Below are 72089 nucleotides of genomic sequence, written 5' to 3' on the forward strand. Positions count from 1 at the left end.
TGCTCTTTTCACATACACGCTCAACATCACGTTTCATATGTGGCCAATATAAATGTTCTTGCAAAGCACTCAAGGTTTTAGCCATACCAAAATGCCCCATCAAACCACCTCCATGTGCCTCCCTAACAAGTAATTCACGAATTGATGATTTAGGGATACACAACCTATCTTCTATAAATAAGAAACCATGATGCAAATAAAATTGTCATGTGGACCATGCATACATGTTTCAAACATACTTCTAAAATTCTCATCTAGCATGTATAACTCATTGACATGCTCAAACTCCAAAATTTTAGATTCCAAAGTAGAGAATAGTATGTACCTTCGTGATAACGCGTCGGCCACTACGTTTTCCTTACCTTGCTTATATTTGATCATGTAGGGTAATGTCTCCACAAATGCAACCCACTTGGCATGTCTCTTGTTCAACTTCTGTTGCCCCTTAAGATGCTTTAAGGATTCATGATCAGTATGAATCACACTCCCTAGGCCTCAAGTAGTGCTGCCACGTCTCTAGCGTCCTCACAAGTGCGTACAACTCCATATCATACGTCAGATAGTTCAGCGCTGCTCCATTGAGCTTCTCGCTAAAGTACGCCACCGGCCGCCCTCCTTGCATCAAAACTCCACCAATACCTATACCTGAAGCATCACATTCAATTTCAAAGGTATTATCAAAGTTAGGGAAAATAAGTAAAGGAGCATTAATTAATTTCTGCTTAATAATATTAAAGGACTTCTCTTGCTCCTCGCCCCAATGGAATGGAACGTTCTTTTTTATAACAGCCATCATCGGTGCCGCCAATGTGCTAAAATCCTTTAGAAACCTCCTATAGAAGCTTGCAAGGCCATGAAAGCTTCAGACTTGACCAACAGTAGTAGGCGTTGGCCAATCTCGAATAGCACTTATCTTGTATTCATCCACTTGTATGCCCTGTGAACTTACAACAAAACCAAGAAAGATAAATTTGTTTGTACAAAAATCACATTTCTTTAAGTTAGCATATAAATTTTCAGCTCTTAGTATGATTAGCACAAGTCTCAAGTGATTAACATGCCCATTCAAGTTTTTGCTATATACTAGGATATCATCAAAGTAGACAACCACAAATTTCCCAATATATGCACGCAAGACATGATTCATTAACCTCATAAAGGTGTTAGGAGTGTTAGTTAAGCCAAAAGGCATGACCATCCACTCATATAACCCGTATTTGGTTTTAAAAGCAGTTTTTCATTCATCACCTTCCCTCATTCTAATTTGGTGATATCTACTCTTTAAATCAATTTTGTTGAAAATACATGCACCATGCAACTCATCTAATATATCATCTAGTCTAGGTATGAGATGCCTATACTTTATTGTTATGTTATTGATTGCTCTACAATCCACACACATATCTTTCTTCGGAACTAATAAAACATGTACAACACAAGGAGACATGGTCTCACGCACAAAACCCCTATCTAACAACTCACTTACCTGCCGTTGAAGCTCCTTAGTCTCCTCCGGATTGCTTCTCTAAGCTGGGCGGTTTGGCAATGCATTCTCGAGCACAAAATCAATTTGGTGCTCAATTCCCCTCAATGGTGGTAGTCCTTGAGGTAGCTCCTCTGGAAATATATCATCAAACTCCTGCGAAATTGAAACAACATTGCTCGGAAGGGACCCGACTATTTCACTTGTGTTAAAGAGGATCTCTTTATAAAGAATCAATACAAGTGGATCATGTGTGTGCAATATTTGTTTCAACTCACTCTTTTGGGTCATATATGTTTTCTTTATGGCCTTTTTCCTCTCATTTTCTTTCTTCTTACTTTCTTTTTTCTTTTGTATAGCCATCTCACTCTTTTGATCAATCATTTTTTCAACTATTTCATTTTTGCTCTCAAAGGCCATCTCACTTTTTTGTTCACTCTTTTTTTCGGCCTCATCTCTTTTCTTTTTTTTCAATTGGTTCTCCAACACTTGCTTTGGGGACAATGGAAGCAATACAATGGGTTCCTTCTTCAATACAAATGAATACCTATTATTGAACCCGTCATGAGTCACTTGCCTGTCATATTGACATGGCCTACCTAGAAAAATATGACAAGCATGCATTGACATCACATCACACAATACCTCATCAACATGCTTCCCAATTGAAAATGCAATTAAGACATGCCTATTAACCTTCACTTCCGCACAAGCATTTAACCAATGAAGCCTATATGGTCGAGAATGCTTCAAGGTAGCTAAACCTAACTTCTCTACCATCTTAACACTAGCCACATTAGTAAAACTCCCCTCATCTATGATAAGATTTCAAACCTTGCTATTCACAAAACATCTAGTATGAAACAAGTTTTTCCTTTGATTAGTCTCCTCTTTCTTGACTTGGGCACTCATGATCCACCTAATCACTAGCGCTTCACCTACAACCGCTTCATATCCCTCATCAGGATCCTCTAAAGCATGCATCTCATCATCACCACCCACGTCATCACCCTCACTTTGAGACTTATATTCACCATAGCCATTCAATATCATCACCCTTTTATTTGGACATTGGCTAGCAATATGACCAACCCCTTGGCACCTAAAACATTTAATATCTCTGAATGATTAAGAGGAGTTTCAGATTTACTTTGTACTCCTTGTTTAAATGTTTCTTGCTTGGTCTCAATCTTGGGCTTGCACCTTTATGGCCATTTGCATCATCTCGTCTAGATCCAAGTAATGCCTAAGCTCAACTTGGTCTTGAATCTCCCTGTTCAAGCCACAAAGAAAACATTTTATCGTCGCCTCACTATCTTCCTCTACATATGCCCTGATCATGACTACTTCCAACTCTTTATAATAGTCCTCGACACTCTTTACTCCTTGTCTTAAAGTTTGTAGCCTCTTAAACATTTCCCTGTGATAGTGATTGGGCTCAAACATCTTCCTCATGACCCTTTTCATCTCATCCCAAGTATCAAAGGGTCTCTCATTATACCTCCTCCTAGTGGTCACTAGTTATCCACCACATGAGAGCATAGTCTAGAAATTCAACAACTGCCAACCTAATCTTCTTTTGTTCGGAGTAGTGGTGACATTCAAACACAAATTCTACCCTCTTTTTCACTCTAAATATGCCTCCGGGTCAGATTTCCCATGAAACGATGGAATTTTCATCTTAATAATACCCATGTTACCATATTTCCTATTCCCATCATCGTATCTACCTCGTACAACTTATCTTCTTTCTCTACCAAACCCTCTACCTCTTTCATTCCTACCTCAATTCTCATTTTGGCTTTCCTCATCTCCTCCCAAATCATATTCCTCATCTTCTTCTCCTCTACCCATATCTTTAGGACTTAGATTTATTCCCACTAGTTCTAACTTCAAGCCTACTCAACCTGTCATGTAATGGCTCCAATTCGGTCCTCGTCATCCTAGAGAAATGTCCAAACAATGCCTCCATTTGAACCTTAGACAAGCCTTGGTTAGAACTATCTCCTACCTTCTTCTCAATTTTTCTTTCGGACATTGTACCTGCAAGAAATGTTAGTAGAAATAAAATAGAATATTCCTCACCCAAATTCTCACGGTCACTCCAAGGAAAATTTGCTCGTCTCTCCTTTTTTTTTGTCCACTCCTCACTTCAAATACTCACTGGTCACTCCAAAGAAAATTCTCTCGTACTCAAGTAATTTCACTCGAATTCGGGAGTTCTCTCCAAGGTGCTCAAGCTTTGTATTTGTATATATCAAATAATCAAGTTCAACTCGTTAACAATTGTGATCGGCTCACTCGGACTGCGTAGACAAGAAATTTGAAAATAAATTTTTTTGACTGTGAGAGGCAATTGAATATAACTCACAAAAAAGAATAGAACCAAATATCAAAACCAAATCATGGCAAATTTTCGAAATTTTTATACTTTTTTTTCTCTTGCACAAAGCTAATTTGTGCACACGAAAATTGCCAGAAAAAAATTACAAAATTTCGAGAATCACAGATTCACGAAAAAGACGAAGAACGATAGAACGACGCAAATCTGACAAACAAACGAAAGGATAATTGCAGATTTGAAAATTTTAGAACGAGATACTTACTTGAACTCAATGAGCCAAAGCTCTGATACCAAATGATATGAATCCTCGTACGAAAAGAAATGCAAACACGATTAAATTAGATTCGCGCCCTCAATTCAATAACGAAAAGGATCTTTGTTGTGTCCCGACCTTTTGATTCAAGCAACGCTTGATTTCACCCCTAAACTACGTGGTTTAGTAACAAAGAATCACAATGAAACAACCGAAAACTCGAACGAACCTTCAAAGAACAAGCCTATGACAATCCGCACAAGAACGATCGACAAACGCCACAAAGTATAAACTTTGATAAGTTTGATTTTTGGATACAAAGCAAAAGCTTTTTGTTGTTTTGAGAGAAAACTCAAGAACAATCAAATTCTATTCAATCAATAATTGTAAATTGTGATCAAAATTCGTCCAAATATATATATAAAATCAAAAGATATGAAAAGATAAGTTCCAAATTATCTAATGTGTAAAATAAGGTAAAAATCGAGTTTTCTGCGTTCAAAGCGCCGCATCCAGAAGCGCCTAGGCACTGAACCCACGGCACAGGCAGCGCCTAGGCGCTACAATTTTGCACCATGTAGCGCCTAGGCGCTAAGCAGCTTTGCCTAGCGCTGCAGCGCTTCTTCCTGGGCACCGTGGCGCTGCTCCACCCACATTACTCCGCACTTAATAGCATCCATTTGGCCTCCAAGATCACCCCCATGCATCATGAATCCTCCTATGCTTGGAACCTTGTTTGCAAGCTCTCCCCAATTTCTTACGAGTCCATTCAATGCGTCATTGAATTTCTTCATTTGCCCTCTCGTGATTGGTCCCTCCGGCAACTCTAAAGGATCCCATGCCTTCCTCGGAGCTTGGCCTTCCTTGATCTCATCAGTTATAATAAACAATCTTTATTTTAATATAATTTATTATTTCATGGTTTGTTATTTCTTTATCTGTATACCCATGTGATCAACATAGATAAAAAGACCTTGGTAATACTTTAATACAAATGAATCGTAATTTTATGTTGAAACTCATTTGTAAACACTGTATAATCTAAATTCGTTCCTAGTTGATTAAGCCGCCTACAACATGCATAAAGGTCTCTTGAGCTCGAGACTATCATCTGTGATATTGTGTACCGCGCTTCTTGGTAAGGACATAGAGATGTCCAAACATGCAGATGGGTAGTCATATGATAATTATACCGAACTGCCCTTCTTAGGACTTTCCAAGTGGTTATCAATCATCGAGAGGATAAGTTCGTGGTTATGATTGTTCACCGTTAGTCCTTACGACCCGGGACAATACTGAGGCTCTATATGCTAGGGTTGTGCTTTGACTCGTTTAACGACTCCAGGAGGGTCATCAGGTGGCGAGATTGGGTACAGCTGCGACACATGTAGGAGACAGTGTATTGTAGTCGGGAATTCACCGCTCACCTATGGGTATGGATATCCTGTGTGATATAATGAAATAATAGTGCATGGAATCTCTAGCCAGAGTATGAGATGTACATTAGGGAAGGAATTCTCCAATTGTACATGCGATGCCACTATTTATTCTCAAATATGTGTCACACCGTTATCGAATTCTTATGCAACCCCCGATGAACCAATGGTTGTAGATTCAATCGGGATATATGAGATGAAGGGACCGTACTGTACGTTAATCATAACCGACTGGTTCTTGCAGACACTATCAATGCTACCTAGTGAATCAAGGGGCGATGCTACTAGACACTCTTACCATGATTCGATGAGTTTAATCAGAAATATGATTTCTCACATTCTCATGATCAATTGTAGATACATAGAATGGGGAAAAATTAGGGTAAGCTCGATTAAAGGATTATGTTCTGAATCACAAAGAGTTGTGAACTCATGACTAGCTGTATTTCTGAATCATTGAGGGTCACACAAGCACTGGATCATTTGTTCCCATTGAGAGAATAAATTCAAGAAGTTGAATTTATGTAAAATTATGATATAATAAATTCAAGAAGTTGAAATTATTATAATTAAATTTTGAGAAAAATAATTCAAGGAGTTGAATTTATAGATAGTAAGTTCAAAAAGTTGAACTTATAAATTTATAAAATTTGGAGAGAATAAATTCAAGGAGTTGAATTTATAAAATTTGGGAATTTAAATTATTAAACTCAAAAGTTGAGTTTATTAAATATAAATTAAATATAGTGAGAAGTATGTATAATAGGCTTATAGAAGTACAAGTCCAATATACTAAATAATTAAAGTTCTTAATGGACTTTGATTAATTAATTAAACTAGCTGGACTAGTTCAATTAATTAATCAAGTCCATTAATGTTAATTATGGAAATTAGGTCATGGCTTGACTATAAAAGATAGTAGTGAGGCCACAAACCCAAGCCTCCACACTTGCAAATTTCGAAAATTCCTTCCCCTCTCCTCTCAAGAATTCGGCCACCCCTAAAGCAAGTTTTAGGGTTTGAGCCGCCTCTCGAGTTTTTGTTCTCCAATGTTAAAATCTCTTCTTTTCTAGTGCAAGTTATAAGAGGAACAAGTAATACGGTCGTGCACCTTATTCGAGGATTGAAGAAAGGAGATTTGAAGAACGTATGTGAGATTTACAACAAGAGCTACGTTCACTTATACCGACGTAGTTGGAGCCAAGTGAAAATTCATTAAAGGTAAACATTCAAACATCCTACGTATATTTATTCAATCCAAACCATATGAGTGTCCAAATATTTTTATTGTCAAAATAAAATAAAGAATTTATTTAAAACTTCTGCTGCGTTTGGGCACGAGAGAACATGAATCACAACAAAATCGTTTTATCATATCATCATATACTTGTTCATTTTCTTTAATCAAATTCAGTTCGTTAGTTGTCACTTTCATATCAGCTCTATCGTATAAGCTTTATTCGATGGATCCATCTACATATAATCATGGTACCCAGCAGTGGGGACATCAGTGACAGTATTACCCAACCACTGAGCCTTGGCCTTACAGCTCATCTTATACATATACCGTCAATCACAATAACTTTCATCCTTCAAAAACATCATCATTGTCATCAATTATCAAAATCATGCACCTACGTAGTTTTTCCTTAAAATCAAGCATGCAACGTATTTTAATAATTACATAAAGATCATATACATGATAACACAAACATTTAAATAATGCCAAATCATGTTTAGGGACGCTGCCAGGACTGCTAACTCTACCAGAAAATGCACACGCTTATATCATAATTCAAGGGTTCCTAATTAAGCTTCGTAAGACCTAATCTAACCCTCACTAAGCTCGGTCATAACGACGTACCAATACGCAAATGAACCAATAATGCTTAAACTAAAAGTTCCTCAAACCCTGGACTAGTGCATAGGCGCTTGGTTAGCGCTTAGGAGCCCAGCCTCAAAGCTACAAAGCTACCAGTTCGAAGACCAGGTGCTGCGGCACCTAAAGGACAGCGCTGCGACGCTAACCCTGCGGTAAGAGAGCTTCCCAAACACCTCTGATAGGATCGATTAACGTATCAAAAGTGTTTAGAAGGGGGGGTTGAATAAACACTCACAGTTAAAACTGGTCTTTTCTAATTTTGAGTTCAGTTTGGTGACGAACTGATTCTCGGAATCTTGTTGGTCAATGACAATCAGTTAAACTAAAGTAGTTGCGGAAAATAACTGACTGAAAGATAGAATACAAAACTGAAATAAAGTAGGCAAGGGTTGTTTCTGAATGTTCGGAGAATTTAATTACTCCTACGTCACCCCTTCTTCCCCTTGGGAAGGATTCACTAGAAGACTTTGATTTATACAACACTTTGTACAAACCCATTCAGCTAGGACTTACCCACTGCCTAAACTGAACTCCTAGCACTCAATATTGTAGGCAGCACCTCACAATCAGCATATTGTTTAATGTCTCATAGTGCAAAGACTACATACACAAGTTTATTGTCTTTGTGCAAGACTCACTCAACTAATCTTTGAAGTTCAACTCTCTTGTATTTGTGTGAATGATTGTGTGTGAGGAATTTATCATTTACAGTGTACATCTCAAATGTATCCTCACACAAGGGCTCGTGCTCTCAACTAGCTGATTTCTTCATGCTAACTGCCCATGCTTTGAATCCTCTTCCAAAGCTCTTGTTTGATCTTCAAGATGTATTTATAGGCTCCAACACTGATATATACGTTAGACACAAGAATATGACCGTTTGGAAATTTTCTGTACTGTTTCTGGAATTGCAACGGTCAAATTCGTCTTGCTGGACATTTTCCCGACTGGTCAACTCTGGTCAACTCAACTGGTCATTCAGTTCAACTGGTCAGCAGCTGGTTCGGTTCAGTTCAGTTGGTCAGCTGCTGGTTCGGTTCAGTTCATTTGGTCAGCTGGTTCAGTTCAGCTGGTTCGGTTCAGTTTCAGCTGGTCTGGTTCAGTTCAACTGGTCTGGTTCAACTGGTCTTCAGTTGGTCAGTAGCTGGTTCAGTTCAGTTGGTTGGTCAGCTGGTCAGCAGTTGGTTCAGTTGGTTCAGTTTCAGCTGGTGTGCTGAAATCAGCCTAGCTGATTTCAGTTTGTGCAGAACCAGTAACTTTATCGTCATTTATCAGCATCTTAAGCTTCGATTCAGACTTTAACTTTTGAAAATGATTTGTAGATCATCGTCTTATCTTTCCAATGCATACTGAATCACTTCATTTCGATAACCGAGCTGAGAGATATGACCAAAATACCGCAGCTGCTCAAACCCAACTGATTGATGTTTTCGTATGATCGGTTCGGTAATTGAGCGATCAGTTAGACCTTGATAACATCCGATTTTGCCCAACTGACGTGGGATACGACTTGTTCCAAATTGAGTTTTCTAATCAGTCCAGTTGGCGGATTGTTATTTGGATCTTCCAGTTGAGATATATCTTCCAAACACCGAATCTTGCCAGAAATTCAGTTTGTGCAGAATTCGGTTTCAGTTTGCTTCTTGTGTTAACAACTTCACATTTGAGTAAATATGTTAGAAACACAATAACAAGTTTTGTTAACATCAAAATCAATATTGAGAACTTGAAAAGTTCCAACAACCTCAATGCCAACTTCTACCATACTCTCAACCAACTCGAAACCAGCCTCGAACCAACACTCCCTAACCCACCTTTGGACCCTCCTGGACCAACCTAACCTCAGTTCACAGCCCCATGCACGCTGTAAGACGCAAACACTCGCTAGCCCCAACATACACCTCAAACGAGACTAACCCTTACACCTCTCGCCTGATCGGCCTTGATACTCCATCCAGCAACGTTTGAGCCCTCCTAGGCCACAGCTCGGACCCACCAGGGTCTGGTCCAAGGCTAGGAAACAACGTTTTGGGCCCATTAAGTACTAAATAAACTCATCAAACCAAAACACACTCCCGAAAAATATTTCGCTTATCTATGTTTTTGAAATATTGCCCGAACCCTCGAAAAGTCCCCCGATTCGCTAAATTTTGCGTATCGGTTAAAAATATGTCCCGGCGAGTAAAAATACCCACCAAAGCTCATTTTTCGAAAAATACATTAAAAACACCTCATACTAAATAATTAAAATTTAGTAAAAATATTTTTCCTGATTATCCCTGGTTTTCGTTGCTCGTCCGAGCGCGAAATGCAATTTAAAACCTTAATGCATGAAACTTTAAAATACCCATGTAATAACACCTAACCATGCAATATTCATGCATTAAATGCATAAAAATAATTAAATACATATTTTATTAAAGCCTAGATTGCATGCAGTCGAGTTACGTAGTACGAATTTCATAGATCTTACATCAATACTTGTTTAAAAGTAGTCCTCTAGTGAAATGAAATTTTAGACAAACATTAAAACAAAACACAATGAAATGATGACAAATCAACAAAAGGTGATGATTTCTTAAGACATAAAAAATACTAGCTTGAACTAATCAGCAATCATATGATGTAATAATCAAACAGTTAGCTTTGAAGCAACTGAATCCTCATTCAACATCTCCTTCATTTTGCCTACAAATCTCAAAAATTGAAATGCTTGAATATCTAGCTAAAAGATGCGTAAACTTTATCATAATCATATATCATACAGAGAATCGAGTAACATCAAGTCAAGATAGTGTGACAAAGAAAAAATACAAAAAATATGGTCAAAAATGAAATGATTAAACACAATTTTCCAGTTCTAAAAATCTGAAAAATGATACAACGACAATATAGTTTAATGAGAGAATTATGATGGATGAAACCCAATTGAAGACTCAATAAACAACGATACAAAGTCACCAAACCATTTCCAAGCACAATAATCTTTTCGTTGACTACTTTTGTTTACGTTCCAATACTAGAAGATTAGTAAATGTGGAACGGAAAACTAAAAAGTAAAAGAAAACATATGGGCCAATATCAAGTATAAGAACTCAAACTTATGCTATTTCATCGTCAAATCACTTCACCCTGTTAAATCATGGTTGTTGTTTTCATTTAACAGTGGTACAAGAAAAAAATCGAAATTGTTTCTTAAAATCCACATAACGTTAATTGTATGACTTTTATCTTCAAAATAAACACTAATTTCTCAAACTATCTTCCATGAGTAAGATTTTAACCATAAAACACACTACAATTGACCTTCGAATTATATAACAACATCAATTTTCAAAGAGCCGGCCATTCAGTCCCAAAAGATGGTGTTACTTTTCAAATATTTACTCACATGCCACCAATTTCATCACAAACACATCAATATTTATAAATTAAAAAAACGCAAGAGATTGAGCAAGTATTCATAAAAATGATCTCCGACTTGGAAAAAAATGATGAAAAAATGTATTTTTCATAACAATCTCAAGAGTTAAACATCCGCTACACAAGAAGATATGATATGAGAACATCTGCAAATCTTTCAAGAACTCAAACAGATCTCAACAAAGGACGGGCTCATTCTACGACGATTTTGTGATCGCTTGAACATAAGATCAAGATCGCGTCAATTTTGTTCAAATCGTCGAGAGAAACAAGCACATTGATTATTTGTTTGGGGGAATATTTTGGTTGTACAGGGAATAGAGTTTTGAAAAATCCGATTAGATCCAATTTTGACCCTTCGACCAAATATTTTGGTTATATGAGTTGATCCGACTCATGAATATAAATTTTATAGACGATATCAGAGTGCTACCAAATTTTATATGAGAAAGAAACCTATCATCCTCAAGTAAATTTTGATCAAAATTTATTGTAAGTTGACAAAAATCTACAATAATAGCCTTTTCACCCGCTCTAGACCATCGTCCAAATCGAATCGATTTAGTTTTTTAAAATATGATATTATTGGTTTGGTTCGAGCAGTTTGGTTCAACAGTCGGAACAGCGACTCATCGGTAGCGTCAAGAGAAGAACGAAAGATGACCCTTTCGATCCCCTTTTCATGAGGGCAGGGGAAAACCCGAAACCCCACACCTTTGCTCTCCAAGAGAAATGCAGTGGAGAGACGATGCAAGGGCTTCACCACCACCAACAGCAGCTGGCGGCGCTCCTCGCTGCGGCGCTACCCAAGGACGATTCCTCGTCATCCGCACTTGCACCCACCACTGCCACCGTGACGCCTGCTTCTGAAGAAGGGGAATCATCTCGTCTCTCTGCCCTCACCTCCCTCCACCGCGCCGTGCTATACCCTCCAAATTCTCTTCTTGTCACTCACTCCGCCTCTTATATATCTAAAGGCTTCTCTCAACTAATATCCGACAAGTAATTCCCCTGTCGTTGCTGCACAAAATAGAGTTAGAGTTTTGGTTTAGTTGTGTTTCACCATTCTCTGTTGTATGTGCGTGTTTTTGACAGTGCGTAATTTTTTTTGTGTTTAAGCTTTAAATTGACGCGTTCTTATGAACTGCCATCTAGGGACAAAACTAATATACTGGTAAATACCTAAAATGGGGACCATTTTTTATAATGGAGTTGTTGACAATCTGAAGTGTAATTTCAAGGCGGTCTTACACAGTACCTGTAGCTGCTTAAAACTTCCTGAATCGATACAAATGAAATTTATTCTCCGTATACATTTTTTTACTATAGTGCCTGATATTTTCCATGAGCGTCGTTGCTTTTGTAATTTGTTTGTGGATTTGGACTATTATCACAGATTGTATTCAGTGCGTCTTGCAGCAGCTAAAGCATACGGGGCTTTATGCTCTGTATTGTGTTCGATCTCCGTCGCCTCAAATGGTAGGCAAAACCATGTTGTACTTGGCAGCTTGATTGATCAGTTTATTGGGTGGTCATTACCATCTCTGAACAACACTGGCGGTGAGACTTCAGAACTAGCTTTGGAGAGCCTTCATGAGTTTCTTAACGTTGGAGATGTTGGAGCGGTGGAGAGATATGCTTTGCCTATACTTAAAGCTTGCCAGGAACTTATTGAGGATGAAAAAACCTCTGTGAGTTTACTGCAGAGGCTTCTTGGTGTGTTGACGTTGATTTCATTGAAGTTTTTCAGATGCTTCCAGCCCCATTTTGTGGACATTGTTGATATACTTCTTGGATGGGCAATGATACCGGATATCAAAGAATCAGACAAGTGTGTGATTATGGACAGTTTCTTGCAATTTCAAAAGCACTGGGTGAATAATATGCAGTTTTCTTTGGGATTGCTATCCAAGTTTTTGGGTGATATGGACGTGTTACTCCAGGATGGGGGTTCTGGTACTCCTCAACAATTTAAACGAATTCTTGCCTTGCTTACTTGTTTCTGTACAGTTTTGCAGTCAGTGGCATCTGGTTTGCTGGAAATCAATTTTCTTGAGCAAATTAATGAATCTCTTTGCCAAATGGTACCTGTTTTACTTCAATGCTTATCTTTGATCGGGAAGAAATTTGGATGGTCAAAATGGATCGAGGAGTCTTGGAGGTGCTTGACATTGTTGGCAGAAATATTGAGTGAAAGGTTTTCTAGTTTTTACCCTATGGCAGTGGATACATTGTTTCAAAGCTTGGAAGTAGAAAATGCAAACAAAGTTCTGGAAACTGAGACTATATCTACCTTACAGGTTCATGGCATTCTCAAAACTAATCTACAATTACTGTCACTTCAAAAGCTTGGACTTATGTCATCATCTGTGCTTAATATATTGCGGTTTAAGGGACCCATATCTCACCTACGGTTGCATCCAAATCACTTAGTGACTGGAAGTGCTGCAGCTACTTACATCTTCTTGCTTCAGCATGGGAAGAATGATGTTGTTGAAAAAACGATGGATTCTTTGATTGAAGAACTACAGTTACTGACGTGCAAACTTGAGCAAATTTCAATTATGGGTGATGAGCTGGATGTGATGGCAGGCTCTAAATGTTATTCTAAATCAGAATTAGTTGTGTTAATAAATTTTAATATGAAAGTACTGTTGAGTTGTGTAACTTTTGGACCAGGTAGCAGTTTGATCGGGCAAACTGATGTTGATACTTTGTGTGTTAGCAGGGCACATAAGTTGTTAACTTTTATGTCCAGCAAGATGGATCCCTTTTCTTCACCCATCCAGAATAGTGTAGAATTGCAAGTTACTATTCTGAAAACATTGGAGAGACTGACAGCAATTGAATTAGTGAGTAAGTACTCCATGAGTAAACAGAAAACATCATCTGGTAAATACGCAGAGGGGGAGATTGTAAGAAACTCATGTCCAACAATTGTTTTTGATCCTCTGAGAAGATGCTCTAAGCTCCTTATAAAATCTCTTTGTGTAATTTCTCCATTTACAGTCAAGATAGAAGCCATAAAATGGGTTCACAAATTTTGTGAAAATGTTATCGAGGTGTATAAGAATATAGAGGCTCCATTATACCCTTGCCAAGTTGCTGCTTGCTGGAAAATTATTCACGGATTACTGCTCTCAATTTTGGCTGCTGCTTCAGATAAAGAACCAAAAGTGAGATACCTTGTTGCAGCTGCTGTTGAGATGCTACTGATAGCAAAACTTATCCACCCTCTGCACTTTCCTGTAATTGCTGAAGTGTTCCTTGAAAAACTTGGTGATCCAGAAACACATATAAAAAATTACTTATCTTAAGCAGCTTTCCCATGTGCTACCTGTAACGACATATACATGTGATCTTCATGATTTTGGATTGATCAGTACAAATTGTTCTCGAGTTCATACATTGAGTGATCACTCGGTGCACTGGAAACAACTTTTTGCCCTCAAGCAAATGCCACAGAAACTTCACTCGCACCAACTTGTTTCCATTTTGAGTTATATTTCACAGAGATGGAAGGTACCCCTAGCTTCTTGGATCCACCGGCTCATTTATTCCTGCTATAGCAAAAGAGACCCCTCACTTACTCAGCAGGAGGATGTAGATGTTGATAATGGTTTGTGGTGGGACACAAAAGTGGAGGAAGGTACCCTACAAAGAATTTGTTCGGTTAATCACCTTGCCGGTGCATGGTGGGCTATACATGAAGCGGCTAGATTTTGCATTACTACTCGACTACGGACTAACCTTGGTGGGCCAACTCAAACTTTTGCTGCGTTGGAGCGTATGCTTCTTGACATTGCTCATGTACTGCGGCTTGAAACTGACCAAAATGATGGAAATTTTAATGTCATAGGTTCTTGTGCTCACTTATTGCCAATGAGATTGTTTCTGGAATTTGTCGAGGCCTTGAAGAAAAATGTGTATAATGCTTATGAAGGGTCAACCATCCTATCACATGCTTCCAGACAAAGCTTGTTATTTTTCAGGGCAAATAAAAAGGTCTGCGAGGAATGGTTCTCTCGAATAAGTGAGCCAATGATGGATGCAGGATTGAAGCTTCAGTGCCATGATGCTACCATTCATTACTGCTCGTTACGATTGGTTGATCTCAGCAATTTTGTTGCTTTAGCACTATCAGATAATTCAAAAGTTCAGGCAAGTGAAAATCTTCAAAATATTAGAGGCAGATATGCTGGAGATATTCTAAGAATTCTCGTAACATGACTTTCGCTTTGTTTAAGAAACGTGAACCTGAAGTATTAATTGGCATACAGAAATGGGCTACCATTTCATTCTCTCCATTATTCAAAGAGGACGGTTCAAGTGACGGTATGAATTTGGAATTTTCATGGATCACTGGGCTTGTTTATCAGGCTAGAGGCGAGCATGAGAAGGCTGCTGCTCACTATATCCATTTGTTACAGACTGAAGAATCACTCTCTTCTATGGGTTCTGATGCAGTACAATTCGCCATTGCACGAATTATTGAGAGTTACACAGCTATATCTGATTGGAAGTCTTTGGAATCCTGGCTGCTAGAGCTGCAGACTATCCGTGCAAAGTATGCCGGAAAGAGTTATGCTGGTGCTCTAACCACTGCTGGAAATGAAATAAACTCTATTCAAGCCTTGGCTTGCTTTGATGAGGGTAACTTCCAGGCAGCATGGTCATTCCTGGATTTGACCCCAAAAAGTAGCAACGAACTCACACTTGATCCCAAGCTGGCTTTACAAAGAAGTGAACAAATGCTTTTGCAGGCAATGCTTCTCCATGTCGAAGGAAAAGCGGACGAGGTGTGCCATGAGTTGCAGAGGGCCAAATCATTGATGGAAGAAACATTCTCTGTTTTGGCACTTGATGGACTTGTGGATGCAGCTCCACATGTGAATCAGTTGTATTGCATTTCTGCCTTTGAAGAAAGTTGCAAACCTGGAGACAATCAGGGTAAGCACGTCACATCATTATTAAATTCATATATCCAAACAGGGCAATTCCCATGTGGTGGAGTTTATCAAGATTGCAGTTTGTGGCTAAAAGTTCTTCGAGTTCATCAGACTACTCTCCCAACCGCACCTGTGACTCTTGAACTCTGCAAAAACTTAATGATCCTAGCTCGCAAGCAAAGGAACCTAAGGCTCGCAACCCGACTCAGCAATTATCTCAAAAGCCATGTATCACTTTGCTGTCATGATGGTTTGCGCGAATATTTAACCTCTATTTTGGAATACGAAGCCATTTTAGCCATGCGAGCTGAAAACAAGGAAGAAGCCTTGACATATCTTTGGTCTTTTGTGCGCCCTTTCTTAGTTTATTCTTCAATTGTACCATCTGATTCTCGTGTCAGTGTATTGAAGGCTAATGCTTGCTTGAAACTTTCGAAGTGGTTGATAAGAGACTATGCACATAAGAGCTTGGAGAATGTCGTTCTTAAAATGCATGCAGATTTCATCATGACTGAGATTACTTCTGGCAATGGGTCTGCCAACTTAGGTGATGGTTATCAAAACTCTAAATCAGCGGTAAATCTTATTGTTGAGGAACTTGCTGGTACAGCTACAAAGTTGTCTACTCTTCTTTGCCCAACGATGGGAAAGTCTTGGGTTTTGTATGCGTCATGGTGCTATGATCAAGCTAGAGCATCTGTCTCTTCCGATTGTGAGACGGCCCTTCATTCTTGTTCCTTTTCTTCAATTCTTGCTTCTGAAATTCAACATCAGAGATTTGTGTTAACTGAAGAAGAGCAATTACGAGTTAAAAACATCATCCTAGAACATACTTTGAATAGATCCGACAAGAAAATGTATGAAGAAAGAGGAGATTACGATTCCATGGAGACTGGGTATTCACAAAATGAGAGTAATTCGAAGGTTTTATTGAAGAAAATAAAAGATGCTATTGAAACTGCAGCTGGAGCACCTGGAGCTGAGGACAATGATATTGGTAGTCTCTCTGCTGCACTATCTATAGAGTTGCAGAAATGCTTTTCGTCTTCTACCACCGTATTAGAGGAAGCCGAAGTAATGTCCTTGGTACGTAATTTGGTTGAAGTTTGGTGGTCTTTGAGAAGGAGACGCGTTTCTCTCTTTGGTCACGCAGCTCAAGCTTTTATAAATTATCTTTCATATTCATCTATGAAGTGTTCCAACGGTCAGTTATCTAGCTGTGATGTTGAATCGAATTATAAATATACGAGTCATACTCTTAGAGCCATCCTTAATGTGCTACACATTATAGTCAACTATGGAGTTGAGTTAAAAGATACAATTGAACCTGCTCTTTCTAAGGTTCCTTTGCCACCATTGGAGGTGAATATTTTTTTTAAAGTCTTGCTTTAAGAGTGAATGTAATGTCTTACTGATCTCATGTTTTAATGTTGAAGGAAATAACACCTCAAATTTTTGCTCGATTAAGTTCGCATCCGAATGAAGTGGTCAGGAAGCAGTTGGAAAACTTGTTAATCACGCGGGCAAAACTTTCTCCTTGGTCTTTAGTGTACCCAACTCTCGTTGATGTAAATTCTCAAGAAAAGGAACCTTCCGAGGAGATTCAGAAAATTCTTGCTTATTTGGTTAGCATCATTCTTTAACCAGGGTTATATTTCTTTGCCATGTGATGTGAAGCATACTATCTCCGGGATTTTAGTTGAATGCAATTTAATTTAACAGAACCACCAACATAAACCTTGTTTTTTCTTAAAAGTGTGAATAAATGTACAAGATAGACTTAAAAATGGTTTTACCCTTTCACAAGATGCAATTTTGTTTAAGATAATATATTCGGGCTTCTTGTTCGTAGTCTTCATTTGATATTTTCTTTGTTCATATCGAAGATTCACTTGAAATTGAAATTCAAGGCATGCATGTAATTGTTATCATTTTAATATTGCAGAATAAGCTTTATCCAAGATTAGTACAGGATGCTCACCTCATGATAAAGGAGCTTGAAAATGTAACTGTCCTTTGGGAGGAACTGTGGCTTGGCACACTCCAGGATCTTCATTCAGGTGATTGTTTTTGCCTAGCATTTCTTTCTTAAGGAGGAAATCATTAGCTGTTCTTTTCCGAACATATTTCATGAATGAACAAAGAATTTCGCAATATAACTGTGCAATTTTGCAGGGGCATGAATGCCACTGTCCATGTCATCTAGTGAAATCAATGGATGTGCGTAATCGAGTAACTTTGCATTTTAATTTTTTGGTTTTCCACACAAAATACTTTACTTAGAATGCAGCGGACAGGGTGGCAAGTGTTGGAAAATATTTTGTAGCCATCGAACAAGTTGACAGATTATGGATCTCCTGAATAGGGGAATGGTACACAAGAACAAGTACTATATCACTGCTTGAAGCAGAAATTTACTTTCCCCAATTGCCATGAAACAGGATGAAAAATCTTATTTGCAGCAATGGACACCGATATATCATAATTATGTTTTTTGGGACCTAATATTTAGAATTATACCAGAACTAGCAACGGGTTCTTCTGATATCTCTTTGTTATATGCTTTAGCTTAATCGCATATGGATGGTCGAGTAATTTAATGTGAGTTTTGATACACAGTTTTCTTTTTTCTTTTTTTTTTTCCTTTTTGTAAAAAAGAATGCTGTGCCTTATTATACCTGCAGTTTTCTCTGTGTTTTCTCACTTGCTTACAAGTAAACAGAATGTGTTCTTTTCTTCGTATTTCTTGTTATGCTTCATATGTGGAATATTGAGAAATATATATCGTAGTTGCTGAATTTATATCTTTGGTGGGATTTCCTCATTTTAGACAAGTGGTCAAGGGTTTAAGGCTTGAATGCATTTACCCAGTACTTTCAAGATTTGGACCTGGAGTGTGCAAGTATTGTTTATACACAAACACATTATTGTTTGATTTCTGTTCTTTAGATCTATATTTGTGAATGATCTATTGTGCCATTCCACTGGCATAGCCATCTTTTCTGTGTCATGGATGAATCTCTGATTTTATCGACCAAACAATCTAACTTATCTCCATACATTCATCATTCAGATGTAATGAGACGTATAAATTTGTTGAAAGAGGATGCTGCACGAATTGCGGAGAATACTACTCTTAGCCATGGTGAGAAGAACAAGATCAATGCTGCAAAATACTCTGCTATGATGGCTCCGGTTTTTGTGGTCTTAGAGCGTCGCTTGACTTCGACTTCTAGAAAACCTGAGACACCTCATGAAGCCCGGTTTCTCGAGGAGTATCAGGAAACGATCAAATTAGCATTTGCAAAATTTAAGACTCCTCCTGCATCTGTTGTTGCTATAGGGGATGTTTGGAGACCATTTGAGAATATTGCTGCTTCCTTGGCTTCTTATCAGAGAAAATCTTATGTATCTTTGGGAGAAGTTTCTCCACTGTTGGCTTCGCTATCAACTTCATATGCTCCAATGCCAGGTCTTGAGAAGGAAGCTGCTATATCTGAACCAGAAAGTGACTTAGATAGCATACCTCTGGGAATCGTGACAATTTCATCCTTTTCTGCGCAAGTATCAATTTTACCAACCAAAACCAAACCAAAGAAAATTGTTGTTATGGGCTCAGATGGTATGGATTATACATATCTCTTGAAAGGACGAGAAGACTTGCGTCTAGATGCCAGAATTATGCAGCTATTGCAAGCTGTAAATCGTTTTCTGCAGTCATCATCTGCCACACGTGGTCAGCCACTTGGCATTCGCTATTACTCTGTGACGCCTATAAGTGGTCGTGCTGGTCTGATTCAGTGGGTAGATAATCTGATTAGCATTTATAGTGTTTTTAAATCATGGCAGAATAGAGCACAGTTGTCTCAGCTTTCTGCGATGTGCACTGATACAAAAACTACAGCTCCTCCTGTTGCTCGGCCCAGTGACATGTTTTATGGAAAAATCATACCAGCACTCAAAGAGAAAGGAATTAGACGAGTAATTTCTAGGAGAGATTGGCCTCATGAAGTTAAGCGAAAAGTTCTTTTAGAACTAATGAAGGAAACTCCCAAACACCTTCTTTACCAGGAACTTTGGTGTGCTAGTGAAGGATTCCAAGCCTTCAACTCAAAATTGAAGAGGTGATTTGCATTGATCTTAATCTTGTGTCTTTGCTTAGGAGGCAGAGATATTTGTTGTAGAAGAATTCTATATTGCATTGTGTTGCATTGATATCTTAGAAGTGCTTCAGTTTTAGCCTTTTGTGAAGAACTCACACATCATGAGGCACTCATCAGAGTGATGTGGTTCAAGTTGAACTTAAAATCTTGTGTCTTTGCTCAGGAAGCAGAGATCTTTGTTGTAGATGCAGTCTGTATTGCTTTGTGTGGCATTGATACCTTAGAAGTGCTTCAGTTTTAGCATTTGTGAAGAACTAACACATCACGAGGCATTCATCATTGCGACGATGGTTCAAGTTGAACTTAATTTCTTTGTCCTATTCTAATGAATAGTGATTTATTCAAAGGAAGAATGACGGTTTTCAGGAGTCAATCAAGAAGATGCATTTACTTAATAAGAATGTTTCATGGAAAATGAAGGGAGAGCTTACGGAAACGAGGGTTCTTTTGTTGAGGCTTATACATTGTTTAACCCGAGAACTGGAAAATTGAGTTTTCCAAATACACAACAATATCAATATGCTTCCATTGCATTTGTCAATCAATGATATATATGGACTATTTCTCATTCTGTTACCTGGTATTTACTCAGTAATGTACCTTTAGTGTGAACTTACTCTTAAAAGTTGGTTCCTTGCAGGTATTCTGGGAGTGTTGCAGTCATGAGTATTGTAGGCCATATTTTGGGACTAGGCGATAGACATCTGGATAACATCCTTGTAGATTTTTGTAGAGGGGATATCGTGCATATTGATTATAATGTGTGCTTTGATAAGGGCCAGAGATTAAAGATCCCTGAAATTGTTCCATTCCGCCTAACTCAGACGGTTGAAGCAGCATTAGGGCTAACTGGCATGGAAGGCTCTTTTAGGGCGAACTGTGAGGCTGTTTTAAGTGTTTTGAGGAAGAACAAGGATATAATTTTGATGTTGTTAGAAGTTTTTGTTTGGGATCCACTTGTAGAATGGACACGCGCAAACTTTCATGATGATGCAGCTGTTGTTGGTGAAGAAAGGAGGGGCATGGAACTTGCTGTCAGCTTAAGTCTATTTGCGTCACGGGTCCAAGAAATCCGTATACCGCTGCAGGTATCTATAAAGTACTTAAGCTTTACCTTTTTATGTTCATACTCTAACTGTCACAGTATTAATTTTAGGATTTTGATTTTCATATTATGGACTAATTTATTTGCTGTATTTCTACTCGAGGAAACATGAACTGTCCTCTTACTGTCTTTGTTTCTATGCAAGTCATATGCATTTTTGCGCAATAGTGTCTTGCTTGAATCTTGATGACATCACGTGTTCCTAGCATTTCATGTTATAAAATTTCAGAAAACCTTCAACATGACTTTCTGGAGACCTGTTTCGCAAATGTGTGTCTGATTATAATTTGTGAATGACTCAATGTTTTCTTGAATGTGTTCAGGAGCATCACGATCTTTTGCTGTCTACGTTACCAGATATTGAAGTAGCTCTTGAGGTTTGTTAATCTTCTGCCATATTGATCTATCTCAAGTTTTATGAGTTACCTGAACTCAATCAACCATTTCTAAATCATGTGTAGAGGTTCTCCGACATTCTAAACCAGTATGAGATTGTTTCTGGTCTATTCTATTGTGCTGACCAAGATAGATCAACCCTTGTTCTACATGAATCGTCCGCAAAATTGGCTGCTGCTGAAGCCACTAGTAATTCAGAGAAAACCTTAGCCTTGTTCGAAATGCATGCTCTAGAATTTGCTCAAGCACAGGCCATTGTGATGGAGAAAGGCCGAGAGGCAGCGACTTGGATTGAGCAGCATGGGATGATTCTTGATGCTTTGCGTGGCAGTTCAATTCCAGAAATCAAAGCCTGCATAAAGCTGACTGGTTCAGGAGAAGCTTTGTCGCTTACATCTGCAGTTCTTGTGTCTGGGGTTCCATTGACTGTTGTCCCTGAGCCCACACAAATTCAATGCCATGACATTGACAGGGAGATATCTCACTTGGTAACCGAGCTAGATTATGGGCTTTCTTCAGCTGTTGCAGCACTCCAAATGTATTCGTTGGCTCTTCAGCGAATCTTACCTTTGAATTACCTTATTACCAGTCAAGTACATGGTTGGGCACAAGTTATGCTTTCTTTGAACACACTTTCTCCTGACATCATATCTGTGGCGCTAAAACAAGGTGTTGAACTTGTCACTAAGGGACACAATAATGGAACTCTCTCTGTTAAGAGCAGTTATGATGATCTTTGCCTCAAGTTAATGAATCATACGGCGGATATTGAAAGATTGGAAGAAGATTGCTCAGAACTTACGATCTCCATTGGCCAAGGGACTGAATCAAAAGCCAAGGAACGTCTCCTATCCACTTTCGTAAACCACATTCAACATTCAGGCCTCAAGAGAAGACAGGAAGCCTTCATACATGAACGAACTATAATATCTGCTTTGCATGGTGATATCGAAGAGAAGAGAGAAAGCATGCTATCTATTTTGAATAAAGTTTTGTACAATTTGTTTACTGATGTTAAGCACAGAATATCTAGAAGTCAGGATAATTCTGCTGTTGCAAGAAATACAAATACTGGCTTATCATCTTACCTCGGATCCTTTCCCGGGGATTTCGAAGAACAAATAGAAAAATGTGCACTTGTAGCAGAGTTTCTTGAAGAACTAAAATGCCATGTTGGACTGGATGTCCATGACACTGAGGCAGATGCAAACATTTCCAGTTATACATCACAAGAAAGCTGGGCATCTCTTTTCAAGACCAATCTTTTATTTTGCAAAAACTTTGTTAGGAACATGATTGAAGTGGTTGTACCCAGTGTAATAAAATCTGCGATTTCATTTAATTCTGATGTAATGGATATTTTTGGATCCATCTCCCAGATTCGGGGATCTATAGAGACTAGCCTTGAGCAGTTTATCCAGGTTGAACTAGAGAAGTCTTCCTTGATTGAACTTGAGCAGAACTACTTTGTGAAGGTTGGTCTTATCACTGAACAACAGTTGGCTCTTGAGGAAGCTGCTGTTAAGGGTAGAGATCATTTATCTTGGGAAGAGGCTGAGGAGCTAGCTTCTCAAGAAGAAGCTTGCAGAGTGCAACTTGACAAACTCCATCAAATGTGGAACCAGAAAGACCTCCGAAATTCGTTTCTTATGAAGAAAGAAGCAAGCATCACTAGCGCTTTGATTTCCACTGAACATCAATTGAAATCTCTCATCAGTTCCTCATCAGAAATGGAACCACATGTTTTGAGAAAGAAAGGACTTCTTACAGTCCTGACTAAGTCTTTCTCTGAGCTAGAATCAATTGATCAAGCCTTGATTTCAACTGTTGGTCCTATTTGTCATAACTCAAATAGAATTCCTTATCTCGCAGAAATGATGAATTCTGGACATGCAATATCCGAATATATATGGAAGTTTCCTAGTTTACGGAGCAATTTTTCCTTCCTTATATGGAAGGTTTCTATGGTGGATCTTTTGCTTGATTCATGCACACATGATGTTGCCACATCTTTTGATCAAAATTTAGGATTTGAGCAACATGTTGATCTAGTGAAAAAGGCGCTTAGTGACCAACTTCAGGAGCGCATCAGTCAATACTTGAAAGAAAGAGTTGTTCCGCTTATGCTGACAAGATTAGATACAGAAATTGAGATGCTAAGGGAAAAGGTGGAGTCAAGTAAGGATCATACTATTGATCAAATAAAAATAGATCATGATGCAGTTGGAAGAGTTCAATTCATGCTTGAGGAGTACTGTAATGCCCATGAAACTGTTAGAGCAGCAATATCAGCTGCTTCAACGATGAAGAAGCAGGTGAATTGAACTTAAAGATGCTCTAATAAAGACCAGCCTGGAAATTTGTCAGATGGAATGGATTTATGACATATCATCAAGTCCCTTGAAAAGTACCCCCATGATTTCTCAAAAGTTTATTGGAGGCGATGATAACTTACTGTCAGTGATTTTGAACATCAGCAGATCCAAATTGCTGGAAAAATTACAATCTTCAGTTACAAAAATAGCTAGGTCATTGGAGCGCCTGCAATCTTGTGAAGGAACTTCTATTGCAACAGAAGGCCAGCTTGAAAGGGCAATGAGCTGGGCCTGCGGGGGTCCAAATTCTAGCCCTGCTGGGAATTCGGGAATACCCCAGGAATTCCATGATCATCTGATTAATCGGAGACAATTGTTGCAGGGAGCTCGAGAAAATGCATCAGAAGTACTGAAAGTCTGCACCTCCATATTGGAGTTTGAAGCTTCAAGACATGGCATTTTTAGGACTAAAGATGGTGGAATCTGGGAGCAATCTTACCTAAATGCATTAAAAAAGTTGGACGTCGCCTATCATTCTTTTACGCGTCAGTTTCAAGTTTCTTTCTGTATTTTTTATCACAACGACACTCTTTTTCATGTGTTCGAGTTTACACACTTTCAGGTTCACTTTGTGTTTTGTTTTGTAAAATCAGGGTCTGAACAAGAATGGAAGCAAGCACAAAGCAACATGGAAGCTGCTTCTAGTGGTTTAATTTCTGCATCTAACGAACTTCATGTTGCTGCTCTGAAAGCAAAATCAGCATCAGGTTAAACTTTTTGCTGCTGAATATGACCATATGCTCAATCTACACTATAATAATTGTTTGTATTTAAATTTGTGAATGTTAAACAGTTTTCTATGCAGCGACTTCCAGCTCTTCTGAATTTCTTTCTTTCCTCTGTTAATTAAGTGCTATAAAGTTTAAGAGACACCGATATTCCACCAATCTTCATGTTTTCAACAATTTGTAATTAAAGAACTTTCTCATTAGTTCATACTCGATGTTTTTATCTTGATGAGAGTGCCTGTTGCAGCCTCAAATTAAGAACTCAAATTATATTGCAAATAGAATAGAAATATTTTTAATCTTTGTGCAAAAACCTTGGAAAATGATAGTATTTCCCTAGCTAAGCTAGTTACAACCCTCAATACAAACCACAGAATGAATAGCCCCCTCCCCTCTCCTCTCATTTATTCTTCTCCTTTTTCTCCCCTTCCACATGATCTGTAACTGCCTATGAGCCTTCCCGACTTGGGTTTTCTTGTTAAATATCTAGGCCCAATAATAATTTGGTTCGCAACAATACTGCCCTCCTTCAGATTAGTCTTGTCCTCAAGGCTTAGAATTGGGAGTTGGATTTCAGAAGGGCTGCCTTTCTCCATGGCACCTAATGCGCCTTCAATAGACTTGGCAACTTATCTCCCTCTATCCAATTTTTTGTTGGCATCAGTTAACCCAAAAATAATGATAATAGGGAAAGAACCCTTAGAAATGGTGACTTCTCTCCCTCTATCCCATTTTTCCTTCATATCAAGTAGCCCGCCAATTATGATAACAAGAAAACTTTTCCATTCTTCCCATCCAAATGCAATTGTTGAGCCCCATTTGTGATGGTAGCAATCAGTACTTTAATAGCATGACTCAAGATAGTTTGATCCTGTACGTCATCAACGAATACCAAAACAGAAGCAAGGGCCGTAATTCGCTTGTACACAAGACCAAACCCACCTCCATTCTTGTTCCAAGGATCGAAATTATTTGTATCAGCTTCCACAAAATATAAATGTAGCCCTACAACCCTTTTGAGCATTTCGTCGAATAACTTTCTTGCATCATCCACTCTTTTCTCCCTACATGAGGCACCAATCAAAAAATATTAAACACAACTGTCGGGCCTCACCCATTAGTTTTTTCAACTCCAAACCCTTGTTTAAACCTCCTAACTTCCCCGACAATCGTATAAATTCATCTACCCAAGTAACAACATCGAGATCTTCCTTATACCGACTTAAATCCATATTCCAGAAACACCTGAAAAGCAGAGAGGTTAGAGAAACTAACTACTTTTCTCATCAAGCTGTACAAAATGCCAGCCTCATTGGATACTTTGGATTCAGCGTCGAGTGTTGTAAAAATATTGGTAACAATAGGTATCAGGCTCTTTTTCAAAAGATATTTGGACAAAAGTTTTGCTTGAGTTGGGTTTTCAGTGGGTATTTCCGAGGAGGGCTGTAGATATGATCGTCATGGAGCCGGGAGGAGTTCCAAGCAGAAAATATATGACCTTCTGGCACGTTATGATACACTGTACGCTTTGGTCTATATCGTTGGAGAGAAATAAAAGAATATTTCAAGAGGTTTCGGAGACAGCGGACGAAGTCTGGCAGAAGATCAAGTTCAGGATTGCGAGTTGGACAATAACTATTAAAGACTTTAATCATTTGTCTATTTCTGATTTGATTAGGGATTGAAAATATATATTGGCATGAAGTTAGTAGGATAGTACTTTCTAAGTTGTGATACCTCTCCTCGTGCGGATTACTCATCCGCTAGTATTGTAAAACTTTATCTATTAATAAAATCTAATTTCTTATAAAAAAAAACAATAGGTATCAGGCATGCAGAAAGTGAGGACTGTACACTTCCCAGCTTCGGTGCGGTATAGAAGCCCTCTTATTATAACCTTAGCCATCATCTCGAGAATAGAAGGCCTCTTATTTTAAGATCTAGATACAATCAACTTGCTTCATTTTGTCATCTTCATATGGAGGAACTGGATTCTGGTGATTTCACTGATACAAGAAGTCACTCCTGCTTTTACATCATCAGAATGCTTGAGAAAACCTTCTGCCATCAGTGTGTCCATTAATGGTAAACGAGCTATTAGCATGGAATTGGCTGGTGATTGCTCCACTTTTGATAGAAGTTTATCAGCACGATCAAGGAGACGGAGGAGTTTATCCACAGTAGAGGTAGGCCGAGAAAGAGCTTTCCAAACTGCTGAGTCCTTTTTCCAGCTCCACATCTGAAATTGGCAACGTCATCTTTTTACGCTACACAAACTGGGTGGTTGCCCTTTCCGTTCCGACTAGAGATCCGGCAGGTCGGACCAAGGACCAATTGTTGCAACCACAAATTAAGAACTCGAATTATATTGCAAATAGAATAGAAATATTTTCCCAGAAATAATCTTTGTGTACAAACCCTAGTCAAATACTAGTATTTCCATAGCTAAGCTAGTTACAACCATCAAAACAAACACAGAATGAATATCCCCCTCCCCTTTCCTCTCATTTATTCTTCTCCTTTTGTCCCCTTCCATGTGAACTGTAACTGCCTATTGTCCTTTCTGACTTGGGCATTTTTTTGTTAAATATCTAGGCCGGATAATAATTGGCTTCGTAACAGTGCCTTGGAGCACTGAGTTGATTAGTCTGATATTATGTTACAACGGTTTGATGTTGCCAAATACATCACAATTGTTGGTTTCTCTAGGTACTTGATGGATTATAACAGGGCTAGATTGCTGTATTTTGTAGGTGATATGCAAAGCACCCTTCTGGCAATGAGGGACTCTGCCTGTGAAGTCAGTGTGGCACTATCTGCGTATAGTGGCATTATTCGAGGGCATAGCACTCTGACTTCTGAATGTGGTCCCATGCTTGAAGAGGTATCTAATTGTGTCACAAGGTGTTCAAGACACTAAATTTTTTATTAATGTTCTTAAGGACCTCGATTTTGCATTGATGACTAAAATTTAGTTAGATATTTCTCTTGTACTGTATATAGTAGCTACGTTCTAGTTGGTTATTAAAGTTTTGCGTTTTATGAATATTGATAAAGTTAACATTGTTATTAGTTATATATTTTTGGGTCCCAGGTTAAAAAGAAAAATTTATTTTTGCATGGTGGCAGGTTATTTTTAGCTTTTATTCAAATTTGTGATTTAAAATTATGTTTACTTTTTTGACATAATAAATTTGTTTTTAGAGTTTTCACCATATCCTTTGAGTGTGTACTAACGTTTGGTTGATTTGCGGATTCAATTGTTGATTTGGCGTAAGATCTTGAATATCCCTGTTGTCAAGATATCGGAACTTGCAATGAACTTTGGTGAAGTGGCATAACTGTTTATGTCGTGGGTTGACATGTAGTGCTCACAAATGACTTTCTTCATGCCTTTGGGTTCGCTTGTAATGTTTGCAGAATGCTTTCTTTATTTTCAAATATCAGATACTCTCGTTGAGAGTGCAACCGGAATCTAATACCAGATAATAGCCATTTCATTTGTTTAAATTACTTGGCTATTGAGGAAATGGTATATCGTAAGATACAAATATGTGATCGTAATTAGACACACGGTGAATAAAATACACATACACCCACACACACAGAGAAAGGGAAAGAGACTTTAATAACTCCTTGGCCTCGCAATGTAGGTCTTGGCTATAACAGAAGCTCTTCATGATGTTCACAGTTTGGGAAAAGAGGCTGCTGTCTTGCACTCTTCTATCATGCAAAATCTTTCAAAGGTACAATTTTGATTGTTATAATTTTTATTTTAGTTTCTTTTACTCCTTTTAATCTTGGACGGACACATGAAGAAAAAAATGGCCCAATTAAATGTTAATGTCTTGTACTCTGTATAGGCTAATGCAATCCTACTTCCACTTGAGTCATTATTGTCAAAGGACGTTGCTGCTATGACTGATGCTATGGCACGGGAAAAAGAGACAAACATGGAGATTGCTCCCATTCATGGACAAGCTATATTTCAGTCTTACCATAATAGGATCAAGGAAGCTTTACTAGGCTTCAAGCCTTTGGTACCAGCACTCATATTATCCGTGGAGGAGCTCTACTCTAAGTTGATTAGACTAGCAAGAGCTGCTGGTTTGCATGCCGGCAACCTCCATAAAGTAAAAATAAACTGTGTGTATAATATCTGTTCTCTAGATTGTGTAACTACTCTGCTGTGAAAATATGCTAAAATTATTCAATTTTCAGGCTTTAGAAGGGTTAGGAGAAAGCCTGCAAGTAAGGTCACAGGATATTGGTCCGTCAAGGGATGATCTTTCCAATGACGCCATAGTGTATGATACCCAGGAGAGTGGAAAGTTCTCCAAATCTAACAGCGAATTTGATAGTGGTTCTGTCAGTTTGAATGAATTGTGTTTACCAGATAGAGGATGGATATCTCCTCCTGAGAGCATTGATAATGGCAGCACCGAGTCAGGTTTCACCTCAGCTGAGGCAAGTCTTGCAGATAGCTTCAGTGGTCTTGACATCACTGAATTGCTATCAGGTGACTCTGATAGCAAGGAGAATGGAGGTTATCCTCATTGCATGCCATCACTTCTGACTGAAGTACAAGATTTACCTCTTGAAAAGGCTGAAGCCAAAATTTTACTGGTTTGTGTCTGCTTTACCATTTTATCAGTAAAACCATGAGATATATATGGCAATACCAAAGTTTTATATGTGCGAAACTTAAAATGTATTTTCTGTATGCAGCAGGAGAGTTCCGATTTGGTGCGTGAAGATAAAGAAATTTTGTTAAACCAGGACAAGGCCGAGGAAGAAGTCTCGTGGGACTTCCTTTACTGACATGAGAACTGTAGATCAAGCGCGTGGGAGTAAGTAATATTTATCTGAATAGTAGAGTTGAACCTAGGCTTTTAAAGCTGTTCGATGTTGTTGAAAAATCTTGAACTTGTCTCATATAGCACACACTCACATGCATAAAACAAGATTAATCAATGGGTGCTGGTCAATCAAACTCAAATTTGAGACAAAATGCATTTCAATTTTACATGGATGCAGGAGTAGTCAAAATGTGTACCTTGGTATATCATCAGGCTACATTGTATTTCGTACCCTGAATCTTCCTTTCAATTTTATCCTACCATTTCTTATGACCTCCTGCGCAACAGGCTTCTCAATTTTGGTTTTTACCGGGTGTCCTTACTTATCTCAGTAGGAGGTGACCTCTTGCAGATTATTCCCTTGCTAAATATGATCCTTGTTCAGTCACTAGGGATGCTGATAATTAAAAAAATTAAAACTTCGGAAAGTTCAACCATCTTTAAAAGATTTCAGAGATAGATAAGGATGCTAAAGAGTGGAAAAACAGTTGAAGGGATAGGATTCATGGTGTTGAATTGAGATGAATATATGGAGCTATCGTGATATGAGTGGCCAAAATATTTCAATTTAATTCCATAGGCTGCTGAATCATATTTTGAGGTTGTGCGCTCTGATTTTGCAAATACGTACGTTGTGAAAAATCGATCCTCAATCGCAAGGTTTATGCTTTTTAGGTAAAAATGCTTATGCAATGTCGGTCTTAAGGCGAGTAGAGATGAAGCTGGATGGTCGAGATATTACTGAAACCAGGTAAGTGTTTTCTCTTTCTACTACTTTATTAGTGCTCTCCAAGTAATTGAAGCTTTGCTAATGTCATGTTATTTTGCCATGAATATCTCAGGGATATTACCATTGCGGAGCAGGTTGATTTTCTGCTTAGACAAGCAACTAACATAGACAACCTGTGCAATATGTATGAAGGTTGGACGCCTTGGATTTGATATATGAATGAGAATATTCACATTTCGAGTTTGAGATTTCAAGAAATGCGTCCTTGGAGCTTTTAGCAGGAGTTATTTCGAAATCATTTTGGTGGATGCAAATCCTGTTTAAGGTAATTACATGTCATGTTTCTTGGCTTGGAGTGGGAGAATCGAGTAATTTGAGGGTGGAAATACTCCGTGGCTGGATACAAAGCTTCTTGAGAAGGCGGTTACTTTTTGGATAAAGTCGAGCATTTTGCTTGCTGTGAAATTCTCTCAAGATTGCGAAAAAAAGTGCTGCGAGTTTATGGTGGATTTTTCCTTTCCATCCATCTGATGAATGGTACAGGTAAATGAAGAGTTAAATGCTGTCCTGACATGTTATGTTGATGGAAGCTACCTTCAAAGTGCGATCAAAGAGAAGAGAGTTTTTTGTACAGCATCAGCGCATTGCTTCTGAAGAAGTGTGTAGCTTGTTGTATCAAGCCCAACATCCTTGTGGTGATTCTGGATCTCTTTCCCTTGAAAGACAACTGAGTTCCTAGTATTTTCCCACATGGAATGGAAATGGAGACTTGTGCACAACTGTTGAGAAGTAAGATCCTTGGTCGACACCCAACTAATGCCGAATCATGGTTGATAATCACGCGACTTCAATTTACATTAAAGAGCACTCGTAAATTTCTTGAATGAATGAATATGAACATAGATATCATCAAGATTTCGATTTGTTAGTTAGTATAATTCAATGGAATGATGTTTGTCAAGTTCTTAAGCATCTTCCTTATTTGCCAACAACTCTCTATGTTGTATAAATATAAAATTTAAATCTTCACCTTATCACGTGGATATAGATATACATGATCAAGTCGTCATATCCAAATCCAAATCACCACAATAAGCATCAGGATTCGACTCCAGTCACCCCCACAGTTGGTCCGTTCTAGCCAAAAAGAAAATTACCACCTTCCAGAACTTGAACAAGAAAAATGGGATTCGTTTATTACATTTTCTGTTTTTTTTTTAATGTATTTGTTAGTTTATAAGACTGTTATTTAGGTCCGATCTTGTATTAATATACGATGCTTAATAAAAATTAATGTAACTTTGTACCTGAAAAGATTATATTTTTTCAGTTTTCAGTTCTATGATCTAGCAACTTCTTCGAAATTTTCCAATCAATCTAAGTGGATTTGAAATCATAAGCCAGCAGATTATTATATCCAGATGCAGTCATATACAATATAGATATACAGTTTAGCCAAGAGGATGATTAAATACGGTTTAGTAGAAAACTAAAATATTTTTATCAACGGCTGACCCTCCCAACTTTCACCTAGAGCAGACATGACTACATATGATGGATAGATCTTTGTAATAACACAGCGTAGTACACGGAAGTCGATAGCAAGTGCTTGAGCTAACATAACATGTGACGCATGAAACATAAATAATAACATGGATTATTAACAAAAACATTACTACAAGCATCGTGAAAGTGCATAAAAACCCACGATACCAACTCAATATGTTATATTAATGGATATATTCACGAATTTTTACATCAACGGAAATAATCTACAATAAAGCAAGTTCACTTTGGAGCTTCTTGGCATGGGTTGACATACCACCAATTGAATATGCTTTTATCATGGTTCTATATGTGATTTTATCAGGTATACAACCTCTCCTTCTCATCATCTCAAGCACACCTTTCATCTCTGCCAGGCAACTCATCATGCCATAAGCATCCACTAAACAGTTGAAAAACACCGTATCAAGAGTAACATCTGAATTCTCAACATATCTCAGAATGGCTGCGATTTTTTCAGCATTACCGACCAGCCCATAAGCTCTAACAAGTGAACAAAGTGTAACACAATTTGGTTTTATCCTCTCAGATTGCATCAGCCTAAACAAAAATTCCATCTGTTTTATATCCCCAGCTTTCCCAAATGCATCTATGACGATATTGTAAGTGACAAGGGTCCATGAAAAGTGATATCTTTGCATGTATTCCATTACGGCTCCCATTTTGTCATAGTTTCCGGTTTTTCCATAAGAATCAAGGAGTATGTTAAATGTCTTGATGTTGGGTTCAATGCCAGCACTTTGAAACTTCTCGTAACATTTCTCCATCATTTCAATCTGTCCACTACCACCAAAAGCACGCAGTGTGGAATTCATGGTCCATACATCAGGTTCACACTCTTGTTGCCTCAGCATTTGCGTGAGTAATGATTCCATCTCGGCAAACCTACAAGGAACAAAAGACGCAAAATCTTCATCATTCTACCGAGGAAAATATAAACCATCTGGTTACGAATAAAACGATTTCACACCTATTTGAAAAAAACAGAAAGAAAGAGGGGAAAAAATGGAGAACCAAATCCCACCATTTTCAGTTCTATAGGCTGCAGAAAATAAGACAATAAGAAATCTAGATGCATAACATATAAATGACTATTGTGAAAGTGTTCTATTAAAATTTTGAAGAACCGAGCATTTACAGCTAGACATAACTCAAATCTTTTAAGTTACACAATAGTTTAAGTGCAACTTTTTGACGGTAGTGACCCATTGGCAACCACACATAACAATAAAGGAAAATGTTACTCCCCACTAGTCTCCCTCCTAATATAATCCATTATCAACACACATCCGATGCTAATTCTAAAAATAAAGGATTTGTATTTAGAATTTAAATTATAGCTAATGGTAATAGTAACTCAGAATTACTAAGACTATTCTTTGGTCGCAAGCACCACATTTGGACCTTTCGACACAGCCATCCATACAGGACCGGCCGCAAGGAGAATTATCGAGCCCAACATGTTATAAAATGCAATTTGATGTAAAACCAACCTAAAAATGTAACTAACATATGTTTACACTATTTGAGCCCAACACGAATATTATCATATACTTATCATTGAGAACCAGAGATTACATTTATATAATTTTTACTTCAACGCGTAACCAAATTGAGAATGAAGTTGTAAAGGAACAAGAAGATTTACTTTTTTGATTTTCCATAGGCATCAATGAGAGTATTGTATGTGATTGTGTTGGGTTTGATTCCCTCAATTTCCATGTCAGAAAGAAGCGATTTAACTTTACAAAAATCATAGACTTGAAGGCAAGACTTTATGAAGATTGAATAAGTGAAGACATCAGGTGAACAGCCACGAGTGTTCTTCATCTGATTAAGAATAGAAAATGCTTTCTCAAAAAGGCCACTTCGGCTGTAGGCAGACAAAAGAGCAGTGAAAGCTTCCCGATCCATAAAACATCCTTCATTAATCATTGCCTGAAATAATGTATGAGCTTTCTCGGGTTGCTTGCATTTGCCAAGCATGACAATCAGCTTTATGTATATACCAGAATTGGGCCTGTACCATAGTTGCTCTCGAAGGAGATCAAAAACCTGAATCATAATGGCAGAGACCGAGTGACAGGCTGAAACTCACTCCAAAGAATTAGAAATAGAACTCCAAAAGGTGACAAAAAAGACATATCAATTCTCATTTGTCGGTTAACTATAATAAAAACGATCTATTATTCTAAAATGAAAGTGCACAAAATAATGCTAAATACGTAAGTTGACTTGCATTGCCCACAAGATTTTTTTTTTTCAAAATCCAATGGTTTCAACTGAGATTGTCATGGTATTATCAATAAATCACTCAAGGTGCTGAAAAATCTAAGTTGAATGACTTGATCGTTGATCAAAGTCATACTATTATTTGAATGGCACAATATTCAATGCCACAACTTCTTAAATCTTTTTCCGATAAATTCTAAGTTGGTCAATACAGGATTTAGGGAATACTGATAATGTAAATATTTATTTGGTAGTTTTATTAAATATCTTCGCAACTTACTTGCGCACTCCTTAACCTAAATAATTCTTGAAAAAGAAGTGAATCACTTGTTTGATGCTTGCTTGAGCCTATCTAGGGTTTGCAGTGGTGGAGAAACTGGACTGCAACAGAGATTCTAAACGCAAGATATCTTATGAAGCCATTGCAGAATAGAGATCTTATTCAAAGAAAACTACAAGTACTGGGGCTTCTATTTATATATTATACTGATGATCCAATCCACAAAACTCGTGATGGGGAATTGTTTGGCAATCATTCTCTAATGAAGAAGACTCTTTTGAGGAGGAGGGATGGGGGGGAGGGTGTTCGGTGATACGTTCCATAATAGTTAGATGATCCTTTTTGGTCAAATTTCTGGTGACAAACTCCTACGTTTTTTTATATTGATTTTAATGGTATTCTAGACAAAATCTAGATGTCATCTTATTGATCAGAGCCACGACATAGATAAACATGATGATATTAATGCTAGTAAGATGGCTAAAGTTCCCCCTTGTTTTACAAGTTTGACCAAAATGCCCAATCATATCATAGGCTCTAAGCTCTTACTTTACCCCAACAATTAAATAACTTACTCTATAGACAAGATTTAATACTTTATACCCCAAAACATCTTGTACGCAAGCAGAAAGATCATATTTTTTATCCTTAGAAAGTACCTTGTAATGTTCTCATATATGAAAATTTGAGTGCAAGCATCCTGAATCAAAACAGATTAAGTAAGCCTCTCTCTGTTTCTCAATTTAAAATTAAAGATGTTTATTATGCACATAATGAATTTTTTTGCCAAATATTTGAGCATACTATGATTTCCTCTCTTTAAGAGTTGCTACAAGAAATCGAAGGCAAGGAATCTGTGATACAACCTTTCAATTATAGGTCATCAGGTGTCTAAATTTACTATGTCTACATGTGCAAATTAATGTAACAAAACCGAAAACCACATTTAGTCCTTAATCACAATTGCAGGGCATAATGATACTCGATTGTATCCTCTAAGGACACAAAACAATCTTAACTAGAATATCTATTCTACATCCTGCAACAATAATACATCAAAATTGCTGCGAAATTTGTAAGCAATCAGCTAATGACTTGTGAAGCATCTACTCATCTTCAAGAACTTTAAAAGCCCACCCACGCATATTCTCCACCTCCTCCTTGGATCACAATCGAAGATCATCGCCAACAAATTGCACAAAAATGCCATGCAACAAGGAATATATAAACTTTAGAGTTCCTTAGTAAAGGTATTCATCCGACCCCACCAGCAGCAAGAGACCAAGAAAAACATAACTATCTCCTATTCCAACTACTACAGCAGGAATTATGATAATGTTGTTACATCCGGATCCATTGATCAGCCAAACACAGACCATGAATACTCAACTTATCTTTCCTATTATGGTTGATATCATCAAGAGTAAACATCAATGCCAAAAGCCCCTAGAGCTATTAAAAGAACTCTAATCCGTAGCTATGGATTTAAACTGATAGATGCTACTATGCTACATCGAGAACAAAGGTTTATTGTGTTATACATTACCTCAAAGCATGAAACTATACCAATATTTCATATCATAAACTACAAACATTTGATGCATCGTAGATTTATTGAGAAACAGTACTGTCAACCAACGGAGGTTGCTATCTCTTGACAACACGATATCCATATAAGTCCAATTTTTATCTCTTTTTCATCATTCCTTTCCAGGTCCACTGGAGCTCTAGAAAAGAAAATAAGAAAGAGGGTCAGAAATTTAACAAAAGGACTCCTGTAGTCCTGTGTGCTAAATACTCTTGTCTGTTCCTTCCGGGTTCATTTCTTGAATAAAATATGAACGTAGAATATAAGTGTATATACGGCAGGAACTTAAGAGACATGGCTGGGTAGAGATTACATGAGTTCACTCAACTTCCAAGAATCTATTATCTGCCACAAATAGTTGAAATAGCATGTGAATCAATATGGTAGGAATGAATTTACTTGGCTGACCCAGGAACTGAATTGGGAATCGCTCCTTAAACACTTGACAATATCAAATTAAGCAAACTGATATAACCTCCTCTTGAGCCTTGGCACCAAAGTTCGGGTTTATCAATATCAAAACAACATAAAAAAATAGAAACTTTAAACCATAAAACGCATATAAAATCAAAATTCCGCAAACAGAAACTGGAAAAAACAACCAACATACCTTAAGAGCCGACTCCCAGCGTAAAGCGGTTATGCGCTCGTGAAGGGCTTCCAGAACAGTTCTGGGCAATAGTTTCCTGGAACCTCCCTTCTTTTCAATGACTTCTTTTGTGGCCTCCCTCCTCAGAATGATTGAAATGCTCTTTTGGGAAGCTATCTTTCTGTTGGTTTCCTCTCGCGATTCTCTCTCCTTCAGCTTCTTCGTGCGGTCTTGTGGTCCGGGTCTGCTCGGCATTTCGGTACAACAGTGCAACGATAATGGAGTGGTGGCTCCGCTGAGGGACGCCATGGTCTGATGTGGTGCTCTTTTTGTTCTTGGATTTTCACAAGACATTATTTTGTATTAAATAAATTATTTTATGTTATAAATCATAATAGAAAGTACAAGTAATTTTTATTGAACTTAATTACATAAGAAAAAAATTACAGCATACAATCTTTATATATATATATTATCTTACTATATTTATCTTATCTTAAATATATCAAATCTAAGTAAATAATAATTATCATTTACAACAAGAATATATTATAACACACTCCTTTAGATTATACATGCGATGATTTTGTAAAATGTGTATTATCGCATCCAAGACGCAGCGAAAATTTAAAAATTTTTGTTTGGGCATCGTGTGTTTAAAACCATTCATAAGGCGTTTAGGATTATATCTTTGCATATTAAACGCTGGACTCCAAACTATTCCGGATTTTAAGGAGAAATAGCTCTTCTTGTAAATCCCTACAAATGGCTTGTTCCTTTGATCGCCTAACTAGATCCACGATCATAAGCTTTGTTCCTTGCTTGGATTGCACTAAAAATAGCAAGCGATTTGTGCGTTGAGACTGTAGCATCCGATTCCAAATTCTGGAGTCGGTGCAGCATCGGAAGGACACGATGATGGAAGAGACAAGTGGCTGAAAATATCCTTAACTTTTTCTCAAGGTGGCCAAGACTTCCATGATTCTAAACCATGGATTTTTGTGCTAACTGATTATTAATCAATCATTAACAAATAATTATTGATTCTTAATCAACAATTTAGCAAATCTAATTTGCTTTGGCCAAAATTTTCTTTCAAATGTCATGAGGTGGCCGTGAGTTGTCTTTGCCATTGGGGAAGGAATTTTGTGAATTTTTATGGAAAAAATCTATCTTGAATTATGTCCTGTTATGATATATTTATAGAGTGAGACTCTTAATCTAATCAGGAGTTTCTCTTAATCAGGATTTTTCTTCTACAAGGACTCTACTAATTTCATTATATTTAATTCCTATAACACTAATATAATAGATTAATCAACTTTTTGATAATACATGATATATTAATATCATATATACACTTTTTATATCACAATATAAAATATATATAAATTAAATTAAATAATCATTATTTAATTTATATAATTAACTCATAGGTTAATTAAATTCTAAACTCCTCTAGAAGATTTAAGGGAATTTGTACATGTTAGTAGTCACCACTAATAGTACAATTATTTAATCAGTAAATTCTCAATTCACTAAATAAATGATTTCGAACTCATTATAACCTTGATCGACGATCCGAGAGCGCCGATGTGTCAAGGATACAAATCTTGTTCATATAATAAAATCGAAATTTTCATTTTCTATATTTGTCAGCTGCTAGTTTTAGTGAACTCCTTCACAAAATAGGCAGTTTTACTCTCCTTCATTAATTAGCAATGATGCTAACTTTCATTTCTTCCATCATATGGAATCAACCCATAAACTCCTTTATAAACTTTCTGTTTGATCTCCATCAAACTATACTCGCCAAATTCCAACTCCTTGAAATATGACTATCTCAATTGGAACACAAAATCCGATACTTGTGCGACCCTTAATGGTTCAGGGATACAACTAGCCGTGGGTTCACATCTCCTTGCGATTCAGAATAACATTTATTTTTATTCGGGCTTACCCTAATTAGCCCCATTAAAACGTCAACTAATTTTTAACTTTAAAATCCTATTAAATTTTTTTTAACTCATCAACTCGAACATCCATTAAAAAGGAATTTAACATTTAAAAATTTTAAGTGCATAAAAAAATCCCTAAATCGTCAATTAACAAAAATTCATACTTCAACATTTAACATAATCAACGCTAAATTTCAAAATAAAATATAAAAATATCTAAATATATCATTCTCAAAATCTTTATTTCAAAACTTTAACTATCAAGCTAATTCGGAAATACAGACTCAATCCACTCAAGCGTCAGCGCCTCCCTCAAAATATCATTGCATGCATCCATCCAAACCTAGTGAGTCTAATGACTCAGCACGTTCTAACCATACGTAACAATAGATACATATACATGCACATCCAGCTTTAAAATAATATTGATAAAATAAGATGGCGTAAAAGCTCTTAATCATATATCATATCATAAATAATTAAATCGTAAAATCCATGCATTTATTTAAATTGTTAAATTATTTATTTAAGTTTAAAATGATTTTTTTAACGATGCATGATTTATTAAATTGCATTTTTTTAATTATTTATGTTTATGTGATGCACGTTAAATGTTTTCTTGAGTTTCATGTTTTAGGCGATTATTCGATGCGGGATCGAGGAAAAGAGACCGGCGACGATTATGACGATTTTAAAATGTGGTATTTTATTTTAAGTTAGGATTGTGGTATTTTAAAATGTTTATTTAGTTTTTAGCATTTTTAAAGCCTAATTGATTTAATTAGTGATTTTAGGATTTTAAAATTTTTTTAAAATTTGGCAAATGTGCATTTCATTTTAAATTAAGGGATTTTATTAAGTTAAAAGTGGGTTAGCATTTTTAATTGTTTGCTAATTATTAATTTTAACACAATTTAGCTCCTAATTAACCCTATTATTAACTCACAAAAACACACACATACATACTTTTACACACACCCATATACGTTCCACACAACACACACACATACACATTTCATCTCTTTTTTTAGAAGAAAATTTTAGGGTTCTTAGAACAAGAGATCAGCCGCCCCTCCCTCATCAGTTTTCCAGCAATTTTCGTTCAGTTTCTTCAAAGAAAGCGAGCCACAAATCGTTCCGGATCAATCCTCGCATCCTTCTCGCTTCGGTGTCGTCGGTTCGGTAACTTTAAAGATTAAAGGCATGTATATTCTTTCATTCTTGCATCGATCTTGTCATATTATACGTTTTGTTGTTTATTATGCGTGAAAATTTAAGTATGTTGTGCAAAGTTTGAGCAGAAAAATGTTGGATCGATTTTGAAACGTTTTCGGATCTCAAAACTCGAAATTTGATGTCATTTTAAATACTGCGATTTTTCGATCGTTTTCCTGGAAAAACTTTTAACAAAAATAAACATAGAACTTTTCGATACCTTCGATTTGATAATAAATTCGAAATATTTGGATAAGAAATGAGTGAGTTGTGATCGTTTTCGTGGGACTGCTCAAACTGCGTTTTCTGAAAAATACGCTCTTGATGTGTTCTTGAAGTTTTATTGTTGCAGGCTTCGTTGGAGATTGACGGGTGATCGCTGCTGCATTTAGGTATTTCGAGAATAATGTTGGGGTGATTGTTGGTGTTTCGATTAGTATCGTTAGGCACTTGGTTGATATAGAAGTCGTATGAATGGTTTTGCGTCATGTGTCGTGTTCACGGATTTGTTGCGTGCTTGTGATGCGTAGTTGTTTTGGGGTATTTGTATAGGCTTGAGTCAGTGCTATAGTATCCTACGATAGGTCTCGAGGTGTCGATTCAAGGTCGGAATGATCGAGTTAGGGAGACTAAGTCACAAGCATATGAATTATCGTTGGTTTGCTTCTCCTGTAGGTACACGGACCCAGAGCCGGACCCTTACACGGGGTCCGTGCCCTTGTTTCCTTCGAAGTGTCAACTTACAAAGCCTACACGGACCCTTAGACGACTCTGACACGGGGTCCATCTCCTCACTTCTTTTCGGGTATAATGTTACAGAGCCTACACGGACCTATAGCCGGACCTGGGCACTGGGTCCGTGTACTTCTTTTTTTGGGAAAAATATGTTGTTTGCTTTGGGGTTCGATGTCTTGGTTTAGTGCGGTGATTAAACAAGATCAAGTCCCGAGTGATCTAGAATGTCATGAGCTATTTAGTTACTTTGGTGGTGAGCACGAGTACCTACGTCTAAGCTATGAAAGTTAAGGGTTTGAACTCATATTAGTATGCACAGCAGTGGCCCAAGCGAGATCCAACGAATCCCTCAACGCCAACTAAGTATGTTCGACGTGCAAAAGAAAATACTTTTAAGTTTTTTAGGTATGCTAAATGTCTTGTGACCAAATTATGAATGGGTTTGGAAGTCGGTGAACGTGGCCGATGACCTCTCCACCCCGGTAAAGCATGACCTGGTTTAGATCAGGATTGAAAAGCGGTAAAGCATGACCAGGGACGAATCTACCCGTTAAAGTATGAACGGGGATCTCATGTATGTGGTATTGGACTTTCCCTGCCAGCCCAGTACTGTGGTTTAGTCTGATCAGGCGTATTTATGTATGAGTCACTTGCTTTGAAATATATTTCTACGCAAAATGATGAAGTTCATGTATGTTCACGTATGTATGTTGCAAGCATGTTTCGGAAAATTTTCACGTTATGGCACGTCTATGTTATGTATGTAAGTTCAATCTTTTACATGCATGTTCAAGTTTCAAGTATGTACGTATTATTTTAAAGATGCATGTGATTTTATTACATATTAATTTTTATTTTCATTTTATGCATGTTGAGTTTTTAGACTCACTAGACTTGATTGATGTAGGTGAGGATGAAGTTGAGTAGACGAGAGGTAGGGATATAATCGAGTCGAGCCGAGCAGAACTCTTGAATGTTTGAGCTTGGTTCGTTTATAATCGAGCCGAGCTCGAGCTTTATTTAACGAATATATGCATGGCTCACGAGTTTATTCAAGCTTTTATCGAGCATAAACAAGCCTAATAAATATAAATTATACATTTAAATTTTCATTAAATTAATTAAAAAGTAAATTATATATTTAAAGAAAAATATATTATTCTTATTAAAATTTGTAAATATATTATAATAAATAAATTTAATAGATTTTTCTATATATTTCATAAATAATATGCAAAATCAATAAATCAAATATCAAAACTATTATTTTTTCATGTAAAAGATTACTCATGAACTTACCAACGAACATGTTCACGAGCTAACGAGCCGAATACTGTAAAGCTTGATTTTGGTTTGTTTATCTTAACGAGCCTCATTAAACGAGCTCAAACAAGCTTTTATCGAATCGAGCTTCGAATAGCTCACGAACGGTTTGGTTCGTTTACATCCCTAACGAGAGGTGCGGACCAGTGAGCTGGCTTGGACTGAGTGGGAGGCTAAACCCGATGACCGCCCATGTTTTTTTAGTTTTTATGCAATGCTTCAACTACTCTGATTTCATGTTCTGGGTTACGATGTTTAAACAAGTGTTTTTAGCAAACTTCATTCACGATTTTTTATTGCAATTATTTTTGGATGAATTATTTATTTTAAATCGAAATTTGAGAGTTGTGTAAGAAAATTTTCATTTTTTCCGCAAATTTCAAGTAGTTCAAAAATACGGTACGTGACAGTTGGTATCAGAGCGGTGTTCTTGTAAAGGGTTATGCTTACCGCCAGTTGCGAGAATCTTACGAAGTCACACCTCAAGTGTTTAAGTTTTAAGGTTTTGAATTATTCTATGTATCAAGCATTAAGTCATGATTTCAGCATATCATGTTTCAAGTTCAAATTACGTGCATCTTATGACATTGGTACTATATTCATGCATGTTGGGCTTATGTATTGGATAAATTTGGAACAGTATGCCTCCTAGACGTATGGTTAACCGTGAAGTGAGGGATGAGGGCAGAGAGGCTCGAGAGGAGGGGAGAGACGCTCCTCCTTCTCCACCACCAGATATGCAGGAACAGATGCTTGCAGGTATGACTCAGTTCTTTGCACAGTTTGTGGGGAACCAGGCGGCAGTGGACACGGGGGCGAGGCCCAGACCAGAGGCTGAGTACGAAAGGTTTAGGAGGATGAATCCTAAGGAGTTCTCGGGGACTACTGACCCGATGATAGCTGAAGGATGGATTAAGTCCATTGAGGTGATTTTCGCTTTCATGGAGCTACAAGATGCAGATAGGGTCAGGTGTGCCACATTTCTTCTGAAAGGGGAAGCCAGACTGTGGTGGGATAGTGCATCGGTGTCAGTGAACTTGCAAACACTGACGTGGAATGGGTTTAAAGAGGTATTCTACTCCAAGTACTTCACTAAGGAAGTACGATCCAGACTGACCAGGGAATTCATGACGCTACGACAGGGAGATAGCAGTGTTGCAGAGTTTGTCAGGAAGTTTAAAAGGGGGTGTCATTTTGTGCCCCTGATAGCTAATGATGCCCAGTGGAAGCTGATGCATTTTATTGATGGGTTGCGGTCGATCTTGCGCCGCGATGTGAGGGTTGCTGGTCCGACTACTTATGCCGTTGCAGTATCTAGAGCTTTGGCGGCGGAGTAGGACCAAAAGGACATTGAGAACGACAGGCAGGGCAAGAGACCCTATCAGGCACCGCAGCAGCAACAACAGCGACCTCAGTTTAAGAGGCTTTACCAAGGGCAGTCAGGGAAGAAGCCATTTCAGGGACCACCGAAGGGCGAGGGTCCTGTTCCACAGCAGAAGGCTCCTCAAAGGTCGGGTGAGTACCCGATGTGCCCTGAAGTGCCATCGCCAGCATCCGGAACAGTGTTTATATGGATCGAGAAAGTGCTTTAAGTGCGGGGCCAGCGATCACATGTTAAAGGAGTGCCCACAATGGAGGCAGCCGACCCGGGGAAGAGTATTCGCCATGCATGCTCAGGAGGCGAACCCAGACACGACATTATTGACTGGTAAACTCATTTAGTTAAGCACCAATATTATTTTGCCATGCATGTTTTGAATTTGATTTTGGGATTATTAGTGCGTTAGTTAGTATTTTGGTGACTGGGTTTAGAGATTTCTACTGTGCTTGAGGTTAAGATTAGAATTTTTGGGATATAATTTTTGCGTTGTGCTATCGTCTCTCAGGGAATATTTTCATAAAAAGAGTCGTCACAAAGGCCTTGATAGATTCAGGGGCCACCCACTCTTTTATCTCAGAGACATTCGCCAATCATCTAGACGTCAAGTCTATTGGACTCGACGTGAGCTATTCAGTGACAGTCCCATCAGGGGAAGAATTATCAGCTACTAGCGTGGTCAGAGACATCGATCTTGAACTGTAGGGCCACTTACTGTATGCCGATCTGATCGTGTTGCTGATGCCAGAATTTGATATCATTTTGGGAATGGACTGGCTGACGAAGAACAGAGTTCTTATCGATTTCCAGAAAAGGTCAGTGTTGGTAAGACCTTTAGGCATAGAACAGTTTGTCTTTGAGCCAGCTAAATGGAGAAGTTTCCCTCGCATGATCTCTTGCATGCAGGCGCGGAGACTTATGCACAAGGGTTGTCAGGCTTTCTTGGCCAGCATTGTGTCTGCACCTGACGTACCCACTCTGTCAATAGCTGATGTACCAGTAGTCAGAGATTTTCCTGACATCTTTTCGGACGATGTCACAGGCCTTCCACCAGAGAGAGAGGTGGAGTTTTCAATTGACCTTGTGCCAGGCACCGTGCCAATCTCGAAGGAACCGTACCGTTTAGCTCCAGCTGAGATGTTAGAGTCAAGCAACAGATTCATGAGCTCCTAGACAAAGAATTCATCTGCCCTAGTTTCTCACTATGGGACGTACCAGTGCTCTTTGTGAAGAAGAAAGACGGGAGCATGAGGCTATGTATCGATTACCTAGAACCGAACAAGGTAACGATCAAGAATAAATACCCACTTCCAAGAATCGAGGACTTGTTTGATTAGTTGCAGGGAGCCACAGTGTTCTCTAAGATAGATCTTCGGTCGGGTTATCATCAGCTGAAGGTAAAGGATGCCGATGTTCATAATACAGCCTTCAGGACTAGATATGGGCATTACGAGTTCTTAGTAATGCCGTTTGGACTGACGAATGCTCCAGCGATTTTCATGGACTTGATGAATCGAGTATTCCAGCCCTACCTAGATCAGTTCGTCATAGTGTTCATTGACGACATTCTCATTTACTCAAAGAGCCATGAGGAGCATGTTCAGCATTTGAGTACAGTGTTGCAGGTTTTGCAGATACACAAGCTGTTTGAAAAATTCAGTAAGTGTGAATTCTGGTTGGAGAAGGTAGCATTTTTGGGTCATATAATATCTAGCAGTGGTATCGAGGTGGATTCAGCTAAGGTAGCAGCAGTTAAGGAATGGGCTAAGCCGAAGAATGCGTCAGAGATCCACAGTTTCCTAGGCCTAGCAGGCTACTACAGGAAATTTATTCAGGGATTTTCTTCGATAGCAGTACCACTCACTTCATTGACCAAGAAGAATGCTAAATTCGTATGTAGTGATGAATGTCAGAAGAGCTTTGACACTTTGAAGTAAGCTCTTATTTCAGCACCAGTTTTAGCCATGCCAGCAGGGCAAGGTAATTTCGTGCTGTACACCGCTGCATCTAAGCTCGGGTTAGGCGCAGTGTTGATGCAGCATGGTCGGGTTATAGCTTATGCTTCCAGACAGTTGAAAGTGCATGAGAAGAACTACCCGACTCGTGATCTTGAGTTAGCTGCAGTTGTCTTTGCGTTGAAGATTCGGAGACATTATTTGTACGACGAGAAATGCCAGATATTCACTCATCACAAGAGTCTCAAGTACTTCTTCACGCATAAAGAATTGAATATGAGACAAAGACGGAGGCTGGAGTTGGTAAAAGACTAAGATTGTGAGATTAGCTACCATCCGAGGAAAGCTAATGTTGTGGCAGACGCCTTGAGCAGAAAAGTTGCAGTCGTAACACAGTTGTGATTGCAGAGATATCTTCAATCAGAGATTCAGAGATTTGAGTTAGAGGTTTATCCTAAGGGCAGAGATCCTAAACTGTCTAATCTGACAGCCCAGTCTCCATTGATTGACCGAATCCGTGCAGGTCAGCCTTCAGATGAGCAGTTGCAGAAATGGAGACCGAAGGATGAAGCCAAGGACAGTATACTCTACACAGTGTCCGATGGTATTGTGAGGTACAGAGGAAGGATGTGGGTGCCTAGTGTTGATTCGATCAGAGTGTATATTCTGACAGAGGCACATGCATCTCCGTATTCCATTTATTCAGCAGGTACCAAGATGTACAAGGATTTGCAGATTCTGTATTGGTGGCCAGGTATGAAGAGAGACATCCGCCGATTTGTGTCTGAATGTCTCACTTGTCAGCAGGTGAAGGCAGAGCATCAGAGACCAGCAGGAATGCTTAAGCCACTCCCTATCCTTGAGTGGAAGTGGGAGAATATCACCATGGACTTCGTTGTTGGATTTCCGAGGTCAGTTAGAGGATTTAATGCTATTTGGGTTATAGTGGATCGACTCACTAAGTCAGCACACTTCTTGCCAGTGAAGACGACTTTCTCCATGACGCAGTATGCGGAGCTCTATATTAGGGAGATAGTTCGATTGCACGGGATCCCAGTTTCTATTGTGTCCGACAGGGACCCGAGATGCATGCAACCATGGGGACAAAGTTACTATTCAGTACAGCTTTCCACCCTCAGACAGATGGCCAATCTGAGCGAGTGATTCAGATTTTGGAGGATTTATTGCGGGCCTGTATAATCGATTTCCATGGGAATTGGGAATCTATGCTACCTCTAGTGGAGTTTACCTACAACAACAGTTTCCAATCATCTATTGGTATGGCTCCCTACGAGGCATTGTATGCGAGGAAGTGCAGATCGCCGATTCATTGGGATGAAGTCGGTGAGAGATCAGGACTTGGTCCAGAGATTGTTCAGCAGACTGCAGATGTGTTGGTCAAGATCCGAGACAGGATGAAGACCGCCCAGAGTTGATAAAAGAGCTATGCTGACAAGAGGAGGAGGGATATAGAGTTTGCCGTAGGTGATCACGTTTTCGTGAAGATATCATAGCATCCATGAAGGGTGTTATGAGATTTGGGAAGAGAGGCAAGCTTAGTCCGAGGTTTATTGGACCGTTTGAGACTTTTGACAGAGTTGGGACACTAGCTTATCGTGTAGCCTTACCGCCGCATCTGGCCGGGGTACACAATGTGTTCCATGTCTCGATGTTAAGGAAGTACCTAGCTAATCCTTCGCATGTTTTGAGCTATGAGCCGTTACAGCTTGCTCCGGATCTGTCGTATGCGGAAAGACCTGTCCAAATCCTAGACAGACAGGAGCGGAGACTTCGGAACAAAGTAACAAAGTTGGTCAGAGTCCGATGGATGAATCAATCAGTAGAGAAGGCCACTTGGGAGACCGAGGCAGATATGAATAACCGCTACCCAGAACTGTTTGGTAAGTTTAATTTTGAGGACGAAATTTATATAAGTGGGGGAGGAACTGTAGAGCCCAAATTCAGTAAACGTAAAACTCATGCATTTATTTAAATTGTTAAATTATTTATTTATGTTTAAAATGATTTTTTTTAGCGATGCATGATTTATTAAATTGCATTTTTTTAATATTTATGTTTATGTGATGCACGTTAAATGTTTTCTTGAGTTTCATGTTTCAGGCGATTTTTTCGATGCAGGATCGAAGAAAAGAGATCGGCGACGATTATGACGATTTTAAAATGTGGTATTTTATTTTAAGTTAGGATTGGAAAAATTTAAAAGTTTTATTTAGTTTTTAGCATTTTTAAAGCCTAATTGATTTAATTAGTGATTTTAGGATTTTAAAACTTTTAAAGTTTAGCAAGTGTGCATTTCATTTTAAATTAAGGGATTTTATTAAGTTAAAAGTGGGTTAGCATTTTTAATTGTTTGCTAATTATTAATTTTAGCACAATTTAGCTCCTAATTAACCCTATTATTAACTCACACAAAAACACACACATACATACTTTTACACACATCCATATACGTTTCACACAACACACACACATACACATTTCATCTCTTTTTTTAGAAGAAAATTTTAGGGTTCTTAGAACAAGAGAGCAGCCGCCCCTCCCTCATCAGTTTTCCAGCAATTTTCGTTCAGTTTCTTCAAAGAAAGCGAGCCACAAATCGTTCCGGATCAATCCTCGCATCCTTCTCGCTTCGGTGTCGTCGGTTCGGTAACTTTAAAGATTAAAGGCATGTTTATTCTTTCATTCTTGCATCGATCTTGTCATATTATACGTTTTGTTGTTTATTATGCGTGAAAATTTAAGTATGTTGTGCAAAGTTTGAGCATAAAAATGTTGGATCGATTTTGAAACGTTTTCGGATCTCAAAACTCGAAATTTAATGTCATTTTAAATACTGCGATTTTTCGATCGTTTTTTTGGAAAATTTTTTAACAAAAATAAACATAGAACCTTTCGATAACTTCGATTTGACAGTAAATTCGAAATATTTGGATAAGAAATGAGTGAGTTATGCTCGTTTTCGTGGGACTGCTCAAACTGCGTTTTCTGAAAAATACGCTCATGATGTGTTCTTGAAGTTTTATTGTTGCAGGTTTCGTTGGAGATCGACGGGTGATCGCTGCTGCATTTAGGTATATCGAGAATGATGTAGGGGTGATTGTTGGTGTTTCGATTAGTGTCGTTAGGCACTTGGTTGAATTAGAAGTCGTAGGAATGGTTTTGGCGTCATGTGTCGTGTTCACGGATTTGTTGCGTGCTTGTGATGCGCAGTTGTTTTGGGGCATTTGTATAGACTTGAGTCAGTGCTATAGTATCCTAGGATGGGTCTCGAGGTGTCGATTCACGGTCGGAATGATCGAGTTAGGGAGACTAAGTCACAAGCATAGGAATTCTCGTTTGTTTGCTTCTCCCGCAGGTACACGGACCCGGGGCCGGACCCTTACACGGGGTCCGTGCCCTTGTTTCCTTCGAAGTGTCAACTTACAGAGCCTACACGGACCCTTAGACGGACCCTCACACGGGGTCCGTGTCCTTACTTTTTTCGGGTATAGTGTTACAGAGCCTACAGTCGGACCCATAGCCGGACCTGAGCATGGGGTCCGTGTACTTCTTTTTTTGGGAAAAATATGTTGTTTTCTTTGGGGTTCGATGTCTTGGTTTAGAGTGATGATTAAATGAGGTCAAGTCCTGAGTGATCTAGAATGTCATTAGCTATTTAGTTACTTTGGTTGTGAGCACGAGTATCTATGTCTAAGCTATGAAAGTGAAGGGTTTGAACTCATGTTAGTATGTGCAGCAGTGACCCAAGCGAGATCCAACGAATCCCTCAACGCCAAGTAAGTATGTTCAACGTGCAAACAAAATACTTTTAAGTTTTTGAGGTATGTTAAATGTCTTGTGATCAAATTATGAATGGGTTTGGAAGTCGGTGAACGTGGCCGATGACCTCTCCACCCCGGTAAAGCATGATCGGGTTTAGATCAGGATTCGAAAGCGGTAAAGCATGACCAGGGACCAATCCACCCATTAAAGCATGAACGGGGATCTCATGTATGTGATAGTGGACTTTTCCTGCCAGCCCAGTACTGTGGTTTAGTTTGATCAGGAGTATTTATGTATGGATCACTTGCTTTGAAACATATCTCTACGCAAAATGATGAAGTTCATGTATGTTCACGTATGTATGTTGCAAGAATGTTTCGGAAACTTTTCACGTTATGGCACGTCTATGTTATGTATGTAAGTTCAAGCTTTTACATGCATGTTCAAGTTTCAAGTATGTACGTCTCATTTTAAAGATACATGTGGTTTTATTACGTATTACTTGTTATTTTTAGTTTATGCATGTTGAGTCTTTAGACTCACTAGACTTGATCGATGCAGGTGAGGATGAAGTTGAGGAGACGAGAGGTGCGGACCAGTGAGCTGGCTTGGACTGAGTGGGAGGCTAAACCTGAGAACCGCCCATGTTTTTTTAGTTTTATGCAATGCTTCAACTACTCTGATTTCATGTTTTGGGTTACGATGTTTAAACAAGTGTTTTTAGCAAACTTCATTCACGATCTTTTAATTGCAATTATTTTTGGATGAACAGTTTATTTTAAATCGAAATTTGAGAGTTTATTTCTTATGTAAGAAAATTTTCATTTTTTCCGCAAATTTCAAGTAGTTCAAAAATATGTTACGTGACAATATCATAAATAATTAAATCGTAAAGCTTTCCATCATCATATATTATTTTGGGTGAAGTTTGATTCTTAAAAGTGACTGGCTGTAATCGTATCATGTGGTCGACTGATCAGTCTTAGCTCACCATTGCGTATTGAGACGGGCACCAGGCACCGCCATAAATAGAAATACGATCTTCGGGCTCCCTCTGGGACCTTCTCTTGTAAATGGGCTTTCTTTGAGGACTTTTCCCGCATGCGCGCTCCCTCTGGGACCTTCTCCCATAGACAGGCTCCCTCTGGGACCTTCTCCCTCAATATATTCTCAATCATATCATGTTTGTCACAGTCAATTGACATTATTCAAAATATTTTCTTTCCTTATTATTCATAAAATATCGTGTCCTTTCCAATTTCGTAAAATAGCATTTTAACAGGAAAAATCGAACAACTTTGGCATAAATTATAAAATTCCATATTTTCATCATAAACGTTTTAAAATATCATCTAGCTTGTATTATGATTCTTTGTGGGCCCTGCCAAGTCTTTCGTACTACCCGGGACGTAAAATGATCACTTTACCCCTGAACTCCAAATTTCCCGATTTGACTTTCTTCTACCTTTATTGACTTGAGTCTACCCATAGTATAGCTCAAATTTGACTTCTTATATTTTTTCTTAGACATAAACCCGAGCCTTTCGATTTAATAACTTAATGACTAAACCATGAAGCGTTTTTAACCCGAATAAATTCAAAACTTAATATTTTCTTTCCAAATTCTAAACATAAACTTTTCCCTAAACTTAACATGACACCTTAAAATACACCCATAAAAATTTCTTAGACGTAAAATTTAGCTCATCAACCAATTTACCAATTCGTTTTAAAACTTAACCGTACGTGCCGGTTTTTACCCTATAGACTCAAAACTTAACCAAACTTGATCTATGGCCTATTAACACCTAACCATACCTTATACAACCCAATTTAAGCCATTTAAGACCTTTGATCAAGCCTAAGAACCTTCTGAAATTTTCTGCACGTATTTCGAAAAACCTAAGCTCATCCAACCATAAATTCCTTCGACCCTAGACCCTAACCGAGTGGACCAGACCCTGACCAACCCTCCTAGGACCTAGACCTGAACCGTTAACAAGCTGCTGGACCAGCCTCTATAGCCCATGCACTTGTAACCATAAACTCGCGCCAAACCCGTGCTCTACAAGGCTAGCGCGACTAAGCTTCAAACCTACAGCCTTCCTCCTTGCACCAGCCTTCCCTCGACCCATCTAGGACCATGACTAGACCCTCTTAGGATCCCTAGAAACGTCCCAAGAGCATCCCGCAGTCGGGCCCCTCTAGGAACCCAAACTGTGCCCTAGCTTGTTTTGAAACCCGAATTTTCGTTCAGCCTATTTCCCCATCTTGTCCAGCCCTTATCCATGCCTCTATGGACCCTTAAAGATACTGAAAAACTTCTCATCTAATAGCTCTACCTTGGCAGCCTCTTTGTGCATTAATATCATGAATTTAAAAACATGAAAACTCAAGTTTTATCATGTATATGCCATAAAAACGAAAATAAAAGGAGGGTTTCATATTTTTCTTGCAAACATGATTAAACACACATAATATGATTTGAATGGTCTAAAAAGAAGGTTTAGAAACGTGCCTTTGCGTTTAAAACCTCGAAATACGAATACCAAAGCGGTGGAAGTCGGTGACGAACAGAGGACGATTTCTAATTTTTTCCTACCCTTTTTCTTGTCAAAACCCCACCAAAAACCTACCTTGGGATGCAAGAGAGTTGGATGATCACTGTTGGAAGGAAGAACGATGACTAAATTCGAAGAACGAATGAGTAAAAAAATTAAAACTTTCCTTGCCCAAGAATTATATGTTTTGGCCGCTGCACTCACAAATTACGTGAATGTGTGCGCGCGTGTGTAGGTCTAGGAGTCTTTCTTTTATTTTTTATTTTTATTTTTAAAAAATAAATAATAAAAGGCTTTCAAAATATTTAATTAATGGACTTAATTAATCTTATTTTTTAATTAATAAATTAGGTTCATTAAGATTTATAAAATCATTAGGTCTCAAATTAAAAATATTTACAAACACATATTTCCGAAATTCCCTTTATAAAATACATAAAATTCCTTACTCGCTCTAATTAATTTAAATTTGACCTTGAAAATGTAATAATTATTAAAGTATTTAAAATAAATATTTTCTTAACTAAAAAATTAAAATTTAGCTTTTAAATATTTAAAACCTTAATCATCTCTGGTCCTCCATTCCGACCAACCACCGATATTCGTCCGAAAATATTTAAATCATGAAATCAAACAAAATCGCACAATTAATCATTTATTTACTCAAAAGATATCATTCATGCATCCAAAATCATATAATTAAAATATTTTAGCAATTTAATAATTTTCATGCGTGCGATCTACGTGGACAGATTTTCGGGCGTTACACCCATTCTTTTCATAAACTCCTTGGTCAAGAATGTCAAAACTCATTTATGATTGCACTCATCGGATCATGGTAAGAGCGTCTAGTAGCATCGCCCCACGATCCCCTAGGTATCACTGATAGTGCCTGAAAGAACCTTTAGTTATGGTTAGCGTACTAGTACAGTCCCTTCAACACATATATTCCGATTGAATCTGCGACCATTGGCATATCGAGAGTTGCATATGAATTCGATAACGATGCGATTTATCTTTGAGTGATAATAATGGCATGATATGTGCAACTAAGAAAACACATTTCCCTAAAGTACATTTCTTGCTCCGACCACAGACTCCTTGCACTATTAACTCATCAAATCACATAGGATATCTTCACCCGTAGGCGAATGGTGAATCCCCGACTACAATGCATTTGCTCCTAGGTATTTCGAAACTACACCCAACCTCGCAACTTGATGACCTTCGATGGAGTCAGTAAACGGATCAAAGTGCATGCTAGTACGTATAGCCCCCACATTGTCCCGGGTCTAACACCTGTGAAGGTACTTCGGACACAATATTCTCAACGAGCTTCAATAGCTCGTGTTCTAAGAAAATAAACACCAATGAATTAGATCCAGTTTGATTTTAAACTAAGCAGAAAATAAACAAAATAATCATTCGTTAAGAAAGCTGATTAATTTGAAAGCCTTTTAACTTGTGTAAACTCAATAACTGAAATAAGGGAATCAGTTCTTGCATATATCAGTTCAGTTATGGTTAGAACTGAACTTATGACAGCTCGAACTGATCAAATCAATTTGAAAACAATAGTTAGATAGTTAAGTACACAAGATATGTTTATGGATGTCTGGAGACTTCAACTGCTCCTACGTCACCCCTTCTATCATCTCGGATATGATTCATCAGAAGACTTTGATTTATACAACACCTTGTACAAACCCACTCAGCTTAGGACTTACTTCTACTGCCTAACTGAACTCTTAGTCTAGACTTAAGGCAACACCTTCCAGCCAATAATTGTTTAACGTCTATGTGTTAAAGACTACATACACAAGTTTAACGTCTTTGTGCAAGACTCACTCAGCTATTCAATAAGATTAACTCTCTATATATGTGTGTGTGAGTGTGTGAGAACTGATCTATAAATACAACATGAAAGTGTTCTCACTCACTGAAGTGTGTGAGAACTGATCACTGAAGGAACTGATAACACGTTGAAGTGTTCCCTCAAATCTGCGCGAATTGCTTCTTGTATATGATGAGCGTGCCCTTTTTCTTTTCTCATGATTTTGACACACTTATTTGTTGATGGTCTTGATCTGGTATTTATAGAGGCTTCGTGATTGTTCTTCAAGACTCATCAAATGTGTCCGTTGCAGTTTGAATCTGCTCCTCGATATTTGTATTGTCCTTTCTGACAGCCATTCTGGAACGTCTTGACTTTAAGCTCTGCTGCAACATTCATTATTGTCTTTTGACTGAAAAATTGCTTTCCTTAATGGGAACAGTTGGATTCCAATGAACAGTTGGATTCCATTGAGATAAGCTTGTCGAATTCTGAAAACTGGTCGGCTTCTAACTGATGTCCTGAACTGGTTTTGAATTGGTTTGGTGAAATCAGTTGGCTCGTCAGCTGAACTGTTTTCACTGCTTCAGTTGAACTGGTCAGTTGAAATCTTCATTAGTTGAGCTCTTAATCAGCTAGCCGGGCTTTTGAAGGTCTTCTGCTGAACTACCTATCAGCTGGACAATCAGTTGAACTGTTCTTTGATATAATAGTTGACCTGATTCAGCTTGGGCAATCAGTTGACGCTTTCAGTTTATGTCTCGATAGCTTTAGTTTAGGCTCAGTAGCTTTCTGTGCAGTTAGGTAAATTTATTAGAAACAAAATAACAAGTTTTGTTAACATAAAAATTAAAATTGCGAACATGAAATGTTCCAACAGTGTACAACCATAACTGCGGACTATTCCACTCGATAAGTCAGAACCACTTGGACAGTCCGAGGGAGGTTTTTCAGTGCATCATATATTATCACCCATCTGTGTGAATGGAATCTCCATGCCCTTGCCAATTAAACATGACGTTTACTCCACAGATGCTATTCTCGAGCTCAAGCGACATTTATCCTTGTTTTAGCGGCTAATTCGACTAGGAACTTTTTAAAATATATGGTACACTTCCTAATGAGTTCCATGATCTTACGTTGGGACGCAGATCTCATGGTACCTATTGTATATTCAAGGACTTTATCTATACATCTTGCATTGGTATACAGATAAATTATATTGCCATAATCTAATAGAATAATAAAATATCATTAAAATAAATATTGTTTTACATTACAGTCAATAAAATCCTTAGCCATACGTTGGCTTGCCGGGCACCTACTCTAACAAACTCCCAGTTCCCTATAGCCAACTTCTCATAGATCTTAGACACATTGTTTCACGATGCTTCTCAAACAATGGTCCTGACATGGGCTTCGTTAGTGGATCAACAATTTTATCTGCGGATGTGACTCTCTCTACCCATATGTATCATCTTCTCACAATCTCCCGGATTATGTAAAACTTCCTCAGTATATGTTTAGATCGCTGATGAGACCTCGGTTCCTTCACTTGCGCAACGACACCGGGGTTGTCACAGTAGGCCAGGACTGAATCAAATACTTGAGGAATGACACCCAACTCTTTGACGAAATTTCTCATCCAAACACCCTCATTTGCTGCAGCTAATGCAGCTATGTATTTCGGTCTCAGTGGTTGAATCTACTATGGTGTCTTGTTTGGAAATCTTCCAAGAAACAGCACCACCATTGATCTTGAATATAAATCCAGAGTCGATTTCAAATCATCCACATCTGATTGCAAGCTATAATCAGTGTAGCCTTCCAATTTTAGTTCTCCACTCCTATATACCAAAAACAAATTGTTAGTTTTTATGAAGTACTTAAGAATGTCCTTAACTTCTTTCCAATGCATTGGACCGAGATTCGACTGATATCGGCTTGCAACACTCAGTTCATATGTAATATCAGGTCGAGTAGATATCATACCATACATCATACTGCCTATAGTAGACGCATATGGAATGTGGCTCATGGTTTCTATCTCTTCATCAGTCTTAGGGCACATAGATTTGGATAGAGTCACACCATGAGACATTGGGATATATCATCTCTTGGACTCCTCCATAGGGAATCTCCTCAGTATGATATCAATATATGTGGATTAGGTGAGCCCTAGTATCCTCTTTGATCTATCCATATAGATCTGTATTCCTAATACATATGATGTTTCACCTATATCTTTCATAGAGAACTTACCAGCTAACCATACTTTAATTGACTACAACATTCCTGCATCATTCCCAATGAGTAGTATCATTCCCAATGAGTAGTATGTACGTTATCAACATAAATCACTAGGAATATCATTTCACTCCCACTAACCTTTTTGTATACACAAGGTTCCTCAGGATTTTTGTCAAAATCAAACTCTTTGATAGTTTTGTCAAATCTGAGGTTCCAGCTCCTTGATGCCTGTTTGAGTCCATAAATGGCTCTCTGAAGTTTTCATACTTTATGCTCACTTCCTACCTCCCCATCCATTCCAAGTTTTTTTTGTAAATCCATTTACATCCTATGGGAACAATTCCCTCAGATGGTTCTACTAAGGACCATACTTGGTTCGAATACATGGAGTCCATCTCGAACTGCATGACTTCAAGTCATTTAGATGAATCGACATCATATAATTCTTCCTTGAAATTTCTTGGATCACATCCAGGAATAGGCTCACATTGGCCCTCTTCAAGAAGCAGGCTCAGCCTATTATGCGGCCTTGAGATCCTTTCGGATCTCCTAGGAGTTTGTGTTTCTTTGATTGACTGTTGAGGTGTGGGTTCTGCTATTTGTGAAGTGGATGGTTCTCAATCTCATCGAGTTCTATCATCTCGTCTTTTCTATCCAATAGAAACTCCTTCTCTATGAAGGTGGCATTCCCTTGAAACAAACACCTTTGTTTTACTAGGATAACAGAAGCAATATCCAATGGTGTTATTTGAATATCCCACAAAGTAGCACAAATTGGCTCTACTAACTAATTTGTCTCCCACTGCCTGCTTCACCTAAGCAAGGCATCTCCATTTTCTTAAGTAAGAATATTTGTGTGACTTTCCCATCCATATCACATATGGAGTTTTAACCACTGCATTTGTATGGACTTGATTTAACAACCTTGCCGCTATTTCAAGCACATATCCCCAAAGGGATGGCGGCAATTCCGTGAATCCCAACATAGATCGGACTATGTCCATCAATGTCCGATTACGACGTTCTGACACACCATTCGACTGGGGTGTGGTAGGCGGAGTCCACTATGAGAGAATCTCATTCTCTTTAAGGTAGTCTTGAAACTATGTACTCAAGTATTCTCCACCTCGATCTGATCGTAGTGTTTTAATACTCTTTCTTAACTGTTTCTCTACTTCTGCTCTGAATTTTTTGAACCTTTTAAAGGCTTCAGACTTGTATTTCATTAAATACACATATCCCTACCTCGAATGATCATCGGTAAATGTAATGAAGTATGCATGACCAATATCATGCTAACATTTAGCGGGCCACACATGTCTGTATGGATCAAATCCAATAGATCATGTGCACATTCCACTTTTCTTAGGAAATGGGCCTTGGTCAATTTTATTCTCAAACAGGACTCACATGTCTCTAGAGAGTTTATGTCTGACGAGTCAAACATGCCCTCTCCCACTAGTTTGTGCATTCTTCTTTGGGAAATATGCCTTAGCCTAGCGTGCCACAATTGTGCTTGGTTTAGACTACCTTGTTTTCTTTTTTATTGTTGTTGAAATCGTATTTACTTTGACATTCAGTTATCATTGCCAAAATATTTCTGACTTAGATAATTTCTTATATCTAGACTTCTTGCAGTGAAACATACATGTTCTAGACTTATCGGGCTTTGTGGCCCTATAAGTATCCTTTGGAGCTTGCATCTAATTGGGCTTGTTTTCTTGTAAGGGGATAACATTTCTTTCCCTTACCTTGTGGGCCATTTTTCGTCCCTGACGAGAAGCCCACAAGAAAACATTTCTTTGCTTTACGGTGGTCTCATAAGTCATAAGCGTATTGACTAGCTCTTCAAGGATTTCATTTATCTTATTCAAATTGAAGTTCACCATAAAACCGTCAAATGAAGAAGAGAATGACAACAAATTGATGTCATGAAGTAACTCGTTAGGAATCACCTATTCCAGGCCCACTAACTTCTCAATAAGCCCAATCATATGTACACCACACTCATGGGCCAGAACCCTATCTTCCATGTGTGTAGTCATGAGCTCCTTGAAAGTGGTGTGCATCATTGTACGAGTTTCATGAATCATGCAACTCTTGCATGTGTATTCAAATATCAGCAGCATTCAACATTTTCTCAAACTGTCTCTACAGTTCATTTGACATAGAAGTGAGCATATTACACTTTAGCTTGCATACTGTGGTCATACTATCTTGCATGTTTTGTCAGTTCAACAAGACTGGCATTGGTATGTATGCTATTTTCTCCGAATTTAGAACAATTTACCCATTCAATCTTGAAAATTAGTATTTGGTTAGCTTGTTTTAATAACATAAATGGATTACGTGACGAAATCATAAATATATTGATATGAAAACAGAATAAATGTCACCAATTATTTTAAAATATTTTGTAAGACATAAAATATGAACCTTTTTTTTACGAACTGCCTCCCACTATTTTGAAATTCTCACCACCTTCTGATGAAAAACGGGAAATCCAATTTTCTTAGTGAGTGTGCAAGGCCCAATTGTGAAATTATAATCCCGAATAATATCAGTCAATCATAACTTCCAAAAGGTAGAGCCCAATTGAAAATCCTTGCAACCCTTACATAATTTTTCCTTACGTTTGAGGAGGGTCCAATAATATGATCCCCTCTCTCTTCACGTGTCGAGCCCGACCTATCAATGTTGAACTTTAGTGGACGGTTGCCATGAGATCCCCCAATAATATGAGCCGAAGTCATGAGAGTTCCACGTAGTTCACATCAAATATGTCAGTGGAAGTTACAGTTTTCCGGCGTCCAACCTCCCCAATAATATGAGCCAGACACTGACCGGGGGTAGCGTTCATCATGCAACCAACGTTGATGGAAGGCAATGAATTATTAAACTTTCTTTTAATTATCTTTGTATGATTGTCGGATTCATGTAACTCTTGTTAATATATTAATAATAACGCACATACTGATTGTTTATAATATATCACGTACATTATAAATAATAAAGGATGATCGATAACCAAGAGCTAATTGACTCATACGAGCCACATACGGATCCATGTCCATAACCTTGGTAAATACAGGGATGTAAATGCAATATTACATAAGCTTAAAATATTTTACATGTCTTCGATCTTCAAAACTCCTTCCGAGAATCAGGCCCACTGTCTTCAAATCTTGATCTTCCACTAGTTGTAATATTTACATAAAATATCTATGGCTCATTGGGATACAAATTTAGGGGGTGGGAACGGCATAAACCAGGTCCACTTTTAATTATCAAATAATCAAAATTAAAACATGTAAAATATCCTAACATACACTAGCATATTGGTCATGGCTCTCGATCATCCTTTTACTATATAATATCATATATTATATAAATATAATAATATCACATATTATCAATAAATCATGTATCTCGTCATTATCACTAACCGCCATAATTATCAAATTAAATAAACACTTTTATTAATTTCAAATAATTAAATTTCTTGTAAAATACCTTTTAACATAAATAATTAAAATCATATTTCAATTATTTATTTCGCAAGAAATTAATTTTATCAAAATTATTGTAGGGTAAGATCGTCCGTATTTCATAAAATATCAATTTAACCCAAAATTTTGAAAAAAAAAAAATCGCCCCTCGGTCGCTGACAGGCAGGCCGCGCGCCCACCGCGCACTCGCCGCTCGCACAGGCGCACAGGACGTGTGCGCATACACGACGCACCGATCGTTCCTGCATGCCGCGCGTGCACGCCGCGCGCCAGTTGTGCTCACGCTGCATGCAAACATCGCGCGCCTCTCTTGTACGCTGCGTGCTGTGCGCGGCCTTGGGCGTGCGTCTTCCCGGAACAGTTTTGGGCAGACCAATTTTTTTTTTAAATATGGTTTTTCAAAAATAAATTTTGAGGGGCGTTTTTCCTAAAAATTCTTACGCGGTTAGAAAAATATAAACTCAACACGATTTAATTAAAACACACGATTGAGAATAACTTGGCTTTGATACTATTGTTGGCAGTGGCGGAGCCAGGAATCTGGCGCTACCCGGGCTAGAATTTTAAACTCTAGCATTTTTAATATTTTAAATTGATCTACCCGGGCTAATATCAAATTTATCCAATAATATACAAAAATTTACATATAAAATCTTTAAAAAAATTTGGACCACCCGGGCTAAAGCCCGGGTACAAGAACAGCTTCCTCCGCCCCTGATTGTTGGTGCATCATATTCTCGCACCCAAGACGCGGCGGAAGTTTAAAAATTTTTGCTTGGACGTCATGTGTTTAAAACCATTCATATGACGTTTAAGATTATACCTTTGCATATTAAACGTTGGAGTCCAAACTATTCTGGATTTTAAGGGGAGATAGCTCTTCTTGTAAATCACTACGAACAGATTGTTCCTTTGATCGCCTAATTAGGTCTACGATCATAAGCTTTGTTCCTCGCTTGGATTGCAATAGAAATCGCAAGCGATTTGTGCGTTGAGACTGTAGCATCTGAATTTCCAAAATCCGGAGTCGGTGCAGCATCGGAAGGAACGGCGATGGAAGAAACAAGTTGCCGAAAATATCCTTCACTTTTCCTCAAGGTGGCCGAGACTTCCATGATTCTAAACCATGAAATTTTGTGCTAATTGATTATTAATCAATCATTAACAAATAATATTGATTCTTAATCAACAATTAAGCAAATCTAATTTGCTTTTGGCCAAAATTTTCTTCCAAATTTCATGAGGTGGCCGTGAGTTGTCTTTGCAATTGGAGGAATAATTTTGTGAATTTTTATTGAAAAAAATCTCTCTTGAATTATGCCTCTTATGATATATTTATAGAGTGAGACTCTAATCTAATCAGGAGTTTCTCTCCTATAAGGACTCTACTAATTTCATTATATTTAATTCCCATAACACTAATATAATATATTAATCAAATTTTGATAATACACAAGGTTCTAAAAAGCGTAAAGCGCCCCGAAGCGCGGATGTCGAGCTCCAAGTTTTTCAAGCTTAAGCGAGATTAGCACGGGCTTAAGCTTGAAAAAGCGTTTTTTATTTTTAGTGTAATTGTAATTATCTCAAGCTAATAAATAGATAAAATAATACATAAATATGATAAATTTAAGTCTGATGCATTTCTCATATTTATAAAAATATAAAAATTATCAAAATTGCAATCTTTATTTGTTTTTTGCAACTAGACCACATTAAAAATGTTAAATATTTGTCAAATCATTATCAAACATGCTTAATCATAATTAAAATTAAAAAATAAACATCTAAATTATAAATCTAATTTATTATTTTAAAATAAAAAGACATACCTTCAAAATAAAACATTTAAAAATAAATAGATGTGATTAATTGTGCTTAAGCATACTTAATTAAACACCTTAATTACGCTTAATTCGGTCAAAATACAGTTTAACCGCTTCTTTTTGCTTTTCTCCGAAGCGGGACGTTTTTGTCGAGTTTCAGGCTTAAGCGGGCTTTTTAGAACACTGATAATACATGATATATTAATACCGTATATACACATATTTTATATCACCATATAAAATATATATATAAATTAAATTAAATAATCATTATTTAATTTATATAATTAACTCATAGGTTAATTAAATTCTAAACTCCTCTAGAACATTTAAGAAAATTTGTACATGTTAGTAGTCACTACTACTAGTACAATCATTTAGTAAGAAAATTGTCAATTCACTAAATAAATGATTTCGAACTCATTATAATCCAATCGACGATCCGAGAGCGCCGATGTGTCAAGGATACAAATCTTGTTCATATAATGAAAAATTAAAATTTCGAAGATCAAAATTTTCATTTAATATATTGGGCAGCTGTCAGTTTTAGCGATCTCTTTCACAAAACAGGCAGTTTCACTCTCTTTTCTTAATTAACAATCATGCTAACTTCCATTTCTTCTATCCTATGGAATAACTTCATAAACTCCTTTATAAACTTCATGTTTGATCTTCATCAAACTATAGTAGACAAATTCCAATTTTTCAAATATGACTATGAAACATCTGCTCCTTAAGATCCTACTAAACATTTTTTAAATGCTGCAACCGAAAATACAAACATTCATAAACATTTAAATAAGTTACTCATGCGTTTTAAAATTCATCCAATCACTGACTAAAAATAACTGCAGATACACGAAATCTTAAAATGTAATCATTCTCCTAGTCTTTTGTTTTAAAAGAGAAACTCGAGCGCAATAACAAAAGTCTGACAACTCAACAAGGTAAAACAAGATTCAAAATCATTTAAAAATATTTCTTAAACCCATGTGTTAGCATAGAATATATGAATGAAATTGTTTAGAATGGGAGTTGAATAAACACTTTAACTTTTTCAAATCTTTTTCGATAGGTTTGAATTAGTTTAGTGATAAACTGAATTCAAAAATCTTGTTATCGATGTCAATCAGTTAACTAATATAGAGCGGAAATAAACTAACTGACAGATTGAATACTCAAAATAATTAAAACAGAGAACACGAAAATTTTACAGATGTTCGGAGACTTCAAATGCTCCTACGTCACCCCTTCTATCACAAGGATAGGATTTTACTCAAAGACTTTGATTAATTACAAAAACTGTAATAACCCACTTCAGTTTGGTCTTAAACACTGCCAAACTGAAACTTTAGTATCTTTACAACTTTATCGGTAAACTACTGATATTCTTTTCTTAACACTACTGATCTCAAAAGATTGAATACAATAAATAGATGTGCTAGTACTTTTGCTCGAAAAGTAGACCGAAAGCTATGAATGTATCTGATAAGTGTGAGATTTTTCATAACTGGTCTTTGAAAGCTTTAACTCAAAAATTCTCTAGGAATGAATGTGCGCGAAGTCGTTTTCTCAGCTGAACTCCTCGGCTATTTATAGGCTTTGCTTCCAACGGTAATATTGAATGCATTTGAATGATTTATATCCGTTGATTTGTCCTTTCTGATTGTTTCAACATTTTTCTGACAATGGTACACTGTATCATTCTGATATGCGACGCTCCCACTATAGGTTACAGTCTGCTATGTACAAATTGTCGGTTGTTGAATATGTTTAAGCTGATGACGTGTTCAACTGAATATCAGTTGAGTATATAGCCGATTAGATGCGTTGAGTATAACTGACCTCTCATAACTGATAGTTCAGTTGTCTTCATACATTCAGTTGGCTTTGATCAGTTTGGTTTTCCTTTGATTATTTAACACATTAATTATCAGTTCGGGCAACTTCAGTTTGAGTAGATTCAGTTAAACTGATCAGTTCTGCAATTTTTAATTACTTAATTTGTCAAACTCCGAAATTATGATTCCAACAATTTCCCTTTTTTTGGTGTTTGACAAAACATAGAATTTATGAACTGATACGAACTGAACTTTTGTAAATAAAATAATCTTTCACTGTATAGACTCGTACAAAGAATGAAAGAATGAAAGAATTGTCTTCTAACTGATCTCTGTGAAAAATGCTCTTCTACTGTACAGATTCGTACAAATCAAATATTAAAAGAATAAAGACTGTCATTTAAGTGATCTTTACTGCTCTTTTGTCAGCAGGTTCTTGATCATCTGGTTGACTTGGTATTTTCTTTATTTGCTGTTGCCGCTCCTCTTCCACCATTTTGTCAACACCAATACGAGCTGAAAGAATACGAACTTCAAAGATGACTTGTGATATGGCATTCATCATCTGTTCCTACATCAAATCCATGCGCTTTGCCATACTTGTTCGTACGAAGTCAATTCGTTGAACAAGCATGTCTTGAGTTTGAAAGAGAGCTGGAACTGTCACTTTGTCCTTCTTCAGCTGATCTAGAAGGAGAAATAGTGAAAGAGTATCTTTGTAACCTGTTGGAGTGTCTTCATTGTATTCTCCTTCATAGAATCGATTTTCATTGTGTGCAGTAGCTGTGTTGAATTGATATCAGAGATAGTTGAGATAAGATTGTGCAAACCAGACTGAATTTCTTCAAGCATAAGGCCAGTAGCTATAGGTATTTCAGGAGATGAGACTTCGGATGTAGCTGGAGCTTTGCCCTTGTCTTCTTCACTGAAAATGACTGAAACGATCTCGAGTTTTTTTTTAAACCATAAATTCTAAATTACAAAATAAAATAATTTAACAATTTAAATCTCAAGTGCATATAACAAAATCCTAAATCATCACCTAACCAAAACTTCCTAAATTGACCTTTAAAAAGATCAACTAACAATAAATAAAGCATAAAAATATTTATAATAAAAATCATGAACATAAATCTTTAAATCACAAATCTAATAAGCTAGTGCGGAAACATAAAGGCCCTCGGGTGTGTACTGCTGCACTCGATCGACTCAATCATCACTGCCTCCAAAAATCATCAAATCCTGCATCATACAAACCTAGTGAGTCTAAAGACTCAACACGTTCTAAACATAGATAACAAATAATACATATACATCCACATGTATTTAAAAATCATATTTTAATTTAAAATAATCTTTTGAACATAAATAAACCATTAAAAATCATTCAAGTATAATTAAATCATAAATAGTAAAATCATTTTAAAATAACTTTAAGCATAAATAAATCATTATTTAAAAATAGCTTTAATCATCATCATAAATCATATAAAAATCATTTTTATCATAAGCTTTCAATCATATATCATTTTGGGTGAAGTTTGATCCTTGAAAGTGACTAGCTTTTATCCTTTGATCGACTGCAGCCTTAGCTCCACATGGTCCATGGGGGTGTGCACTAGGCTCCACCGCGGAAATACGATCGTTGGGGTTCCCTCGGGGGCCTTTTCCCAAACATGAGTTCCCTCTGGGGCCTTTTCCCGTAAATAGGTTCCCTCTGGGGCCTTTTCCCCTCACGTTATCCCCACAAAATCATATATCATAAATCATATCTTTTGTCACAATCAATTCACATCTCTCAAAATATTTTTCCTTTTCTTTAAAAATTATAAAATACGACAGCTTTCCAAAAATAGCATTTTAAACAGTATAAATTGCACAGCTTTAACATAAATCATAAAAATACATATTATCATCAAATCATCATTTTTAAATCATATAATATCATTTAACATGAGTTATGATCCTTCGGGACGCTGCCAAGCGTTTACGTATTTTTTTAATTGTAAAATTACCGTTTTGCCCCTGAACGTAAAAATTCTCGAATTTATCTTTTTCTCACTTTTAATGACATGAGATTATTCTAAATAATTATTTAAGCTTAAATGAATTTTCTCATATTTTTATTTGTCTTAAATCGTTGACTTTTAAATTAATCTTTAATTAAGACATAGTAACGCGTTTTAATCCCGAATTAAACCAAACCTTAATATAAAATTCCCAAATTAAAAACTTAGACTTTTAATAATTATTTAAGTTTAAATTTAATATTTCATGATTATATAAAGCTTAAAACTAGGTGTTTCAATTAATGCGTTAATTAGCGTTTCGTGCGGCGATTAAATCCCGGAAAATTCCGAAACTTGTTATTTTAATCCCAAATTTTAAACATAATATTTTTAGTATTTATTCTACCCTTCCAAGTCATAAGCCACACCCGTGGACCCATGGATTCAATTTTTCTCTTAATTTCGAAATATTGACACCTAATCGAACCACCCGAGCCATTTCCCAATTTGCTCGAGCCACTCCCGAGCCACCCCGAGCCAAACCCTAGACAACCCACCTAGGCACCCTACTGACCAAGCCCAGCCCCTAGAACCAGCCCAGCCCCTAGAACCAGCCCCTAAGTCGCTCAAAACCTCCTGGACAGTAGACCCAATTCCTGCGCTCAAGGAGAATCACGCTCAAGAATTCCTAGCCAAACCTGGACCCTTCCAGCCGAGTCACCACCGAGCCCACACGACCCTAACCTTCCCTAGACCACGCCCAGACCAAGCCAAGACCAACCCAAGCCCTGCACCCAAGAGGCGAAGCACAAAATCAGAAGACATCAGCTGCGCGCGTTTTTTTGCTGCCTGCGCTTCCTCGCGTTTTGATCAACCAGCATCGAGCCCACCACTCCAGCCCCTAGCCCGACCCCTGCCCATCATCCTAGGACCCTGATGAACCACCTAACCCAGCCCCAAGCCGAGCAACCCTCTGTAACTCTCGGCCACACCAGATATCACCTTCGAGAAGTGTCCTATCAACCGAGGACTCTTCTCCTCCCTGATGCGCGAGTCCTAGCCCACTAGGACTCTACCAGGCCCTCGCCCCTGACCCTCCTCGAGCCCTAGCCAGCCTTGACCGAGCCCCCTTGCACCCATGCAAACTATTGAACCCTTGAACTTTGAATAACCCATGCAATCCTACGTTTTTTTTTTTTTCTGAATTTACACTTCGGTTCCAGCCTTATTATCTGAATTATTTTTTCATGTTTTGTCCATAATTCAATCATATTTTATCATGTTTTGGCAGCGTACTCGTTGGATTCAAAAACGTTTTTAAAATAAGATTGAAATCATCGAAACTTTGAAAATACGTAACGTACCGTAAAACAATCGAAGACCAATGTTTTTCATGCATAGTCGATTAACACACATATTATGATTTGTATGATGTTTAAAAAAAGTTTAGAAAACGTGTCTTTGCATTTATAACGCTCGAATATACGATCTTCGGCGAGAGTGCGACGTTGGACGACCGGACGACGAAGAACTCCTAGGCCTTTTTCTTCTCCTTATTTTCAAAAAAATTGTGAATGTGTGCAAGGTGTTCTCGGCTGATGGAGGCTGAAATATGAGGGTTTGAAGACTAGGTTTAGTTATTTATAAACTTAATTACATATTAATAGGGCTTTGGTTTTGGGCTTGCATGCTTAAGGGTAATTGGGCCTACTTAAATTAATTAAATTGGGTCCAATAACACTTAATTAAATAAATCATAAAAGTTTATAAAATAAATTTCCCAAAAATAATATTTTTGATATTTTAAAACTCCTTATTTGCCCAAAACCGGCTTCACGGGAAAAATCGAGCTCGATTCGAAAAATAATTCGAACTCCAACATTTTTCGAAAATTTAAATCATTTTTTTTAATCATATTAGGAAGCCTTACCACTATTTAAATAAAAATACATATTCTTGTCTTGGTCGTCTCCGGTCTCATTTCCCCTGCCTATTATCGAATATTCGTGCAAAATCCTTATTTTCATGAAATCATGTCATATAATCATTTTATCATGCAATTTTACATTTAATCATATAGTAAACATCATGCTAGCATTTAAAAGCAATTAAATAAAACAATTAAGCAATTAAATTTTTTTGCATGCATGTGGTTTACGTGGATTGATTTTTCGGACGTTACAATTCTCCCACCCTTAAATTGTTGCAAAGCTTAGATTCTTTTATCTACCTCAAACTTAACATATAACTTAAATCTTATTCTTCGATTCGGTCCTCAAAATCTTGAAAATTGCAATTCTAACCCAAAAATTTCCCAAAGTAGACTCCTAAATCCAGCTCAAGTATAGCATGCACCCTATTTTTCTAAGTTCTTCAATATATCAAACAATTCCCACTACCCAACATGCATTTAAAATTTTTCATGCAGCATGCAACTAACATGTATATCATTTATCATATAAACATTTAAAAGAATTTTAAGCATATAAAATATAAAGCAGTAAAAACTCACATATTGGAGGCGTGACTTCTTGAGTTTCTCGAAGTGACAGCACACAACCCTTTGGGGAAAACCTCGGCTCTGATACCAACTGAAACGACCTCGATTTTTTTTTTAAACCATAAATTCTAAATTACAAAATAAAATAATTTAACAATTTAAATCTCAAGTGCATATAACAAAATCCTAAATCATCACCTAACCAAAACTTCCTAAATTGACCTTTAAAAAGATCAATTAACAATAAATAAAGTATAAAAATATTTCTAATAAAAATCATGAACATAAATCTTTAAATCACAAATCTAATAAGCTAGTGCGGAAACATAAAGGCCCTCGGGTGTGTACTGCTGCACTCGATCGACTCAATCGTCACTGCCTCCAAAAATCATCAAATCCTGCATCATACAAACCTAGTGAGTCTAAAGACTCAACACGTTCTAAACATAGATAACAAATAATACATATACATCCACATGTATTTAAAAATCATATTTTAATTTAAAATAATCTTTTGAACATAAATAAACCATTAAAAATCATTCAAGTATAATTAAATCATAAATAGTAAAATCATTTTAAAATAACTTTAAGCATAAATAAATCATTATTTAAAAATAGCTTTAATCATCATCATAAAAATCATTTTTATCATAAGCTTTCAATCATATATCATTTTGAGTGAAGTTTGATCCTTGAAAGTGACCAGCTTTTATCCTTTGGTCGACTGTAGTCTTAGCTCCACATGGTCCATGGGGGTGTGCACTAAGCTCCACCGCGGAAATACGATCATTGGGGTTCCCTCGGGGGCCTTTTCCTATAGACGGGTTCCCTCGGGGGCCTTTTCCCAAACATGGGTTCCCTCTGGGGCCTTTTCCCGTAAATAGGTTTCCTCTGGGGCCTTTTCCCCTCACGTTATCCCCACAAAATCATATATAATAAATCATATCTTTTGTCACAATCAATTCACATCTCTCAAAATATTTTTCCTTTTCTTTAAAAATTATAAAATACGACAGCTTTCCAAAAATAGCATTTTAAACAATATAAATTGCACAACTTTAACATAAATCATAAAAATACATATTATCATCAAAATCATCATTTTTAAATCATATAATATCATTTAACATGCGTTATGATCCTTCGGGACGCTGCCAAGCGTTTACGTATTTTCTTAATTGTAAAATTATCGTTTTGCACCTGAACGTAAAAATTCTCGAATTTATCTTTTTCTCACTTTTAATGACATGAGATTATTCTAAATAATTATTTAAGCTTAAATAAATTTTCTCATATTTTTATTTGGCTTAAATCGTTGACTTTTAAATTAATCTTTAATTACGACATAGTAACGCGTTTTAATCCCGAATTAAACCAAACCTTAATATAAAATTCCCAAATTAAAAACTTAGACTTTTAATAATTATTTAAGGTTAAATTTAATTTTTCATGATTATATAAAGCTTAAACTAGGCGTTTCAATTAATGCGTTAATTAGCGTTTCGTGCGGCGATTAAATCCCGGAAAATTCCAAAACTCGTTATTTTAATCCCAAATTTTAAACATAATATTTTTAGTATTTATTCTACCCTTCCAAGTCATGAGCCACACCCGTGGACCCATGGATTCAATTTTTGTTCTTAATTTCGAAATATTGACACCTAATCGAACCACCTGAGCCATCTCCCAATTTGCTCGAGCCACTCCCGAGCCACCTCGAGCCAAACCCTAGACAACCCACCTAGGCACCCTACTGACCAAGCCCAGCCCCTAGAACCAGCCCCTAAGTCGCTCAAAACCTCCTGGACAGTAGACCCAATTCCTGCGCTCAAGGAGAATTACGCTCAAGAATTCCTAGCCAAACCTGGACCCTTCCAGCCGAGTCACCACAGAGCCCACACGACCCTAACCTTCCCTAGACCACGCCCAGACCAAGCCCAGACCAACCCAAGCCCTGCACCCAAGAGGCGAAGCACAAAATCAGAAGACATCAGCTGCGCGCGTTTTTTTGCTGCCTGCGCTTCCTCGCGTTTTGATCAACCAGCACCGAGCCCACCACTCCAGCCCCTAGCCCGACCCCTGCCCATCATCCTAGGACCCTGATGAACCACCTAACCCAGCCCCAAGCCGAGCAACCCTCTGTAACTCTCGGCCACACCAGATATCACCTTCGAGAAGTGTCCTATCAACCGAGGACTCTTCTCCTCCCTGATGCGCGAGTCCTAGCCCACTAGGACTCTACCAGGCCCTCGCCCCTGACCCTCCTCGAGCCCTAGCCAGCCTTGACCGAGCCCCCTTGCACCCATGCAAACTATTGAACCCTTGAACTTTGAATAACCCATGCAATCCTACGTTTTTTTTTTTTTCTGAATTTACACTTCGGTTCCAGCCTTATTATCTGAATTATTTTTTCATGTTTTGTCCATAATTCAATCATATTTTATCATGTTTTGGCAGCGTACTCGTTGGATTCAAAAACGTTTTTAAAATAAGATTGAAATCATCGAAACTTTGAAAATACGTAACGTACCGTAAAACAATCGAAGACCAATATTTTTCATGCATAGTCGATTAACACACACATATTATGATTTGTATGATGTTTAAAAAAAGTTTAGAAAACGTGTCCTTTGCATTTATAACGCTCGAATATACGATCTTCGGCGAGAGTGCGACGTTGGACGATCGGACGACGAAGAACTCCTAGCCTTTTTCTTCTCCTTATTTTCAAAAAAATTGTGAATGTGTGCAAGGTGTTCTCGGCTGATGGAGGCTGAAATATGAGGGTTTGAAGACTAGGTTTAGTTATTTATAAACTTAATTACATATTAATGGGCTTTGGTTTTGGGCTTGCATGCTTAAGGATAATTGGGCCTACTTAAATTAATTAAATTGGGTCCAATAACACTTAATTAAATAAATCATAAAAGTTTATAAAATAAATTTCCCAAAAATAATATTTTTGATATTTTAAAACTCCTTATTTGCCCAAAACCGGCTTCCCGGGAAAAATCGAGCTCGATTCGAAAAATAATTCGAACTACAACATTTTTCGAAAATTTAAATCATTTTTTTTAATCATATTAGGAAGCCTTACCACTATTTAAATAAAAATACATATTCTTGTCTTGGTCGTCTCTGGTCTCATTTTCCCTGCCTATTATCGAATATTCGTGCAAAATCCTTATTTTCATGAAATCATGTCATATAATCATTTAATCATGCAATTTTACATTTAATCATATAGTAAGCATCATGCTAGCATTTAAAATCAATTAAATAAAACAATTAAGCAATTAAAATTTTTTGCATGCATGTGGTTTACGTGGACTGATTTATCGGACGTTACAATGACCATGACTTATTTTTGTAATTCAGTCTCAGTATGATTTTGTTTATTGCAATTTCTTCAACTGCTTCCGTCTGAGGGTCTTGAACTGAGGTAGAGGGCTGAGCAGAAGTGGAGCTGGGTGGCACATCAGGTTGGCACTTGTTAATCAGCTTCTGGTTCGGAGTGCAACTGGGCCGTTTCAGCTTTATTTTGTTGGTCAGTCATGGTAATTGACTGAGCCATATCTTCAATATTTTCCAACATAGCCTCTGAGGCTAGTTGTTCTAATAAGCTCTGGTCTTCAACTGTCTCAGTTGGTTGATTAGTTTCAAAATTCAGCTGGATGTCAGTGGCAACTGATTGGATAGCTTCATCAACATTGGCCAGTGAAACTCAACATCTGTGTATAGCTGAAGACTAACTGTAGGAGATTTTGGATGAGCAGGGGATGACGATGGTTGATCACCTTGAGGGATAGGCTCAATCACTGGCTCAGAGCTCTGTTCAGCAGCTGCTTCCTTGGATGGCTCTGATTGAACTCCAGATGTTTGAGCCTGCTCCACCGATGTTGGGCTTTGGGAATCAACTGGTATACACAATTGTTAATCAATTTCCCAAGCTTTGATCTTCATTTGAAAAGATAATAGATCCAATTCCAGCTGCTGGAAAACTACTCTGTCATTGTAAGCAGTTGGGCTGATCAGATCATAATTCGACTTCAACTGAGCGGTTGATTCAGCCAACTTCTTCACGCGCATCAGATCAAAGAAATAAGATCTTTTCTCCAGTGCCTAAGCAATAATGACAGCTTTTACTGTCTTCAGGACCATTGTTTCCACAGCGATGAATTCATTCAAGAATTTCTTCTTCAATTGCCTGGCAAACATTTCAGCCCGGAATCTGATCCAATCATCAAAATGTTCCAACTGCGATTCATGAAACATATTTATTTCGTTCCAACACCCTAGCTTACTAACACCTAAACAAGCTTCAACCCAATTCAAGCAATTTAGAACCCTTGGAAAAGCCTCGGAAGCTACTGAAATTTTCTGCACAAATCGCCTAAAAATTCCATAACCTTTAAAAATAAACATTTTAACATTTATTACAACATTCAGGACACTACCAGGACTCCTAATATTTTTTAGCTGTAAAATGATCATTTTGGCCCTGAAACTCTAGTTTTCTCATTTTACCCCCGGACCTTAAAACTCGACCCTAATCCATCAAAACTTACCATAACACCTTAAAACACTCCCATAAACATTTCTTAGATGTAAACTTAGGTCATTGAATAAATTTCGTGGTTTTTTTTAAAACTTGAACCGAAGTCCCGGTTTTAACCCGAATCAACCCGAAACTTAACCAAATATATCAAACTTTAACCCTAGCTTACTAACACCTAAACAACCTTCAACCCAATTCAAGCAATTTAGAACCCTTGGAAAAGCCTCGGAAGCTACTGAAATTTTCTGCACAAATCGCCAAAACCCCAGAATCAACCAATGACATGGTCTTCTATCCTAGCACATAACCAACAAGACTAGAACCTAATCGACCATCCTAGGACCATTACCGAACCCCAGGGATCCCCTCCTGGACCAACCTAACCAGCCATGCACGAGAACATGCATCGTTCCTCACCCTTGAGCGCGACCCACGCTTGCGCGGCTAAGCCATGCGGCCAACACCCTAGCCCT

At 37.6% G+C, this 72089-nt stretch overlaps 2 protein-coding genes across 2 annotated transcripts; one reads left to right on the forward strand and one right to left on the reverse strand.

Annotated features, from left to right (window-relative positions):
* Window positions 1-11351: 11351 nt before the first annotated feature.
* Window positions 11352-31091, forward strand: LOC142528840 (uncharacterized). Its single transcript, XM_075634059.1, is given in 19 exon segments — window positions 11352-11823; window positions 12218-14126; window positions 14128-15037; window positions 15040-17132; window positions 17207-17395; window positions 17716-17830; window positions 18844-19894; window positions 20574-21021; window positions 21362-21415; window positions 21500-23755; window positions 23757-24294; window positions 24403-24516; window positions 27291-27421; window positions 28191-28283; window positions 28401-28670; window positions 28759-29163; window positions 29266-29387; window positions 30072-30147; window positions 30239-31091. Coding segments are annotated over 17 exon segments (10989 nt in total). The 5' UTR covers window positions 11352-11503; the 3' UTR covers window positions 29359-29387; window positions 30072-30147; window positions 30239-31091.
* A 669-nt stretch (window positions 31092-31760) lies between these two features.
* Window positions 31761-36727, reverse strand: LOC142529498 (pentatricopeptide repeat-containing protein At5g48730, chloroplastic). Its single transcript, XM_075635052.1, has 3 exons — window positions 36403-36727; window positions 33341-33747; window positions 31761-32577 (listed from the first exon to the last, which is right to left on the reverse strand). The coding sequence occupies exons 1-3, from the start codon at window positions 36688-36690 to the stop codon at window positions 31899-31901; spliced, it is 1374 nt and encodes a 457-aa protein (XP_075491167.1). The 5' UTR covers window positions 36691-36727; the 3' UTR covers window positions 31761-31898.
* Window positions 36728-72089: the final 35362 nt, after the last annotated feature.

Source organism: Primulina tabacum, chromosome 16 (genome assembly GCF_025594145.1).
Source record: "Primulina tabacum isolate GXHZ01 chromosome 16, ASM2559414v2, whole genome shotgun sequence".
Classification (NCBI taxonomy): Eukaryota; Viridiplantae; Streptophyta; class Magnoliopsida; order Lamiales; family Gesneriaceae; genus Primulina; species Primulina tabacum.

Bases quoted from the DNA above. Each gene is read 5' to 3' on its own strand.
- LOC142529498 (XM_075635052.1), bottom strand. From the start codon at position 36,690: ATGGCGTCCCTCAGCGGAGCCACCACTCCATTATCGTTGCACTGTTGT. The intron at 33,748-36,402 runs GTATGTTGGTTG...ATTATGATTCAG, and splicing joins GCTGGGAGTCGGCTCTTAAG to GTTTTTGATCTCCTTCGAGA. The intron at 32,578-33,340 runs GTAAATCTTCTT...TGTTCCTTGTAG, and splicing joins GCCTATGGAAAATCAAAAAA to GTTTGCCGAGATGGAATCAT.